The sequence below is a fragment of a genome, unplaced genomic scaffold, assembly GCF_019419815.1.
Source record: "Pyrus x bretschneideri cultivar Hongxiangsu unplaced genomic scaffold, Pyrus_bretschneideri_v1 Contig33, whole genome shotgun sequence".
In the NCBI taxonomy this organism is placed as follows: Eukaryota; Viridiplantae; Streptophyta; class Magnoliopsida; order Rosales; family Rosaceae; genus Pyrus; species Pyrus x bretschneideri.
Window position 1 is genome coordinate 2,699,924 of NW_025999646.1, and position 66,341 is coordinate 2,766,264.

At 37.9% G+C, this 66,341-nt stretch overlaps 10 protein-coding genes across 10 annotated transcripts; 7 read left to right on the forward strand and 3 right to left on the reverse strand.

Annotated features, from left to right (window-relative positions):
• Nucleotides 1-1,790: 1,790 nt before the first annotated feature.
• Nucleotides 1,791-3,012, forward strand: LOC103967993 (caffeoylshikimate esterase). Its single transcript, XM_009381354.3, has one exon. The coding sequence runs from the start codon at nucleotides 1,830-1,832 to the stop codon at nucleotides 2,856-2,858; it is 1,029 nt and encodes a 342-aa protein (XP_009379629.3). The 5' UTR covers nucleotides 1,791-1,829; the 3' UTR covers nucleotides 2,859-3,012.
• Nucleotides 3,013-3,413: 401 nt separating this feature from the next.
• On the reverse strand, nucleotides 3,414-11,800 carry LOC125480421 (helicase-like transcription factor CHR28). Its single transcript, XM_048591274.1, has 12 exons — nucleotides 11,318-11,800; nucleotides 10,629-10,701; nucleotides 10,028-10,426; nucleotides 8,641-9,869; nucleotides 8,203-8,274; nucleotides 7,618-7,695; nucleotides 6,628-7,522; nucleotides 6,136-6,266; nucleotides 5,706-5,927; nucleotides 4,661-5,278; nucleotides 4,337-4,546; nucleotides 3,414-3,928 (listed from the first exon to the last, which is right to left on the reverse strand). Exons 1-12 carry the CDS (start codon nucleotides 11,453-11,455, stop codon nucleotides 3,824-3,826), a joined length of 4,170 nt encoding a protein of 1,389 aa, XP_048447231.1. The 5' UTR covers nucleotides 11,456-11,800; the 3' UTR covers nucleotides 3,414-3,823.
• A 1,733-nt stretch (nucleotides 11,801-13,533) lies between these two features.
• LOC125480292 (protein GID8 homolog) lies at nucleotides 13,534-16,474 on the forward strand. Its single transcript, XM_048590915.1, has 7 exons — nucleotides 13,534-13,866; nucleotides 14,023-14,133; nucleotides 14,305-14,464; nucleotides 14,573-14,679; nucleotides 15,585-15,716; nucleotides 15,853-16,009; nucleotides 16,138-16,474. Exons 2-7 carry the CDS (start codon nucleotides 14,083-14,085, stop codon nucleotides 16,257-16,259), a joined length of 729 nt encoding a protein of 242 aa, XP_048446872.1. The 5' UTR covers nucleotides 13,534-13,866; nucleotides 14,023-14,082; the 3' UTR covers nucleotides 16,260-16,474.
• A 144-nt stretch (nucleotides 16,475-16,618) lies between these two features.
• LOC125480293 lies at nucleotides 16,619-17,507 on the reverse strand. Its single transcript, XM_048590916.1, has one exon. It carries the CDS (start codon nucleotides 17,071-17,073, stop codon nucleotides 16,771-16,773), a length of 303 nt encoding a protein of 100 aa, XP_048446873.1. The 5' UTR covers nucleotides 17,074-17,507; the 3' UTR covers nucleotides 16,619-16,770.
• Nucleotides 17,508-21,470: 3,963 nt separating this feature from the next.
• LOC103967448 (kelch-like protein 31) lies at nucleotides 21,471-22,964 on the forward strand. The gene has a single exon (XM_009380729.3). It carries the CDS (start codon nucleotides 21,577-21,579, stop codon nucleotides 22,693-22,695), a length of 1,119 nt encoding a protein of 372 aa, XP_009379004.2. The 5' UTR covers nucleotides 21,471-21,576; the 3' UTR covers nucleotides 22,696-22,964.
• Nucleotides 22,965-28,188: 5,224 nt separating this feature from the next.
• On the forward strand, nucleotides 28,189-31,727 carry LOC125480322. Its single transcript, XM_048590993.1, has 2 exons — nucleotides 28,189-28,768; nucleotides 31,219-31,727. The coding sequence occupies exons 1-2, from the start codon at nucleotides 28,460-28,462 to the stop codon at nucleotides 31,384-31,386; spliced, it is 477 nt and encodes a 158-aa protein (XP_048446950.1). The 5' UTR covers nucleotides 28,189-28,459; the 3' UTR covers nucleotides 31,387-31,727.
• A 4,982-nt stretch (nucleotides 31,728-36,709) lies between these two features.
• Nucleotides 36,710-38,376, reverse strand: LOC103931908 (serine/arginine repetitive matrix protein 1-like). Its single transcript, XM_009341439.3, has one exon. It carries the CDS (start codon nucleotides 37,983-37,985, stop codon nucleotides 37,017-37,019), a length of 969 nt encoding a protein of 322 aa, XP_009339714.2. The 5' UTR covers nucleotides 37,986-38,376; the 3' UTR covers nucleotides 36,710-37,016.
• A 6,495-nt stretch (nucleotides 38,377-44,871) lies between these two features.
• Nucleotides 44,872-50,596, forward strand: LOC103931907 (protein STRUBBELIG-RECEPTOR FAMILY 3-like). Its single transcript, XM_048591442.1, has 16 exons — nucleotides 44,872-45,429; nucleotides 46,183-46,312; nucleotides 46,395-46,466; nucleotides 46,604-46,669; nucleotides 46,777-46,851; nucleotides 46,951-47,022; nucleotides 47,106-47,177; nucleotides 47,337-47,402; nucleotides 47,547-47,612; nucleotides 47,831-48,195; nucleotides 48,288-48,694; nucleotides 48,907-49,178; nucleotides 49,300-49,429; nucleotides 49,592-49,728; nucleotides 49,854-50,010; nucleotides 50,280-50,596. The coding sequence occupies exons 1-16, from the start codon at nucleotides 45,330-45,332 to the stop codon at nucleotides 50,340-50,342; spliced, it is 2,250 nt and encodes a 749-aa protein (XP_048447399.1). The 5' UTR covers nucleotides 44,872-45,329; the 3' UTR covers nucleotides 50,343-50,596.
• Nucleotides 50,597-57,030: 6,434 nt separating this feature from the next.
• LOC125480428 lies at nucleotides 57,031-59,187 on the forward strand. The gene is made up of 8 exons (XM_048591307.1): nucleotides 57,031-57,185; nucleotides 57,444-57,499; nucleotides 57,835-57,893; nucleotides 57,985-58,094; nucleotides 58,198-58,282; nucleotides 58,364-58,416; nucleotides 58,617-58,747; nucleotides 58,839-59,187. The coding sequence occupies exons 2-8, from the start codon at nucleotides 57,466-57,468 to the stop codon at nucleotides 59,057-59,059; spliced, it is 693 nt and encodes a 230-aa protein (XP_048447264.1). The 5' UTR covers nucleotides 57,031-57,185; nucleotides 57,444-57,465; the 3' UTR covers nucleotides 59,060-59,187.
• Nucleotides 59,188-61,235: 2,048 nt separating this feature from the next.
• On the forward strand, nucleotides 61,236-62,220 carry LOC125480450 (autophagy-related protein 8B-like). The gene is made up of 5 exons (XM_048591337.1): nucleotides 61,236-61,336; nucleotides 61,443-61,527; nucleotides 61,619-61,668; nucleotides 61,839-61,969; nucleotides 62,075-62,220. The coding sequence occupies exons 1-5, from the start codon at nucleotides 61,236-61,238 to the stop codon at nucleotides 62,218-62,220; spliced, it is 513 nt and encodes a 170-aa protein (XP_048447294.1).
• The last annotated feature ends 4,121 nt before the right edge of the window (nucleotides 62,221-66,341 follow it).

The window sequence follows — 66,341 nt, forward strand, 5'->3', positions numbered from 1 at the left end:
GAAAACCCAACATAAATAAATAAAAAATTAGAATTCCTTACAATTTTTTTTATATCTTTTGGACTAAACATTTGTATCTTTTCGAAATTTGATTAAGGTGTTTTAACCAACAAACACCTCAGCATTTTTAGTTAATTTAAATTACATATCATTATGTATTTTTTGAAAGTAAAATAATGATTAATTTCTGAATGTATCCTCTAAGTTGTTGGATGTGTTTTTTTTTTTCCTTATTTAGTGGGATATTAGTTGTTAACTCTATTATCTCTTTTTCTAATTATATTCTTTCGATCAAAATAAATTGTTTTCTCCTACAAACGTTAAATATTCTCTCTTTTTTTCAAATGGTTTGTTTTTTATGGATTTTTTTTCCAAATCGTTAGTGATCCACAGTAATTTTTTCATATTTTTTTGTCAGACTATTTTTCTTTGCGTTTTTTTGTTACTTATAGTTGTTGACAAACTTTTATTAGGTAAAACATATTATGTATATATTATCGCTGGGTACATTTGAATTTGTAAAAAAATGTTGATTGGTACGTTTATTTGCAGTTTTAATACGTTTGATTTGGTATATATTGTTGATATTGGTACATTATTTTCAGTTTTGGTACGTTCGATTTTGTACACATTATTTATTGGTACATTTATATTGTTGTCAGTCCTATTTTTGGTACGTTTGATTTCGTTGGATTTAAAAATATTTTAAATCGTTTTGAATATATATATATATATATATATATATATATATTAAATCGTAGATAATAGGGTTTTTTTTTAAATCGTTGATAATAGGGTTCTAAACCCTAGATAATCATTGTTAAATTGTAGGAAGTATTGTGAAAGTAAATTGTATTTAACTATGTTTTTTTTACAATTATCTCCAAAGAGGGAGAGAGTAATCAAAATGCTAGATTATAAGGAATTTTGGTGTGAGGTTTTAAGAAATATGGGGCAGTGGCAGGTTATGTAATTTTGGTACCCAAAAAATATTAATTCTAATACATGTGGCACCAAAATTATGAGAAGAAAAGTTTAATCAAATGTCTAAAAGGCATGGATGTTTAGTTTTAAAAATTCAAAATTGAGGCACCTATTTCAAAATGTCCCTAAAAAATATAATTTATATCTCATTTGGTTTAGTTTGTTTTGATTCGGTTTTTGAACCACCAAAATCGAAGGCGAACCATAATTTTTTATTCAGTTTGTGTTTTTTTTTTTTTTTTTTTTTTTTGTTTCCGTTCCATTTTCAATTTCGGTTTGATATTTGTTTTATTTTTTTTATTTTCATTTTTTCGAGTCCACCCCTAGTTATGATATCATTATCCTAGCTAAAACGATTGTTAGTTGCATAAGAACCCATAGACATGCTGTCTAAAGGGAGAAATTTTTCATTGTGACGGGAATACAAGTGATACACCTCATTTTTCATTAGAAGTGGTGGGAAATTTTAGTTTTTAAGTTATTAACTTTTTAGTATACATAACTCACTATTTGTATAGTGATATGCGATGTATCACCTGTATCAGGCACACTAAAAAATCACTCTGAGGGATTATTGGGTAGAGGCTTCCGTTCCCCGTCGTTTGTACACTCAAAGACACATGAAAAATAAATCCGCTACATTTAGGTCCACACAAGCCCATTTTGGTATCGAAATGTCTTGGGTGTAGGTGTCAGGTGACCCAAAAATAAAAGCATCCCAGTCAAACACACCTCGAACAAATCAACATCGAGGCAGCCAAAGAAGGTCACATCCTTCTCTCTCATCGCTCCGTCATCTGCTTCTCTCCAAGCAGAGGAGCAAAAGCACTGTCCAGCTTCCAACAATGGAGGAGCTAGAAAGCGTCAACACCACCAGCCGGACCCAATCGGGCCAACCCGAATCCCAACCCCGAGCCCAGCTCCCCCACTACTGGGGCACCACACCAGAGCAAGAATACTACAATCTCCAGGGCATCAAATCCTCCAAATCCTTCTACGCCTCCCCCAGAGGCCTTAAGCTCTTCACCCGCCAATGGCTCCCCCTCCGCCGTCCACGTGGCATCATCTTCATGGTCCACGGGTACGGCAACGACATCAGCTGGACCTTCCAAGCCACCCCGATCTTCCTCGCCCAAAACGGTTTTGCCTGCTTCGCTCTCGACCTCGAGGGCCACGGTGGCTCCGACGGCCTCCGCGCCTTCGTCCCCGACGTTGGCCTCGTGGTCAACGACTGCCTCTCGTTTATCAATTTGGTCAAACACCAGGACCCCCAATTTCAGGGACTCCCCTGTTTCTTATACGGCGAGTCCATGGGCGGCGCGATTTGCCTCCTCATCCACTTCGCCGCCCCGGAGGCGTTCCAAGGCGCGATCTTGGCTGCCCCCATGTGTAAAATCTCGGATAAAGTAAAACCCAGATGGCCGATTCCGGAAATTCTGACATTCGTGGCGAGATACTTGCCGAGATTGGCGATCGTCCCGACCGCCGACCTGATGCGGAAGTCCGTTAAGGTGGAGGAGAAGAAGATCGTGGCGGATATGAATCCGTCGAGATACCGGGGGAAGCCGAGGCTGGGGACGGTGGTGGAACTGCTGAGAGTGACGCAGTACGTGAGCGAGAGATTGGGGGATGTGAGTCTTCCGTTTATTGTGTTGCACGGCAGCGCGGATGTGGTGACGGACCCGGAGGTGAGCATGGCGTTGTATGCGGCGGCGAAGAGCGAGGATAAGACGTTGAAGATTTATGAGGGGATGATGCATTCGCTGCTGTTTGGCGAGACTGATGAGAATGTGGAGGTTGTGAGGGGAGATATCTTGGGTTGGTTGAATCATCGGTGCGGAGGAGGCGGCGGCGGCGGCGAAAGAGAAGAATGACGTGGGATTATTGCATTAATGCCTAATTGTTACTAATTATTGATTGAAATACTGAATTTATAGGTGAACATGTTTTACTCTCATGATTCTGCGTTTTTTTGTGTATTATTTGTTCTCTATGTTAATTAAGACACGTTCAGAGTTCGATTCTCAAGGTGCTCGGGACTCTCAGGGTACGATTCCCACCCTTTCAAGTGATAATTCCTGCCCTTTCGAGTGAGGGAGAGTAGGATAGTGAGTTAGGACACACGCACTCCGCCTAGTACTCCATTCCCACTCTTTTGAACGGTAGGAAGGGTAAGAAGTACGGGTTTGATACCTTGTAAATGAGGTTTTAGATTCGGCTCACTCAAGTCTCATATTCAACTCACTCAAAGGACGGGTTTGATACCTGATTATTATGCCGTCACTTCGGGTGACCTAGCCCCAAATCAATGCACCTACAATAATCACTGTATCAAAAGACAAAAAAATCCCAAGCCTGATCTCACTTCATCTCACATCTCAAATTGTCATTCACCATCAGCATTAATTAAGATTGATCGCTAAATCAAATTTCTAAGAATATAAACCTTTGGATTAATCATCAAATTTCACCAACACGAAACAAGCAAATTTTACACCCAAACTTCTGTACTCTCTGCGAATTACAAATTAAAGAGACGAATCTTCACAGCTTTCATTGCTTTAGACTACCTACTCCACATCCTATACAACATGATAACGAACAACGAGGACGGGTAAAGAATAGAAATTGTTAAATGAATGATCATGTGATTCTATACAGACTATTAACATAATCTTCCAGTTGATAGCCCCATACGCTACTCCTTTTTAGATCTATTGTCAGATAGTCTTCGAGTATCAATCCCGCTGCTGCCAATGCCAAAAAAAAATAACCTATCGACGATACCTTTCTGTGTGTTAGCAAACCAAAATCTCCTCGAACTATAAAATCTCTCTAATCACATCATAAACAGGTACTTAAGATCCTCTACCGTCAGGCGAGTCTGTCCACCGCCCGTTTTATCCTCTCCAAATGCAGACGCAACCATCTCTCTCTTCTTTTGCTGTGGAAATCAACCGTATGTATCATAGTATCAGAATAGCAATGCACAGATGGTGTTATCAGTCTAACAGCGAGATATACAAGATAATGAAAAGCACTCAACCATTCTTGCTAGTCCCGATCCTGACATGGGAAAGGGATAATATGCCAGAAAGATCCTGACATGGGAAATGGATAATATGCAAGAAAGTTATTGTGACGATGGAAGGTTTCACTAAACAAGAGCCAGCGCATACATACCATCCAACAATGACCGGAATATATATGTAAAAACTGCCCTACAGTGTTTAAAGTGCGAACTTGAACTGAAGTGATTAATTTTTTTATATTTTCAATCCTTTATTGTAGTGATTAAGAAAATTAAACTACAAACAAAAACGAAAACTACAGACGAACTCAAGGACAGTACCTGAAGGGCTAAAATACGATCTTCGACGGTGTCTTTAACAGTCAAACGCAAAACTGTAACAGGACGGGTCTGCCCAATCCGATGAGCTCTATCAATTGCTTGATCTTCTGTGGTAGGATTCCACCAAAGGTCCAAAAGAAGAACATGACAAGCTGCAACCATGTTGAGACCAAGACTAGCTGCTTTCAAAGACATAATCATGACTGTCACCTACAAGAAACAGGGTCAAACTTCAGAACCATCGCAGACAAATGAAAATACCAACTAAAAAATTACCTCAAAGATTTATAAATGAATTCAAGATACCCTATTATTTCCACAAACCTCTGGAAGGGTGTTAAAATCCTTGACAGCTTTATCCCTAGCTGTTACTGACATTGTTCCATCGAGTCTTCTGTACTCAATGGAAGATGTTTTAAGACATGCTTCAAGCAAGTCCAGCATCCTTGTCCACTGTGAAAAGACTATTGCCTTCTCGCTAACTACCTTCTTTGAATTCTTAGAGCCCACCACCACATCCAATTTCTGACTCTTAGGAACGTCCTCAAGTGGTTCAACCACAGAAATATCAGAAGAATTTTCAGAACAGCTGGCATTTCGATCAACCCTGTCCTCTAAGCAACTATTTCCAGAAATGCAACCCTGTGGTTTACACATTGAGCACAGAACCTCAAGAGCAGCCTTAATCTTGGAAGAATTGTACAAGCGATCCTCGTAGACAGTCTCTACAGCATCAAAAACTTCAGAACCAATGCTCTCTGGATTAGTCTGGTCAGAAAGAGAACTGTTCAAAGTGGCTTTTGAAAACACTGCAGAAGCTTGGAGTCGAACTTTGCAATTCGTGTTTGGGCACTGGTTGTCATCACCGGTGAGATGTTCATTAACGCATTGGCTACAGAAGACATGACCACATTCGGAAACAACAGCATCTTCAGGCGGATCCTAAGTAAATAAAAACGGAGGTGTCAGCAGGACATTTCCCCCAAGGAACGGTCTAAATGTTCTATAAAATTTGATCAATATTAACTTTTTAGACCATCCCTAACTTTTTCTAAAAAATCAAAAGATTCCCAACTGTAATCACCACAAAAATTAAGACAAAAAATTTTGTAAAATAAACATAAGTTTTAATTTCTTTAACAGTTATACAAATTTTTCACCTCAAATTGCATTTATAAAGATACGAGAGCAGCATCAGATTTAAAATGCTCAGCATGGAAGGTCCTTCAGAAAAGAAAAGTATGCTCCACAAGAAAGTATATCACAATAACACGGTACCAACTATGTATTTTAATTTGGAAGATCAGTAAATGCCATCCAACCATTTTAAAATACAACTATGAAAGAAAAACAAATGTTGAACACTTACATTACAGATGCCGCATATCGCCAAAGAAGCTTCTAAGCAATTCAGAAGGGATTGTTGCTTATCAAGAGGAAGTTTCTTTGCCTTCTCAACTGAAGATCTCCATAAAGAATTTGAATCATACCGTCTAACAAGAAGAGGGTGATCACAAGCTTGTCGAAGACGCAAAAGCATCAACAAAATGTTAACATAATTTTGTTTGACAGTTCCTGCAGCTGCATATTCCTGACATGTGAAGCAAAGATATTTGAGAAAATGACCAAAGGGAATTAAACATGGATACTGCATGCTCTGAAAAACAAAAACAAAAAAAACCAAAAAAAAAAAAAAAAAGAAGCCAAAAGCATCCTTTCAAGAGGAAAAAAGGGACGTCAGAAAAATAAGAAAGCAAAACTGCTATGAACCCCAATATTAGCTTTGCTCTAAACCATACTTCAAACTGAGCACGTGAATCAGCCTCTAGCCTCGAGTAGAAATCTCGTTCTTCCTTCGAAAACTCCACCCTTTTCAATTCTATGGATTTAGGTGGTAAAGTAATAATAGGTTCTCCATCAAGAAGTGTGCCTACAGCAAGAAACTACCATCAGATGGAGATAATCAATGCTGATTAAATGGATGTCAACAATAAGAATTCCAGTGGAAACAAAATGATGAACACTTGGTTTTAATGTAAAAGCAAGTTCTGAAAGGAAATGCCTGGTGAATTCAATTCACATCACAGAACTTAAGCTTAATAAATAGTAATATATATACCAGCAAATAAGAGTGACTGGTAAGAGACAGTTCACTCGTGGCTAAAATCAACACATAACCAATGAATTTTACAAAGGCACCAAAAAAACAACCAAAGTAAAATTTTCAAACTAAGACTATTTTTATTCAAGGAGACACAATCAATGAGCAGAAACAATATATTTGGTCCCACCTTTTGTGCGGCGTAACATAATTGTCTTCAGGACAGCTTGAAGTTTTCTGTACCCTTTTGTTGGATTCCTATTAATTGGGACCTTAATTGTAGAGATAAATGACTTGTATACAGCATAAGGGTCATATTTGAGAAATCTGAAGTAGCTATAAAGGTCATCAATTGCATTCTGGATAGGAGTGCCTGATAAGCACCACCTACGTTTAGCGCGAAGACCCCAACATGCCCTAGCTACTTGAGTTCTATGATTCTTAATACTCTGAGCCTCATCCAGAACAACCCTAAACCATGCAACCTTAGCAAGAGGGCGAGCAACAGACTCAAGCACAGCATTTTCTAATCCCTTCTTGCCTTTTGAACCTTTATTTGCGGAACTTTGAGGGTATTTCCTTTTCTTACTGGAATGTGGACCATCATACTCGTCTCGGTTTCCTTTCTCCTCATCGTCGTCATCAACAAGAGGTTGCTTAGGAACCTCCATGCTGACAATCGAATATGTTGTGAGGACAACATCATGCTTAGCCAGCTCCAAAGGATCCCTTGTCCGGTTGCTTCCATGGTAAACTAGCACCGAGAGATTAGCTTTTTCAGTTACCTTATTCTGCAACTCCTCGGCCCATTGCCGGAGGACACTAGTGGGACAAACAACAAGTGTTCCAGCAGCGGGCCTTCCCTTTGCTTGTATCAGAGGTTTTATGCTCTCGTTTGGGGTTCCATTTGAAATAACTTCATGGGCATCAGTATGTTGCTTCCTTCCACCAATCTCAAAATGCATATCATTATCATTGTCCAAATCCAGAGTTTCCAGCTTTTGGTTTTTTACATCTTGACAAGCTCCATATGAAGGCCTTTCCTTAAGTATAAGTGCAATTGTCGATATTGTCTTTCCCAATCCCTGAAAAATGAAGATCACATATACATAATTATATTAGGCACAAGTACTTGAAAGATGGAAGTGGTGATAGCTAATCAATACTGAATAGTATAAACCTGATCATCGGCAAGAATTCCTCCAGAACAGTGCAAACTAGCTGTCTCTTTCTGAACCATCCATGACAATGCAATTCTCTGCCCACGACATGAATTAAATTAGATGGACCCTTTTCCGTGCATTCACCACAGACACACATATATGCAAAGCAGGTGTCCAAAACAATTAGTCACTGGTTCAAATAAAACTAGACTAGGCACAATGCAGTGGACTCCTTGGAAGGAAAGAAAAACAAAACAAAACAAAACTGACAACTATTCCAAATAACGAGTTGCTTATGACTTTTTAGCAAAAATAAAAACAAATCATAACATTTAACTGGTATGCCAAAACACTTAACTAGCAGCTGAAATAATCCAACTTCTAATTTAAGCTAGAAGATTTTGATTCCGTAACAAGAACCATATGGTGAACCTCCACAAATTATTCAATAGAACATGTGAAACTGGAAACTTTCTTTCCTGTCTATTGAAATACAGTAGAATAACCCTTTAATTCACCTAGCAGCAAAATTGCCTTTTTATAGGTTGTTCATATTATATTTATCTAGAATAAAAGTCAAGAGAGAGGGTATAATTTAAAACCTGATGTCGTAACAGAGGAACTGCCAAAAGTCCATCTGGTGGAATAGCTTCTGACTTGGGCTGTGAAAGGTCCTGCACACAAAATTTATCTCACAAGGTTTCAGATCTCAACTTCAGTGATGGGCATAAATTCTCACACTTTTTCTTACTAAAACAAAGAACCAAAACCATAAATAGGACATAATTCGGGCACACGATAGCATTTTGAAAAATATTTCCAAAAACTTGCCATCAAATTATGAATTCTAATGACCCATTTTGTAACATAAAGTTACTTGATCAGTTAACAATTTGACACAGAAAAAGTGATCCATCTTATGATATGAAGGCTGCTTCACAAATCAACAGTTTGACACAAAAAAAAGATCCATAATATAGCTACTTGATAAATTAACTATTCAATGCAATAACAAAAACAATATTAAGGTTAGAGCTAACCTGCAATGCTACTCTCAAAACCAATTGTTCATCTCCTGTCTTGAATCTCATGCCTCCCACTCCTCCGTAATGATCACTCGGCATCAATTGTTGTGAATTAACAACAGTATTTCCAAGTGCTGGAGACCGTTTCATGGGCGCAGCGTAATTAGTATTGCTAACCACTGAAGAGCGACTTGAGGGTGCAGGATGACTGATATGTTCAATAATACATACATCAACGTCATCGTCTGCAGCAGATTTGTCAGAGAAGTTACTATGAATTGATTCAGGGCTGACTTTCGAAGGATGCATGCTCTTAGAATGAGTGACTATATCCTTCATGTAACCCTGACTCTTGCATGAAGTGAATGACTGAGCACCTCGAGAATAGGCATTTGAATTCACAGATTGTCCATCAACAGGGGATGTGGAACTTCCATGCTTAATGTCTTGAGAATGACAAGCTCTCTTACATGCACCAATCGTGACTTCTTCATTATCCAATGAGTTACCAAGATTCTGTGTTGATATACCAAAACCAGACTGCTTGAAGTTTTTCTCAAAAAAGTGATCATCAGCACTAAAAGAAGACTGTGTACTGACAGCTTCATCCATGCCTCGGAAAGAATGACACATAACACTACTTGGAGCAACAATCTCATCATTCTTTTCATCCTTCACACCAATACTTATCTTTTTGCTTGACATGTATGTCTGAGTAGAACTCAAAGGCTCAACTGATGCCTTATTGTCAACGGGAAAAGAGTCAGCATCGAATGAAGAATTTCCACTGATTGCTGACATACAATTACCATATCTCATATTCCACTCCTTTCCATCAAAAACATCAATCATTGACGGCTCAAAACCAGATCTACCAGTTATCACCTCCTGACCATTTAAATTCATCTTGCTAGTTGAGCATGAACTATCAGCTGGAAACTCCCCTGATTCATCCTTCACATTAGCCATCATTTCTTCATTACTCAGAAAATAATAACTCGTAGGACTATGATGCATTAAGACATCAGTGAAATATGTATTATCTAAGCTCATGCCACACATAGCAGTATAAGGGTCACAGTCACTGAAAACATCAGAATTTTGACAGAGAGTAGAGGATATTTCCATAGAAGTGCAGGAATTATTTTCAGATGGCCCTAAGGTTTCCATGGTATTTTGTCCCAAAGTGAAATACGTTCTGGAACGTAAGCCCATGTTCTCGATATCAAGGCACTGCGAAGCATCTGCAATCAATCATCAGAAGACATAAATTTGTGCTTCCACCTCAAAATTTAAAAACAATACAAAACACATATGCAATGATCTACATCAATAACTTCAAAAGCCCAGAAAAAAAAAATGCAATTCTCTAGTCGATAGCCAATATGAAATATTAACATACATTCAGATTCAGCTTTCCCTGGCACATCACCTTCCCTCTGCAGGACATTCAGATCTCCGTGGTCCAAAACATGGTTGGCATGCCCTTCAGAAAAACTAGATGACATACCACATGGCTGTGAAACTGCAACCCTCTCTGTAAAGCAAGTCTCATCGCTTGGAACCAAGGAAAACCTGTCTTTAAGACTCGTAGAGTATGTATGCCCAAGAGAACCAGTGTTTGCTGATGGTTGCATTTCTTTGTAATCAAAATTCATTTCATGGTTCCCTTCATAATCAAAAGAGCCATCAGGACCCCCTGCCCCAGAGTGCAAAGCTTCAGAGCTGTATGGATGATTCCACGCGCCTGGACCCATTAAATCAGTTTCTATTGGTGGTTCTTCTTTTACTGCTTGGGATCCTAAACAATCAACAGAGAAATAAGCAATCAGATGCGGTCAAACACATATGTTGCCAATATAGAATCATAGATGTTCCACAATACCACAACAATATAGAAGGTAACGATGCCCTACTACAAAACAAAGTTGAGAAAACTATGTCATATATGGGAGAAACAATAAAACATTAAAAAAGCTATAAAGTCAAAACAAAATACTAACCACTTAGGAGCTGAGCATAGGAAACTTCTTCAGCGTCCAATTGATTTTCCAATGACAATTCCTCTGGACAACTCTGCAGTTAATACTCAAAAGTTCAGCATTAAAGAAAAACGGTGGGGTTAATAAATAATAGAGCAAAACAAGAACACGAAAAAGGAAGACATCTATAAGTCTTGTCTAAATTCCGCGTCAACAAAAAAGTGCTCAACGAAATGCTCGAAGGTCTAGGTAATTAAATGTAGCAATAAAAAAGAACAAGAAGGGCATGTGTGAATTTATCTACAACAACAAAACGACGTGTGAATATGCTCATAAACCCCTTTGGTGCTTCCCCTTAGTAAACCCATTTCTACTAGTAATTTAAGCAGACAAAATCTTTGAAATTCGATCATTCTTATCCACAACACAATGATTTTTTTTTCACTAGTAACCAGCTGAGATTAAGTGTTTCCACTAGAATTGCATGCAAATCCTTCAGCATGCACAAACACATACACGTACAGACTACAAGCTCAATCTCAAGTCGCACCCAATGGAATCGAAAACCCACTCCCGCAGGAATCCCAAAACCCCCACAAGATTGCCATATCTTTCACACCGCAGCCAAACATTGCAAAAAATCAAAGCTCCCAACACAAACTGCAAACAAGTTCAATCCTTTCCTATACAGTTGTAGTACCAAAAATTACCGTGGGTTCTTCATCGAGAAGGCGATAGAGCGTGTCGACATCTATGCACATCTCGTCGTCCTCGTCAAATTCCTCTCCTGCAAATCCATCGACGGCCGGTAACTCTCCCCAATTCGAGCAGTCCTTCGCCTTCAACATACTGTGAAACCCTAACCCCTTACCCTAGCTTGCTCGCACCTTAACGAAAAATCCCTAACGAGAACCAGAAGCAGTCAAATTACACTCGGAATTCCGAAACGAAAACCTGGATCCGAGCAATTGCAATCGCATTCTCAACGAAGCCGCCGAGAAAATCCAAAGAAATCGAGCGCGCAGAGAGAGAGAGAGAGAGAGAGAGAGAGAGAGAGAGAGAGGGGCGGCGTTTGGATCGTTGTCGATGTGAAGGCGTCTGAGAAAGTTCGCAAGGCGACTTTTGGTTTTATTACTTTTTTTATTTTTTTATTTATTTTGCTTTTCGTCGACAAAGTCTCGCGCGGATCGTGAAGAATGCGGTGGCGCAGGTTTAGATTGGGTTTTGGGGATTTGGATAGGAGGGGTGCGCAGGTTAACGACTCGTTCCCTCTCCTTGTCTTTTTTTTTATTTTTTGCTTTTTTTTGGATTTCGTCGGAGACTTGTTGGTTCGTATACATATTTCGCCGTCGTTTGGTTTTCCTGCTTGAACTAGGAATTTGGGGGGATTTTAATTTATTTTTGGTAAATGATTTTGATTTGATTATTCGCAGAGGTGACGATGTTTTTTTTTTTTTTTTTTTACAATGGGCATAAGCATGAAAGAAAAAGAAAGATTATATGAAAATTCAAAATATCACGTGATCATAAAACTTTAGTTATATCTACAACTAGTAACCGACAATAAAAAAGAGAAGCATGTTCAAAAAATACTGATAAAAAACAAACCCACAATGGTGCTCACTTGTCCTACTTGCTAAGGTACTATACAAGATTGCCAAAACCTAATTTGTTTTCTTTACAAATAAATTTCATACTGGAAATAGAGGTTTGAACTAAATCACACAATGAATTTATTATAAATTGAACTTGAGGTAAGTGGAGTTAAATATGAAACCCCGAAAATGTTACAATAATTTAAAGAAATAAGGGGTTTCAAATTCGGTACGCATGGATAAAAACTCAATATCCTATCTACTAAGATATTGAACCACATCCTATTAATGGGGTGATGAGTTTCTATACATGTATCGTGCGTTTGAAACTCCTTCATCTAAATTATTGTAGTTGTTCCGAACTTTTTATTTCTCTAATAATAATAAAATTAAAATTAAAAAAATTAAGTGGGACTGGTAATTCGCACCTTGTGGTGTACACTGGCAACCGGCCAAATCCATCCAATGCGTACAAGTCGAGAAGTTTAATAGGCGGAAAGTACCGATTATACCAACATGTCCGCTTTCGCGCCACTAATGTTGTACCTGCTTCTCTTACACTTTCGGAATTTTCTCGTTCTTTTATTACTTGGGGATTTTTTTATTTTTTTAAAACAAACGATATTATCTATGGTAAAAGAGATGAGGTGGGTTTAACCTTTTAATGGACTAGTAATAATGCGAATTAAATTCGTCTTTGGCAATAATTGAACCTAAAATATCACACTTACAAATGAAAATGAATACTACCAGACCGTAATACTAAGTGGTATTGAGGGTCATTTTAAATTGGAACTCGTTTTTAATTATTTGATTGGGGTCTTATTTGGCTGGTGACTGCTAATATGTTTAGTAATTCAACAAACATGTGAAAATTGTAGTTGGGAAAAAAAGGTTGATGATCCAACAAAGAAAAGTAAAAAATGGAAGTGTAGATATCGCTTCATCAAATTGGTTAAGGTCGTGTGCTTCTTTTTTTGGATTGAGTTCAAATCAGCTTATTCGCAAGAGTTTCAAGACCACTTCGTTGATGAAATTTTCTTTCGAGAGCAGCAATCGAGAATCTGCATAAGCAGAACTCAGGCAACTAAAACTTCATAGTACGGTCTATTTGAAGGTAGTTTAAAATGGCTACGAGTTTTTATGATAACGTTTAATAGAAAAACTTGAAAATACGAATACAAAAAGAATTTCATTACTCTAGCCTCCAATACTTTTAAACTATTAGTACAAATTTATAACACTTCAAACAATCGTTTATGAGGAAAAGTGTTTTACGTAGAAATAGACGAGCCGTCCTCTTCGTGAACATTCTTTGTTCTCAAGCCCTTCGTTATGAGCTCGTCTGTAGATCAAGATGTAGCCGAAAACTAAAGCCCAAACTCGATTCGGGTTAAAACCCAACGGTTCCGTGAAAGATTTGAGTGCATGTTCACGTGACACGTCAAAATTCAACCCAAAACCCGACCCGCTCAAGGTCAGGGCCCAATTAAGGGAACCCGAGAACACTAGCCAGAGTGAAGGGTCAGAGAGCAGCGAGAAGAAAGGGATCGCCGGAATCCCAATCCCTCACGCACACTCACACCCAAATTCCGAACCAATATACATATACAGACGCAATCGTCGCAAACCCAGCTACCCAGCAAACCCAGCACGCTTCGAAGGTACCCTTTTACTTCACTATAATTTTCTCGGCAGACAAACACTTGTCTTGGATTAGAATTTTCTCGGGAAAATTATCACTCGGCTACAGTTATAGGGTTTTTGGCGAGTCTAGGGGTTCTTGTTGCGATTTGAATCGGTGTTCAACAATTTTTCAGGACAATTTGAAGGAAAGTAGTTGCTGGAGTTGAATAAATGGGCTTCGAGGCCGTGCACTGATGTCCCTGTTCTGGATTGTTGTTCATCAGCTTGCAGAGATCGAAGCAATGGTAAAGTTGAAATCTTGCTATCGATTCTAATTGATCTGTTTTAGCTGCTTAATTTCGAGTTTATAGAACGCGATTACGATGTTGATTTGAGGTTGAATGTGCAGTAATTAGGTCAATAAGCATTACCATCGGCATGTTAAATCTGTATATAATTTGTATTTTTGTGCATAGGCCGCGTCGAAGAAAGTCATAACGAGGGAAGAGTGGGAGAAGAAGCTCAAGGATGTAAAAATTAGGAAAGAAGACATGAATAAATTGGTGATGAACTTTCTTGTCACTGAGGGTTATGTGGATGCTGCTGAGAAATTCCGTATGGAATCTGGAACCGAACGTATCCTTTTGTTTCCGTAGTGTAATGGCCTACTCTTATAATTGGGACATTGCTGGTGTGATTCATTTTGTACTATATGTTGTTGTGTTTCTCCTTATGGGTAAATAGCAGATATTGATCTTGCAACAATAACGGAACGCATGGCTGTCAAGAAGGCAGTACAATGCGGTAATGTGGAGGATGCGATCGAGAAAGTGAATGACTTAAACCCTGAGGTGGGATGTCAATTCTCAAATTTCAATGTTTTGTTCATGGAGTCTATACTTTTGATACCATTGATGAAAAAATTTTGTCTTTTCTTTCCTTTGATAGAATCTTATTGCTTTATGCCAGTATCAAAGTTTGGCCTTGCATATCAAGTAGGGCAATTAGCTGGAATGATCAGTTTTTAACCTTTGTTTTCAGAAGTGATCGGTTTTTAGTAACAATGACATGTTGATCATATATCGATGACATAATGACCACACATCAATGATATAATGACAACATGGTAAAAACAGATCATTTCTGCAACCAAACGTAAAAAACTGATCATTCTAGCTAATTGCCCTATTAAGTTTGGAAGTATAGTTTGAATAATTGTGACTCATGTGTGTCGTACAAACTATACATAAGGTTAACTGCCTCATTGGAATTCCCTTTGGAATTGAGATTGTATGAATCATTGCTACATATTTTCATAGATTTGTGAATCAGGACATCAGGTTGAATATGCAGCATCATTGGGTATATTATGTAGCGATAAACTCTAACCACAAAGTTGCTGCATTCAACCTTGTAGAGTAAAAATATGCACACAACAAATGCAGACCTGGTATTACATGGGTGGTTTACACTTTACAGTTACTTGTTTTGGTTTGTTTTTCTTGACATGCATGTACTTTAATGTGACATTCATTCATAGGGAGGGTTCGTTTCCTCCTTTATATGATGCTTTATTTTCTTCCTTTATTTTGATCTCTCGTTTATATTAATGATGGGTCACAAGTAGTTTGTCATCTATTCATAGTTCGTATCCTTTGATTTTTTTTTTATTTATCTTTAATGAGCATCCTGTTATTATTTCGATCGTAATCTTTATTAAAATTATTTAAAATATCTGTGCAAATTCCGTCTGCAGATTCTGGATACAAATCCTCAATTATTTTTCCATCTCCAACAGCAAAGGTTGATAGAACTAATTCGGAATGGAAAAGTCGAAGAGGCTCTTGAATTTGCTCAGGAAGAGCTAGCACCAAGGGGAGAAGAAAATGTAAGATTCGGCCCATTGCAACTTTCCTTGATTGACTATCATGTGTGTAATTTGATTATTTATGATTTAAGTTCCTTCTGGCTTCCTCTATAACTCCATCCAACTGAATTGTGTTCACTGTGTTGTTTATGTGCAGCAAAGCTTTTTAGAAGAGTTGGAGAGGACTGTTGCACTGCTAGCTTTTGAAGATGTGAACAACTGTCCCGTTGGAGAGCTTCTCGACATATCACAGCGCCTAAAGACAGCAAGTGAGGTGAATGCAGCCATCCTTACCAGCCAGAGTCATGAAAAAGGTTAGTATGTTTGCTATAGTTTTATTTGTTCTTCCATGAGCATCTTTGAGACGAGAAGATCAGATCTTTGAAAGAACATTTGATTGAGTCTATGCTAAACTATCGTATATTTCGCTGTCCTGTCACAGATCCGAAGCTTCCAAGCTTATTGAAGATGCTGTTATGGGCTCAGAACCAGCTTGATGAAAAAGCCGCTTATCCTCGGATAAACGATCTTTCCACTGCCAAGCTAGAAGACCCTACTGTCTAGATGATCTCCAACCTCCTTGCATGGAGAGATGGAGGATTAGGTTTCGTCTAGGCTTTCTCATGGGATGACAAATGATGTATGTACCTTTATTGCGATAAATGACTCTCCTCTCAGATGCTGTTTCATTGCGATCTTTGATAATTTGTTCTCGATTTTCGTTTGTAGCTTTCTCAACATTTGTACAAATGGTTGTCTATAACATCTCTTTGTTTCTATTGTGGATTAATTCTTTGGCTGTTTAAGGTGTAGCATAAACAAATGATATAATTTAAGGCGACGGAGATTTAAACTTGGGTTGAGTTTTTTCGTCAAGTGATATAATTTAGCACGAGAGAGATTCAAGTTTGGGCACACTGCTCTGACCAATTGGCTTAACCTGGATTCATTCATCGTTTGGACAATGACCATACTTTTTAACAAGCATGGGATTTTTTAACACAACACAAAACTAATTAAAAATAAAAATAGAACATAACAATTTACTTTCCTCCGCCATATTCTTCCAAAAACATCACTCGGAAATCACCCAAAGAATATAAACCCACCCAGAACTGCCGATATCCGAATCCGAACCCGATCCATGCTGAGGTCTAGCAAGTTTGAAAGCAGCATTTGCTCCTCCCTCCCCCGATTTCCAGCTTCCATCGTCGAAATTCAGGGCGTAGCTCGAAGGATCATACTGGAACGTCCTCAGCCGCTGCTTCCCAGAATTCTTGATAGCCTTCCTCAATGCAGCTCTAACTCTCCAGAACAAGCTCCTGCACTGCTTCCTGCTGTATGCATTCACCCAAACCAACTTTCCCACCAACCCCATATTCACAGGTCAAAACCGAGGATTAAGCTCTCTTTTTTCGACTTTTTTTCTGAAGAATTTGAGAGATGGGTTGCAATTTTTCCTTGTGGAAACTGGAAAGGCATAAAAAGGAGGAGAAGGAAGCTTTTGGAGAAAGGTTTAGACGGTGAATGCAACCTTTTTGGTCTTTCAAAGTAGCTATGCAGCTTGAGCTGCAAGCTGCAGTCCTACTACAAACTGATATGCTTTTTCTCTTAAAAGTTACGTTGGGATGCTCAAATTCCGCTCTAGAGAGAGAGAGAGAGAGAGAGAGAGAGAGGAGGTACGGTGGACAGAGGGCAGTGGCAGTGGGCAGTGGGCAGTGGGCAGTGGGCCGAAGGTCGTATCACTATCACGGCAGAATGTGGTTGTTACACATAACGAATCAATTATTTCACGGTTTTTCCTCGGTTTTTACTTTTTTTCCCTATTTGAAGCCATATTACCATCTCCTTTATTAGGAATTTGAGCCCTCTACAGCCCCTAGCAATTAGTGAAGCCTCAACCTTGAGAATTGCTTGCTTATATTTTTCAGTACGACACCACGACATTCTAAACAAATAACACAATTTTATGTGTTTTTAAATAATATTGCAGGAAAACTAATAAAAATTTTTGAAAACATTGAGTTTTAACGATAAGAAAAAAATAAAAGGTAAAGTGAATAGTATCAGGATTGACTTTTTAGTGTAAAAATGTGGATTTTCGTTAAAGTGAACAGTACTAGGAGCTTTTCGTTAAAGTTCTTGAATAATATTACGCTATTAGTCCGACATGTCACAGTAATATATTAAGAGTGTAAGAAACTCTCTTGTCAATCTCAGCATAAAGTCTCAATTTCTTATTAGCAACAAAGAAGAATTATAAGTTTGAAACGACTATTCGAAGTGACAATAACATTTTTTAAAAACCTCGACCGCACGCTTTTTAGACTTACTCTTACATTTCTCTAGATAACAAAAGGATTTAAACTTCTACTCTTTTCATTTGAAAAGGAAAGCCTGATAATTTCAAATCACACGTCCAATGCAAAAGTGCAGAGAGGCTCTGAATTTAGGGTTATTGATTCACAAAATCATCAAGAAAATAATGGACAATGAAAATTTGGCGAAATTCAAACTCCAAAGTGAAAAGAAGAAAAGAAAAAAAAAAAGTACACTGAAGCTCTGCATTGAAGAGTCAAAATTAGAGTTTTTCTTTTTCTCAAAACTGGTTTGTCTCCTTTTCCTTCTTTTTTGTCTTCGTCTTCAAAGCCTTATTGCCTTCTTCCATATGCTCATTAAATTCCGTTTTGTCTCTCTCCACGGTTAATCGCGGCACTTTCCTCAGTCTCTCACTGTGCCTATTGCCACGCTACTCCCAACCAGGTCCATTTCGGATGACCTGTCATTCTATCCCACAGAGCAAACCTTGTCCTAGAGCTTGGCAGCTGTTGGCACCTCTCTGCCTTCTTCTTTATGTAGCTTTCTCTGTTTAGGGTTTTGGTTTTTCTTAGTAAATTTGGATGATTTGGGAGAATAACTTGCATAGAACAGAGTGTTATTGCCGGCAGTGTTACAAGTCAATCACAAAATATTGCATGAGAACATATGTAAGACACTGGAAAGAAATTCTGTATATTGGAGAATGAGAGGAGAAGTCTCGTTTTACATAACATAACGGATGAGAATGAAGAACAGACGAACACCCATGCATCCCGAGCGGAGAGCTAACATGAAGTGGGATGTATTTGAATAAAAGAAGAAACTCAACTGATCAAAGTTAAAACGCATGTAGTTATATATGTTTCTCTAGATGAATGAGATACTGTCGCAGTAGCACTTAAGATGTATTTAAGTCTCTCTCACTAAGTGGAATATTTTGAGTGAAAGTTTTGCCAAATGGCATTTTCTTCAAGTGGGGGCCTCTTTGATGCCATGCCTCAATGATCCTTGGTTAGAGATAAGGTTTCATGGTAGACCTCAAGACAATGGAGATTTTGTCTTGATCAAAGGTTGCATCTTGTAAATTAGGGCTAGGTATATGGGGTTGAAAACAATGTTTGCCAGCCCGAATTATCCATGACAGCGCATATTCAAATCTGTCAGCTCAAAAATTATTTTCATCTTTCTCAGGTATACCTTAACCTGCACTTGCTTCTCGTTTAAGATTTTGCTTTGTGCATTTCTTGATGGTGATCTGATCATGTGCTTTTACAACTTTCCTCCAATCCTGGCCTTCTATTTCCTTTGCTCTATATACCATATTGACAATTCACTCTTTAATAAAAACTGAACCAAACGTCCTTAATAAAAAAACGAACGTCTTGTCCAAAAAATTGATAATTCTCTTGAACAAAATTGCACCCTCGACCATGGATGATTTAGTTGGTCACATGCCTTGGTTACTGTTTGTTTCCCCAATATGTTAAGACTACTTTCTACTGTCTCAAAATCTGCATGATAAAAAAGCAGAGATAAAGTATGAGATCCGGGAGCAAAAATAAATATAGTATTAAGCACTTTTACTTATAAAATTAGAAATTAGTTTCTTGATAAGCAAACCCAAATCTAGAGGGATGATTCTGTGTTTACTTGTTGTGAAAGCAAGGGATGACATATTCCAGAATATGTTCATGGATCATATATTAGGATCTCATGTGGACTTGCCCTACTGAGGCCTTTTTTAAGTGCTCTTTCAGAGTGCTGCTTCATGCATGTTTTTCCTAGAAGCGCTTCTCCCAACCCTTCTGTATAAAAAGTGCTTGTGCTTCTTTTTTTCTATTAAGTATGAATTTATTAGAGATTATATGATATTGTTAGTGATTAAAGGTCAGCAGCCCATGTGTTTAGATCACGGGGGACAAAAATGCTTTGGAGCAACCTACAGCATGGCAAACATTTCAGCAATCAGCATAGATCTGTTGATTGACCAACCACTCAGTGCCATACCAGCAATTCTAAACTAAGTTTGCAAATCTGAACTTTGTCCAATTATGGTAGTTTAGTTCAGATGTAAGGTAGGTTAATTAGATTGTGAATTTGAATTTGATTCTCTTTTTTTTTACATTAGAAACTTCTTACGTTGAACAGTAGGATCAGGTGGACTGTCCAACTTACTTACAAATAAATAGCTATCTGTAGTTAATTAAGAACTGCTTGGCCTGGCGTAGATAAAAACCTCACAGCAAGGGTTACATCCTGTTGTGAGTGAGTTGAAGTGTCTAGTTCCACCATCAGAAACCTTAAATTCTCATAAATTAGAGCAATGTTTTGACTAACGTTGAAATCATTGACCATGATTAAGTCCAGCATCAACTAAGTTAGTGAGTGAGGATAAGCTAAATTCAGATCACCTTCCATCTCTAAAACCCCAAAAAATAAATAATTAAAATCCTCTTGTATTTGAAGAACTCGGTTCCGCTAAGATATTCTCCATGGTATGAAAACATACCTTCAATCGGTACGAATCAAAGTTGTGATTTTTTCTTTGGGAATTTAATATATTAAATCAAATCTATCAGAGGTGTTGGTTAGCTTAAAGACGTTTATACTTTCTACAATTATATGATCTTTTTGCTTTTGTTGTTTTGTAAAAGCTAATTTTTCATTCTTTTTTGTAGAGATCTGAGCTCCCACCATGATTACATAGTTGAACTTGAACTAGTCAGGTGCAAATCCTAAAAATTCCAAAACAGTAGAGACTATAGAAAAAGAAGAAGAAAAACTTGGTTAAAAAAAAGAGTGATCACCACACCACTTCACCATCTACTCTCCCCTCAACATTTTCCATACCACACAAATGGATACAAGCAAACCACATAACCAAAGAAAGTACATAAAATTGGCTAATTTTTTTTCTCTAAAAAAGGGGACAAATTGGTGGTTTCGCAACTACGTACTGTCCACTCTTTTGGAGACTGAGAAGACTCATAGAGGCATTTCAACTTTCCCTAACCATCTTTGTGTAACTCACCAGTGCTAGGACTTGCAGGCCATGTCGTATGGAATACGAACTTGAATTCGTTCCCAACCACTTGAGCCACCCCACGATGGTTCTTAATAATTGGTTAATTAGATATTGTAATTATTGTCCCTGTCACAATTCAATTGACCTCAATCAAAACTATAGCCCAAACAAAACCTAACCATCAGATTAAAGAGTGACTCAACTCCACACTTATTTCTTTAATCTTTGCAATCCGATTCCCCCTTATTTTCTCTTCGAAATCTCCGGAAAACTTGATTATTTTACAAAATCGACAATGGAAGAGACAATAAGCCGCCAAACCACTCTTATCACCTATTCCATCAATCAATACAAGAAACCATAGGTTTTCACATCAACCCTAGTTTCTAGTCGATGTCCTCAAACCACACATTTGTGGTATTCTCCGCTATCTCCATCTTATTTTGCCTTCATCCCTTATATTACATTTCCCATTTGCCAAAACTCAAAACGAACACATACTTACAAACCCTAATAATCTCCTCCCAAGCAAGTCCAATGGGTTCTCTCCCATTTCCACCAAGACCCTCAACTCCACCACCCTCTTCGCCAAACCCTAATTCTCTATCCAAATTTAGGGTTTGTGCCACGTTTTGCTATAGAGAGCCGGCTCCAAACCTAAACATTTCTAATTGGATAGAATGCTACGATCCGTCGACCAACATGTGGACGCATGCCAGCTCCATCCCAGGCCTCACTGAGAATCATGTCCTCAAGGGTTTTGCCATGGTGTCTTTACGTGATTCGGTTTACATAATTGGCGGTAGGGTTTGTAATAAGGAGAGAGCTCACACGTCGGACGAGTGCAGCGAGCTTGTCGACATGGACATTAAAGTCTCCTCCTCGGTCTTGCGCTACAATGTCGGGTCAAACCAGTGGTCTACCTGCGCGCCACTTGGCATCCCCCGGTGCGACTTCGCATGCACGGTCTCAGATAACAAGATCTACGTGGCGGGGGGAAAGGCCACGCTAGATTGCGCGAGGGGCATCCCATTCGCTGAGGTGTACGATCCGGACCACGACGAGTGGACACCGCTGCCGAACATGAGCACGTTGAGGTACAAGTGCGTTGGGGTGACGTGGATGGGCAAGATCTACGTGGTGGGGGGTTTCGCGGAGAAGGCTGACTCGGACGTGCCGGCCATCATGGTGCGCAGCTCCGCTGAGGTGTACGACCCGCTAGTAGGGAAGTGGGGCCTTATCGTGGGGATGTGGCAGCTGGACGTGCCACCTAATCAAATTTTGGCCGTCGATGGACGGCTTTTCAGCTCGGGCGATTGCTACAAGCAATGGAAAGGCCACATAGAATCCTACGACGGCAAGCTCAACATATGGAATGAAGTTGAAGGGTCCCGCCTACAAAGCCTCACTGCATTGGGGCCACACGATCAAAACTGGGCACTGAGCCAAAGGCGTTACCTAACAATGGCAACCATTGGGGTGGATTTATACTTCTTGGCAGGGTATGGGATGGAGAGCGAATCATCAAGAACAATGTCGATCGTTCATAAATTTGATATATCTGCAACCAACGATGCATGGACGAGCATGGAGCCGATGGAGGAAGATGGAGAGAAAGAGCTTTGTGGGCATTGCTGTGTTGTTCAACTCTCATGAATCTTGCCTTTTGCTTGCAGCAAAAGATTGAAAAAAATTTGGTACCTGCTTAATTAATTAGTTAATTATATTTATTACTGATAACTATTATTATGATCATATTATATTATTATTGTGTAAGGTTTTGCTGATTGATCTATAAGTTTTCACGGTAGCTGTCTTAACTAGTCGGATTATATGCTCAAGTTGTGAACTTTATGGAGCAGTCCTGATGATTTTGGATACCTTGTGACAAAATAAGAAGAAGAAAAAATCTTTGTAAAATCTGTTTCCCATACTAGTTACTGGTTTATGAATTATACATATAGATCCTTTCTTGAATTCGAATATTTTACAGTTGAGAAAACATGTTGCTTATGAATTTGTGTTCATGTAATCTGATCAAATGAAGAGTGCTATACGATTAACATAACATCCATCTGGGACAATGTTTTACGATAACGTTTAGATGCATAAACGACAATAAACAAAACAAAATGTACTATATGAACTTTGTATTGCATTGTTAGAAACATAGATTACTAACGGTTTGTTTGAAAATGGTTTTAAAATAATTGAAAGTATTTTTAGTGAAAATATTTTTAAATTTCAAAGGTACTTGAAATATTTCCTACAATAAGCATTATAGAAGCACTTCAAGTAATTTTTTTCTTTCATAATTCATTTGTATTTTTACTTAAAATTTGTTTTCAAAAACATTTTCACTAACAATACATTCAACAATTTTAAAAATATTTTCAAACCAACCCTAAATTAGAAAATGGAATTTAACCTAGGCCTATTGGAATTTCGTTTGTTTTCCAGCCACTTTATGATGCTCGCTCAGTTTGTCTTCTAGGAAGACACATTGTGTTTGCTGCCAAAAAAGATAAATATAATTTATAGGTGTAGGTATAGGGCATTAGGGTATGGGGCATTCTTGTTTCTGATAAAATGCATTCCACTGGTACTTTGTCCAAAATCAGAAAGAAACGAATGTGACCTGAATCATTACATATACTGTTTTCGAAGAAAGTTAGTGTTATATCATAAAACTAATTAGTAGTATAAAAAATAGTTCAATCTCTTAGAAGCCCATGCAAGGTTACTTCTCTTATCAATGTGGTATTTATTCATTTTCAATAAGCCCTTCACATGTGGCGAATTTTTAAGTCTAACACGTGGACAACACAACGGGGTGACGTGAAGCACGTGTGACCATTTGACTTTACATGTGGAACAACCTGCTCTTATATCATGAAGAAAGTTGGGGTTCCACCATAAAACTAATTGGCAATATAAGAAGTAACTCAATCTCTTATAAGCTCTTGTAAGGTCTATCCTCTCATCAATGTGGTATTAATTCATTCTCAATAGTTTGATAACTTTTAATTAAACTGTCAAGAGAAATGCTAAGAATACTCTCTCAAAAGTGGGACTTGTTATGGTCTCTCTACCACTTCATAGTTTAACGTTAATTTTCGTGCCAACATTGTAAAATATTGTGCCAAAAACATGAGGTAGCAAAAAGTTCATGAAGAACCCCTTTTTTGAGAGGAAAACTAATGAAAAGGGTTTAAAAACTTTGAGTTTTAACGATAACAACAAAATAAAGGGTACAGTAAATAGTATCATGATTGACTTTTTAGTGTAAAAATATAGTTTTTCGTTAAAGTGAATAGTACTAGAAACTTTTCATTAAAGTTCCTTTTTTTGAGAGAATCGCCTAGCATTTCTCAATTGTAAATCATTTGCTATGCCTCTTCATCAACTAACTTTATTTGTTTCACTTTTTTCATAAAATAAAATTATTATACTTAAAACTTCAATTTCCAACAATACAATTTTTGAACCATTTGATATTCCAAACTACTTTAATTTAAAAAGATCATTGAGCTTTAAACAACATGAGAAATACATTTAACGTGCAAACTGATTTAACTTACATCTGCTTCAAATACCACGTAAACTCATTTTTCCCATCAGTCTATATCAAAGAAAATTATGTTGCTCTCCTAATTGGGCCCTATCAAATGTCCCACATGCCCCAAACCCGTTGATAGAAATATAATTTTATTAGGCAATGCTTGGCATCAAAAGCCCACATGGACCAACCCAATTTAGTTCTATCTTTCTGGTGGGGCACACCCGATTCTCAAAAAGGACCCACCCATCCATCCGGTTCTCAAAAGGGTGAATATGGTCTGGGTCAGACTCATTGTTTTTCAAGGGTTAAGGGTTTTAGGGCTTTTCAGCCCAAAATTCTGAGCTTTCAAGTGGTCATGGGGGTGTCCAGCTTTAAGCACCCTCAAAAGAAGAGAAAGGTGGAAACCAAAAACTCAGCCGGAGAAAGCGAAAGCAGAAGATTCATCATTCACGTGAAGCCATGAAACTCAAATCTCTGCACGAGCCACCCACACACCTTTGGTCCGTAGTTGCTTCTACTAATGGTCCCCAACCCTGGTGGTCTGTCTTAGAGATATGACTTCTACCCGATACATTATTGTGACGATATTTTAAATCAGTAACACCACTCTGAACTCATCTTACTTTGTGTATCATGAGAAACGTACCTAAAAATTTGAAATATATCTGTGTTTGCACCACTAACCCATCCCCTTGAATACATATATAATTTACGATTAATTTGAGATATCGTTACAATTGTAGCTTGAATGCAAGTAAAAGTCTGTTAGGTCTGAGGACACCCTTGTGAAGAGAGGATCCTTGTCGGAACCTTTTTGTGAAGATCCCGAGAATCTTCCAATAACATCAGTTCATCATATATCATGTGGTCATTTTTTATTAGATATTGTTTATATTTAATTTTAAATAAAAATTTTTACAATAATTTCTGATCGTACGATGTACGATAAACAAATGTGATTGGAAGATTCTTAGAAAAGAGAATCGAATGAGGATCCCCCTATACCCTTGTGGACCTCACCTTCTGACCCTGCAGACCCATCATCTGACACTCTTATGCACTCCGATTATCTTTCCCAGTCCCCGTCAAAGTTTCAAAAGAGCTTTTAAAAATTTCTACTTGGACACGCCACCGCTCGTGTAAACGGGCACACACACAAAACCCGCTGGTTTTGCACGCGTGAGAGAATGTGCTGCGCTTTCTTACCTCACTCCCTCTCCGTCTACACCTCGTAGGCTGTACCGTGTAGCAACATCTGAAATCTCCGAAGCTAATGAGTTTTCAACTCGTGTGACTTTGACTGTCTCAAACACATCGACGGCCCAGATTTTGCACCCTCGGAAACTGAATCTGAGCCGTTGACGTCGGGAGACAATCCTCGAGGACTTTTAGATGTTTCACATGTTGATTAGCGACCTGAAAGCCCCGACATGGGGAGCTGATATGTCGGTCTCTCGTCATGGGAAAACGAGAGCTGAAATTGAAGAGAGAAGAGTAGTCCAGTACATGCCACGTGTCGATGAGTGAGATGGATGCTTCGTATGCCCCGTGGTAAAAGAGTTACTGTGGGGACCATTTGGGGTTGTAGGGTTTTCGGGGAGGCGTGATAGGAACGTAGGCAGACAAAGTGCATGTGAAGGAGGTTAATGAAGGTTTAAGATGGGCTTTTATGCCCAAGCTGGGGTCTCCTGTCGCACTGTTTAGGGATCTGTCCCTCCCCCTAGCGTGATCAAGTTGCCATCAAGAACAACGACCATCTGCATGGCATTTTGGATTTCGGTTTCGATGAGATGTGAGTTTGAAATATATAATCAAAGGATAGAAACAGTCGTATGGGAGCCCTAGCTCGTCGATGACTAACCGTAATTTATTTGATGAACGATTATAAAATAAATTGTAAATTTAGACGATTCATGTTATTGGTATTTGCATTCTCTCTCTGCGATGTACACCAACTTCAGAGTTGTTTCAACGTAAAGAAAATTTATCCTAACGATCCTTATGTCACGAGGGACTAGGGTTGACACGAAATCAAGGGCACGCGGGGGAATTGCAAGGACCAAATCAAGCATTCATGTTGCCGTCTCCATCGGTTCCATATAGCTGCAAGTCTGCAACTAGCTAGCACTCTGGATTATACCACATCAATTGCCATATATGCCCCCTATAGAGCCGCTTATTTCAGAAAGACTTTTTAGCCAAAATAGTTTCTGAGATTCACATAACACATCATTTTGGTCCTTGAGATTTGAAACCGGTTCCTAAGATTGTCTACCATCAATCATTTTGGTCATTCTGTGCAAAATTATGTTAGATAAGGATCAAAATGACAAATATACACTCGATTTAATAAACAATGGGCCAAAATGATTTAACAAAAATTAAGGGTATTTTGGTCATTTTATTCTTATTTAATGGAGATTTTTCACGAAATAACCAAAATGATTGATGGTAGACAAACTCAAAGACCAATTTTATTGATTTCAAATCTCAATGACCAAAGTGAGAAGTTATGCAAAACTCAAGACCATTTTGACTAAACAACCTTTCAGAAACTACCCCTTTGAGCCCTTAAAGAAGAGTGGCATTTCTGGTTAAATTCCACAAAACCAGTGGTATTTAGAGAGGAAAACCATAAAAAGAGAAAATGTGTGCTGGTGCTGGCATGGCCCAGGCCATCGAACAGTGATTTTCTTGAATATAAATTATTTGATGTTTGTCTTCGGAAAGAAATAAAACACAGAAAAGATATTCCTTGGGCCAAAAACTGTCTCTGCATCTTGTGGCTAGGAACTCAGATTTTTGCATTAATGCATGTTTGCATATCTTCAATCTTTCCAAAAGAAACCAGGTCTCTAAAATGTACAACAAAAGGTGATAATTTGTGGCCATGATTGTGAAATTGGACCCTGTAAAAGTTTGGTTTCACAAAAAAAAATTTGAAATAAAGCAAACATTTTTCGGATCATCTCATATTCCGATTAAGAAATAAATGTTGGACTATTGTTCGTAAGTTATGAATAATTTGTTGATATTATCATCGCTAACAAAACATATTGATACAATATCATATATATCTGGAGGTCATACATAGAGAATTTTGAGATTAAAAAGAAAAGAAAAGAGCAAGAAACAAGCTGTTTCAAACCGTCTTATTGTCCGACTATGAAACAGAAGTTAGAACTATTTCTATGATATCAATAAAGTGTTATCTTATTTGAAACATATCAACGTACATGTTATTAGTACTTTTGCGACAATATCGACTACATCGGGACGTCATTCACAAAAAAACTTCTAACCATCTGATGCAAAATGTATAATAAAACTGTGGGGAAAGAGGTTGACCAGTAAAAACCACCTCAACCTTTTTGGTAAAAGAGAGTAATTTGTGAAATGTAGAAAACTTTAAAACCATGGTACAAAAGTTAATCTAAAAGGCCTATCTGTTTATCCCCAATCTTGGATAGAGAAAACTGAAAAGTCTTATTCAGTGGCTAACTATTGACAATTTGTCCTTTTATTTTTCAATTTTTATTCCTGATCTTTAATTTATTTATTTTATAAATCGAGTACAAGGAAGCAAAAGCCATCCGAAATTTCATAGCTTTCTGAATATTTCTGTTTTGTTTTTTCACTTGTCTGTGAAGACATCCCTCTCTCTCTCTCTCTCTCTCTCTCTCTCTCTCTCTGTTTGTTTACCAATTTAAGTACTCCCCCACAGCTTTGATAATGGTGTAAAACCCTTTACTGCTGCCACAAACTCCTCTCTCTCTCTCCTCTGTTTCTCTCTCTAACTTAAAATGCTGTGAAATCTGAGAGCTCAAATAGATTTATAGAGAGAGAGAGCGGTGAAATATGAGAATGCTTGTTGTGAAAGAAGTTAGCTTTCAATGGCCGCCAATAGGAGCTCCACTAAACATGCTGAGAGAGGACCATCCAAGCAGCCTTCCTCCTCCTTCCCCTTCTTTCAACAGCTCTGTCAATGCGGTCTCGTTTGGGTTCGTAGCCACTGCCATCCTCATCTCTATGTTCTTAGTCATGGCCATCTTCGAGAGGTTCCTCAGACCCACCTCTCCGGATTTGTCGCCATCCGGCCGCCGTGGGGGTGGAGATCTTGAGGCCCAGATGGGTTTCAATGGAAAGCTCAGCCACCCTTCACCAAAAGTAAGCAACCCACCAACCAAATTCTTCAAAGAAAACTTGTTTTGAATTGCATTTTGGTGTGATTTGTGGGAAAAACTTATGGTTTTTACTAATTTTTAGAAAGAAGTAGCAAACTTGGAAATGGTGGTGGCTTTTAGGGAAAGTGCTTTTGTTTGCTTTCTCTAATTGTTTTTTGGGACAGTTATTTTGTTTGTTGAGCTTAGGTGATCATTATCTCTCTGACATAATCAAGATTTTTTATAATTCTACATTGTCATTAATGGAATTCTAAGTTTGGGGGGTTTTAGCTTTCTAGAAATCCATAATTTCTCTCTTTTTTCTGCAAAATTTCCTTGAACTTCTCAGATCAAGGTTTTGCCTTTCCAAATTTTTCTTCGACAATGCGATATTCTAAACGTACTCTAATTTACGGAGTTTGGTCAGGTGAAGGGCAATGGTACACTGCTCTGATCCACTGTCATAGTTCACGAACTTTTATGTTTCCCTTTACTCACCAAATTGCTATTCATTAACAGTGAAATGAATTACATGTATGCATTTCTTGTACATGTCATACCTTAAACCATCATGATGTTCTCTCTATTATTACCTACTTAATTACGGTTTTCACACATCGATTGGAGAATAACTTCCTTGCAACGGGGATACCGCTGCAGTAACATTCCCGGTGCAGATAAGTTTCTCTCCCGTCAACAGGGGTTTCTGATAGTGTGTTTGATTTGATCTTTTTCCTACATATTGTAGCTTTGCTGCAATTAATAGAGTGGTCTGTGGTTTAGGGTCCAGCTCAGTAGTTGGCTGTTGTGTGGTTGGTTGGTGTTTGGTTCCAAGCAAAGCGACTTTGGACTGTTCTATACGGACTTGGTCTTTTAGTCCCACCACCGTTAATGGTGGTTGTCTTCAGGACCATCGTTGTTAATGGCGGTCGTCTTCAGGACCATCGTTCCCAGTCTTTTATGATGTAGCACGGATTGAGCACTGAGTCGGAGTCAAGCTAGTAATTTTCGCACTCGCATTTTTTCCATATGACACTATGTTTTTCTAGTCTTTGGATTGAAAAAACCAAACGAGAATTAAGAGACTAGAGGCGTAGTGCAGAATGAGAAAAACGGGAGTGTGTGTATTGTGTAGGGTATTATTATTAACGAAAACTTTACATCCGAATCCAACTTAGTTTGTTTCGAAGTGTCCTTTCAATGTTCAAACATAGGATTCCCTAAAAATAAGGTTCTCTTAACTTTGCCAGATGATTGCAAGGATATAGATTTCGACAAAAACCGAAATAGATAGGATTTCAAGAACAATATAGGTCGATTGTGTTCTGAACTTGTCTTCAGTTTGTTGGCATTGTTGTTTAGTTCTTGTACCGGAAACTTTGCCGACCAGGAAAGGCAACGTTGTAGTCGGTCTGATTCGCAGAAACTTGTAGTCCCCCAACAGTGATGTTGAAATGAAACAGGCTCAAATTAAGTACCGCAGACAGTCCTTTTAACTATTGCTATCAGCATTCACTAAACCCTATTTTTAAAAGCATAAGTCAAATGCATATGGTAGTGGTTAGGGTGACATTGCAAACATTATCTTATAAGTTGGAAAAACACATCATCAAACTTAGTCATGTGATTAGGTTTCAAAAACGTTGTTTAATGTTTGGGTATTTACTGTTTGTTTATTTATGTAAATTATTTGCTGCCAGAGTAATATAGTACTGCCCAGGTTATCCATATCTTCAGGCATCTTGGTTCACAGTATTCCCATGATGTAATTTATAATTAAGTTAAATATGTGGATTGGTCCCCTTAAGCATGTGCAAAAAGTGATGATTCAATGGAAGCAGACGAGAGATTTTTCAGCTCGGAACACGAGCACACACACCATATGTCATTATACAAGTGGAGGGACACTTGAAAAAAAAACTACCCTCCACTTGTACAATAACATATGGCGTACTGCCCTATGTTCCAAGCACATTGAAATATCTCTCGGAAGCAAACATAACAGCATTAATTAGCAGTAGAAAACTAACCCTCATTTGTTAATCTTTTGTTGCATTGGATTAGGACACGTAAATCGTTCTTGCTCACTAGGTATTATAAGATAGAATGACACATTTTTCCACCTGAGATTCTTAGACAAGCTCAGAAGTTTGGACTTTGATGTAGGAACTGATTTGTTTTGCTGGAAAATGGCGTAATATGCATAATTGAGTATGCGATCTTCATGGAAATTTGGATCCGGGGTTGAGAAATGAGTCGTTGTATCCAAAAAATTTGGCCCATGTTATTGCCTAACTTGTCTAATGACCTGATTGTATCTGTCATTGTATCTATGTATTTTGTTTATGTATCGATGCATTGTCGAATTCTGACTCTCTCTGCAAGCCAGCTTCATTTCTTTATACTTTCGAAGCTGTAAGCTCATGAGTTTGTAATTTTGTCGATTTTATGCAGATGACTGTGTATGCCAGTGGAGTTTCAGTGTTGATGCCTGGAGACGATATCCCCACCTTCATTGCACACCCAGCCCCCGTGCCTTGCCCTCCAGAACGCGTTGTTTTACCTCAGCAGCAACACATATCATTGCCGAACTCCCCACCTCCACCTCCGCCTCAAACATAAGCGCAAAGTCAAGTTGACAAGTACAAAACCAAACACGAAATGCCCGCTTTTTTCGTATCAAATTCTATTCATGATGAGATCGCGAAATGAAGCAGAAGAATTTGAAGACGACAACTCCAAACTGCCCAATTTTTCTTCAGGCAATAGTACCTGATTCTGTATATGCCATTTTCGAAATGTGACCTTGGATCCTTGGAGATGGATTATAATTCCCATCAAATGGATTTAGAAAGTCATAAGTTTCTCTGTAAAGTGTAAGCAGTTTATGATTGGTGTTGACTATCGAGTAATAGCAGATTATGCAGCCCGTTATATACTGATAACAACTAATTCTTTTTACAGTTCGCCGGAGTCATATTCCAGCACTTAGGTCATCTACAACCGACTTGGCCAAGGGACCATAGGGCTACAAATAGCTCAGAATGACACGAAAACCGTCTCCAACTGAGGGTTAGGCCAAAGGGCTTGTGGGCTCCATTGGGCCCAAACCCTCAAATTAGCCCAACGTACTAGTCATTTCCAGCCCTCCAGCGCTAGAATGTCAAGCTTGACATTTTGCCAGCCCTCCAGCTCCAGAAAGTCAAGCTTGACATCTTGCCAACCTTCCAGCTCAGCCCATTTGAATGCCAACGATTACCTGGCATCAGCATGACGCCAGCTAGCAACGGCAAAAAAAAAAAATTAGAAATTTTTTTTTAAAATTCGTTCAAAAAAATAATTTCAAAATTTGACGGTAGCATGACGTTAGCTAACCCGCTGGAGGGTTGGCAAAATGTCAAGCTTGACATTCTGGCACTGGAGGGCTGGAAATGGCCAACCCGCTGGTCTGATTGGGGGGTTTTGGCCCGATGGAGCCCACAAGCCCATTGCCCAAACCCTCGGTTGGAGACAGTTTTCATGTCATTCCGAGCTATTTTTAACCCTATGGCCCTTTGGTTGGGTCAATTGGGGATGGCCTTAGAGTCGTTATATCAAATCACCCTTCTTAGATTCACTTAAAAAGTACAAATTCGTGTATTACCAGAAACAATTATCATCCATGAGATTTTAACTTCAAATTTGGAGAGTTGTCTTGCGTAAAAGAGTTAGCCTTTCATAGGTTTATAAGCTGTGAGAAGTCATTGCCATTGCCAATTGATTTTGTTATGAAACCTTAACTTTATTCATGATATCAAAAACAAGTTAATCGACTTTCAAAAGCCAAATACCACAAATGCTTAGAGCAACTCCACCCCTATCCACTTTGCGCCAGCATCCAGCCCATTTATCCACTTAATTGAACAGTAATAGACCCAATGAACAGTAATAGGCCAAAGCATCTCCACCCCAAAAAAAATGTGTTGGCACCCAGTCTAAAAATGCGCTGGCACAAACGATCTCCACCGCTACAAAATGCGCTGGCACCCAGTCCATTTAAAATATTAAATAATTTTTTTATAAAATAATAAAAAAAAATAGTTTTAATTTCGGATAGTGTAGAAAATATTGAAATGTGGTGTAAGGTGGAAGATGAGGGTTAGGTATTTATAGAAAAAAAAATTAATTTTTTAAAATTTTTTTGTATTTTTTAAAAAAAATTTGACAATTTTTAATAAATTTTAATGTTGTAATTAATCTGGACCGTTGGATTTGAAAAATAATCAAATCCAACGCCAACACGCTGCCACGTGGCCAACGGTCAAATTTCTGACTGTTGGGCCTTTTTTTTTTTTGGTGAAAAAAAGGTGGACCGTTGATCTGTGATCGGACGGTCCAATTTAAAATTTAAATTTAAATTTTTTTTACCGTTGGAAATCCAACGGCCTACAAAAACTAGCCGTTGGAAATCCAACAGCTCTGAGGAGGGCCACGTAGCCCTTAGCCGGATGAATGCAAGTTGCCCTGCACGCGGGCCCCACCGCCTGCAAAGCTTGTCGGCTACTCGCCTGGACTCCCGCGTGTTGTGCACGCGCCAGCAAATGGACCGGCTTCTGGGTCCGTCCGAAATAGGCTGGGCTGCTGCCTGGCTTGGGCTGGGTGCCTACTTACTTATATCAAAACAAGTTAGTCGACTTTCAAAGGCCAAATACCACAAATGGTTAGGTCACCCAATAAATGTTGGCCGTGCGGGTGGATTAAGGTTCTCCACATGTGAGAGGTGTGGCAGAATGTGCAGAGTTCTCACATTGAAAAGTTAACGGTCGTTGAATGCTTATAAAAAATTTATGCTATTTTTCCCATTGTTAATTGATTTCGAGACAAAACCTCGACCTTCTTTACAGACTTCTTGTAACAAAGTGGAGTCTGGAGTTTGAATGGTTAGAAAAGATGCAACTTCTTTTTCTGCATGTGAATCATGTGATACCAGTTGGGCCGAAAACTATGGTAAAGTCCATTAATGGTTAGGAAGGTGCAACTTTCGTTCACATTTTAAGCCTAATTTGGACCCAAACAGCCTTCATTTTCTTCCCTTGAAGGACTATCTAAGATGAGAAAATCGGTTAAGATAGTTTGTATATTGAAACGAAGATCTACAAATGTCTTGGTTAAAAATTGCAATTATGAGATAGAGGCTCAGGAAAAAAAGGGTAGAGGAAGACTTAGGACTACTTGGAATTAACTTTAAGAAAATATACGGAGTACTTGAAGCTAACAGACGACTTGGCTTAAAACCAAGTGCAGTAACGTTTAAGGATCTATACAATCGATTACACTTAGTGGAATAAGACTTTGTTGGTAGTGTTGTGCCATGAATCTTACCACTAAATACTACAATTCAATCAAATATAATAAAATCTGAAGGTGCTGTTTTGGCTATTCATAATCCTTCACAGGTTATTGGTACTTTGTGCTCAAAATTTAAACTTTGAAAACCTGAGAAATCCCACCTCTGACTATCCAATTGCACATGTATGATTGGATAAAAAGTAAGTTGCATGAAAAGGACACCGGGAAAAAAGTTATGAAAAAGTTCAAAAAATAGGGGATATTGGCAGAGAACTAAGCACTAAATCCATGAAACCAAAACCACCAACGGCACAATGTTACGAAAGAATAAACAAAATTAGGAATAGGACCACTTTCTATTACCAAATTGTCTCCCACTCCAACGGCTACAAAAATATTGAGCTAGTTTTCCCTCCCTCCTAGTCCAAGTTTCAATTCACAAATTGCTAACTTCTATTCAATCTTCTATATATAATATTTTTCAATTTGTGAGCTGTTATCGGCACTTCAAATTAAACACAATACATTTCTCTCTAATGTAAAAAATACAAAACGGCAATCTTAAAATACTGATGTCAATTTTCTTTACTGGACTACCAAATTAGTTGAAGAAAACTTGTTGAATAAAGTTGTGAAATATGAAGAAATTGCAGCAATGGTCCCTCAACTTTAACTCAATTGGAATAATAATCTCTCAACTAAAAATTCGTGACCATTGGTCCCTTAACTCATCAAAACGTGTAGCTATAGTCTTTTTCGTCAATTCCGTTAGAACTTTCATTGAAATGAGTCAAGTGCCATGCACATGAAGCTGGATCAATAGGCAAATATGAAAAACCAAATGAGAAAAATTGTAGCAATGATTCCTCAACATTAACCCAATTGGAGTAATGGTCTCTCAACTTTAACTCAATTGTATCAAGTCATTCCAACATGACTCATTTTGACAGAATTATAATGGAGTTGACGAAAAAGACCATAGTTACACGTCTTGATGAGTTAAGGGACCAATAATCAGAAATTTTTAGTTGAGAGACCATTGTTACAATTTTTTCACAATAATAAGGTGCAAATTATTGTTTATATATTATTGGGTTTGGTTCCCCAAAAGAATGAGGATGACAGGCAAATTTTCATGCTTTGTGTGGTTGGTTCATGGTTGTAAACGTCATAAGTAGAAGTAGCAATTTAGCAAAAAGCAAAGAAAAGTTAAAGTAGCAAGGAAACCACAAATTATAAGGCCCCTCGAAATTATTGAAACCGACTTCTCTAAGTTTTAGCATTTCTTTGCATTATTTTCTAAAATTCTAATACACTTCAACACCACTTGACACTCAACTTGAGAAAACTTATAAGCGAGGTTTTCCTTGCTTTTTTCCGTTGCCTAAATGACAATTTGACGCATGTTCGAGACTAGCTTATAAAAATATATACAGTTTAGCTCTTTACGTATAAGGAGTTATTCTTACTTACTTGTAAATTAATATCTGACGCATATACAAAAGTAACTCTTTAAAGTCACAAAAAGAGAGTTGATGCATGCTTATTAAACAATGATTTGTTTATAAGAAGAAATGACCTCCGCACGTGTAAGGAATCAAGTATACTCACTAGACACAATCAAGTGCGGAATTATCAGAGAGATAGGCCAAAAGCCCACTTCCAACAACACCGATCATGTATCCAACTTGGTAATTACCACTGCACAATTCGCAAGATGTGAGGTTATTTTCTCAGAGATATAGTTAATGTAGAATATTTCAACCCAAGCATGTTTTTACACACGGACAAACTATGACTGTCAACGTAGAAACCAAAACAACATCGGGATATTATCTATTTTAACATTTTTACGTGACATTATTGGTGTAGAATACAAACGGTGGCATCCCGATGTGTAGGAAAGCATCTCTTGTGATCAAGAGCCAGAGAGACATAGCAGTATTTTTGGTGCAAGAAATCAATCAGTAGTCTCAGGGACTATACGTGTATTGGTGCAGAACTGAGACTATACATAAACTAGCACAAGAAAATGGAATGAGATTCTACTGAAGGGACTATACGTGTATTGGTGCAGAACTGAGACTACACATAAACTAGTACAAGAAAATGGAATGAGATTCTTTTCGGATCTCATACTCCAAAACAAATGGATTTAGTAATTCACACCGTTCAAGAAAGAGATTAAGACGTTAAAAAAGATGAGAACATAATTTTGTGTGGGAAATGAACAGCATAATTTAAATTGAATTATTAGATTTGTAGGCGCCAGAGTGTGACACAAAGGAAGTATCTCAATCCCAAGAAAATATATAATGGACTGCCCAATATGCAGCTGTTGCAGCTGAAACCCCAAAAACAGACATCAATTACATGGGAACTAGATCCTCTTCCGAGTTCAGGATGGAGATTCTTCTGAGCAGTCTATCTGAACAGTTACAATTTGATCCAACGGCTCCAAATAAAAAATTTCTTTAAAAGTTATAATAATTTTAATCATTGGATTGAATTTGAACGGCCTGATAGGCTGCTCATGAGAATCCCTATCCTCAGCAGGAGGGGATCCAGTTCCCAATTACATGTCCAAATATCCTTACAAATCTGTGACACCAGCGGTAGGTAAATCAAATCTCCTTCTGCCCACTTCAGTCAGGAACTTCATTTCTTACATCACTATATCGTACCCCAAATTCCCATATTGCCCATTCACATCACAGTTATTTACATATACTGAAAATCCATGAAAGCAAAGACGTACACTAGGGTTTCTAGCTTCTATGTTCTAAACCCAAAAAAGAGATGGAGGTCCAAATTTAGGAGAGTAACTTAAGAACTTCAGTGCCGAGGCGTTGTAACGTTATCAGTTAATTTAAATACATAATTGACTTGAAATATTATTTCTGTAACATCGACGGCGTTGCACCTTATAGGAAAATAAAGCACTCCAAGGAAACATGCGGATTGTCGAGAGACTCATTGGTAGTGGGCCACGTACCCTCCTTGTTGGGCTCCTCCGCCACTCTCCGGGTCGGACCAGAGCTCGAACTCTCAATTGGACCAATTGCAGTTCGAGTCGGATACTTTCCGGATCTTCTGGGCGAGGGGCTCCGACCTGCATTGGTCCTATTAACCCCACCGCCGTCCGTAATCCTCATGGCGGGTGACCTAGACCTCCGACCGGAACTCTCGCCCGGATCACACCGGTTGGACTCGGTTCTCGGCCCACGCCTGGACATTGGCTGCTGACCCGGGCCCGGTTCTCTGCTCTGAACCAACCTCACTGACCCAGCACCATTTGGCCCATATCTCCGACCCGGAGAGGATTCCGTTCTCCGAGTCGGTGACTTACCCACAACCCGGTCTCTCCTTTGACCCATTGAAGAGTCCCGGTTTTGTCGTAATTTCATCGGCGACCTGTTGACTAACCTCTGATGAACCTCTTCGTCGTCGTCTCTGGTGACGGTGGTGGCCGACATGCTCTCGCTCAGGCTGCAAATCTCCGACACCTCCGAGATCTCTCCTCCGCCGCCGCCATTGTTGTTGCTAATGGGTATTTTCTGCTCAATCTTTTCTGGGTCGAGTTTAGTTTTCAACGAAACGAACACTGGTAGCTCTTCTTCGTCGGAAGCTGCTCTTTTTTCCTGATCTCGATCTAGTACTGGCTCGTGTTCGAACAGCGGCGGCGGCGAAGACTGCGGTGGAGGTTTGGTTTTGGGTTTCGGTGTCTCCGACAGCACTTCTTTCACTGTCTCTTCATCTACTGGCGGCGGTGCTCTACTCTCGCGGACGGCGCCAGATCTTAACTCTTCACTGCCCACCAATGAATGCCGGTGCTTCTGAGGACCTAAAGCGGAGGACTTTCCGGCGGCGGCGGTGCTTAAACAGCAACCCATTTGAAAAGATTCAAGCTTTCAATCGAGTTTGCAATCAGAAGCGCGCTAAACTGGAGAAGGCATTGTGGATTTTTGTCACCGAAGCTGCGATCACGGGGCATGCAACAATGGTGGGTGGAGGTCTTAATCTATATAAAGCAGGAGAAAGAGAGAGGGGGTAGAGAGAGTGAAGGGACAGCTCAGGGCCGGGGGAGGGGGGGATTGTTTCTTGAGGAAAACGCTGAAAGCTTGGGAACACTGGAGAGTCAAAGAAATGTATTTATTGCAATGCAGACGCAGGACATTTTTGAAGGGTCTCTCTCTCTCTCTTTCTGCAACTGTAGACGCAGATGAGGGGTGGACAAAAAGTTAAAAAAAAGGAAATTTTTACTGGCCAAAAGAAAACAAGTGGAAGGGAAATCTAGCATACTAGCTACTGCCACTGCTCTGCTGCATTTGTTTATAAATATGGTTCTTGTGATAATTGTCTCGTGATCTGTGGCTCATTATTTTAAATTTAGGGTGCAGAAAGTACTTTTATCAGAAGTGCTTTATTAGAAATTGGAAATATTTATTAAAATTAATTGCTTTATTAAAAAATATTTCAAATGCTTTTACACCTGATAATGTTTTTTCAGACAAATACAGTTCAGAAATGTTTTTATTATCAAATGAGATTTATTACGTCTTAAAATATTTTCACTTAAATTACATTAGTTGCTTAATGTACCGGTAAAATGACATCTCGTGTATAAAATACTCTAATATGACTAGATTTTGACACTAAATCGCAACTAGTGTATCCTTGATCGAGAATTTAACAGCTAAATTTCAATGTGTAAGATACTCTTAAACAAATATCATATACATAAGCTGCATCATTAAAAAAGGAAAGAGATTCTCTCTAGATCTATACACCTGGACCTCAGGGATCAAATAATTCGGATCTTTAAATTTGATCCTATGGTAAAAATATATTGTAAATTTTAAATTTTTTTACTAACTTCTCTACTTTTAACCGTTTAATTAAAATTTAAAAGTCTTAAATTATTTAATCTCTAAGTTCTGAATGTATAGATTCGAAAAATATCTCTTCACATTAAAAAATGGAAAGCGTTTTTAGTAGATAGCGCCGCATGAGAAATGGTTATACAATTCCCAAGCGTCCATCCTGTACATGGGAATGTGCAAGAAAGACAAATGCCATGTCCAATCAGTATGGGACTGTACCCTGCCGTCCCATGGCAAGACTACCACAAGCAATTGAATTTGGACTGGACTAAAACAAAGGTGGTGGGTGGGCGTCCTTGTAACTTGTAGATGCTCATACGGCTTTGAATCATCAAATAGGAGCCCCCGTAGACCATGAACCAGAAGAGGGTAGAACAACACTTTTAACTTCCCACGTACATTTCTTTATTTTTACTGTTATATTTATTAAGTTACATGAAAACAAACAACGAACATGATCATATGAATTTGTGAGAGAAAATTCAGTATAGTATGTTCTAGAGTAGTTTATACACATTAGTACTAATATATTGACTGATGCTCTTAGTTATCCGACGAGGGATGCACACTCACTGACATTGTGTATAACTTTTGGCTATACCTATGACTAAGATATCAGAGATAAATATCACCATGAAGGCAAAACACGAGTATAATTTTAGGGATAAAATTTGTAGTTAATCCTATTAGTGCAATCAAGATGTTAATGTGGTATGCGTGATGAATTATGAACCAGATGACTTGTGACATACTAATATGTGGACATGGTGATTGCCATGACAAATGAGACTATGAGATTAAGCAGACGAGGACATGCAGGAGAAAATGGAAAGGTCATCTCCTCCTCCATTTGGCAAAACAGTTTATGTGAGATCTGCAGTAAAACAGTGTGGGATGGATGTCAACTTGGCATATTAAAAAGTAAATCGATAGACAGAGTCGCGCAAAGAGCCACAGACATAAACGTGTGATAAAAGAAGAAGCAAAGGATTTTGAAGAAATGTGGCTTCATGTGCATCAATTATTGTTCTATGCACTCTGCAGAATTCACCTGCCTGCAGAAACGAAGACCTAAGCCTTAAGAGCAGCTCCACCGTCGTGGATAACCCGGTGGACAGGGGAGGTTTTCAATCCAATTGCCTCCCCTTCTTGCTCCAGCCCATGCGGGTGACTGGGCTGAGGGGGGGCCCAAGTGAGAGGGCGGGCTTGAATCGCAGGCCCGAGTGCCGTAGGGCAAGCTAGTCCTGACGTTAGCCGCATTATACAATTAATAAGATAGCCCGGTGGACAGAGGAGGTTTTCAATCCAATTGCCTCCCCTTCTTGCTCCAGTTTATGCGGGCGATTAGGTTGAGGGGGGGGGGGCTTGAGTGAGGGCGGGCTCAAATCGCAAGCCTAAGTGCCTTAGGGCAAGTTGATCTTGATGTTAGCCACATTATAAAATTAATAGAAAAATAATAATTAAAAAATGTAAACAATTAATAAAAATTCCAAAAAAAAAAAAAGATTTAATTTTTCTATAAATATCTTATCATTATCTTTCACCTTACACCACAATTTTATATTTTCTCAAATACTTTGGGTTGTAATTTCTTATTTAATGAAACGTGATACAACGAGACCGATTAAAAATCATATCCAAAATTTGAAATAAAATTATTTATTATTATTTTATAAAATAAAAAATACTAATATTTTATTGCATATTGCCATAGCTATTTAGTTTAGGGGTGAAGATGCAAAATGCAATTATTTATCATTAAAGGCAGTTACTGTTCATTGGAGGGGATTCAATAGGCATTTGCCTTGGGGGGCCTTTCCTACACTGGAGTTGCTCTAAACACAAAACCAAAAGTTGCAACTTGCATGCATACTAGAAAAAGCTGTTGAATTGTCAGAGAGATGGCCAAGGGTCCAACTCCAATAACATCGATATTGTCCCTAACTTGGTAATTACCACCTGCACAATCCATCAACTATGAGGTTTTATCACAAAAGGCCTCGGTATTAGTTGGAGTGAGGTTAGGATATTTAAACTCTTATTTTCTCATTGATACGGTGTGGGACATTTCAACACGCCCCCTTGATCCACACATTGACAACCACGTGGAGCCAAATGAACTCACCCTACAAGCGGGGCAAAAAGACCCACCCATCACGTGACAGTACGTATGAGCCCGCTTCCTGGCTCTGATACCATGTAGAATTATCAGAGAGACGGGCCATAGGCCCAACTCCAATAACATCGATACTGTACCCAACTTGGTAATTACCACCTGCACAATCTGTCAGGTGTGAGATTTTATCACAAAATGTCTCAATGTTAGTTGAAGTGGGGTTAAAATATTTAAACTCTTCTTTTTATATTGATACGGTCAATGTGAGACATTTCAACAAAAACATGGTCCTCCCACACCCAAACAAAATAATGCGCATAAATGTTGGTATGTAAACAATTGTGGTTTTGTTCATTTATTTATGGCTGATTTTGCCATGCATGCCAAGGAGATGGTTCGATTAAGAGAGCTTTTATGTTTGGTATATTTGGGCTTGTCAATGTTGTCATGCGAAATGGCAAACAACTGTTTTGGTGAATTTAACATTGGGCTGGTTCGGCCTTGGAGTGAGTTTGGATCAACAAGAAATCGAAGAACATCACCAACCCACATCTAGTCAGAATGATTAATGAGATATGATTTTAGGGTTTGTTTATGGCAAATTCTGGGGTTTGTCGGTCGGGTCACGTAATTGTGCACCCATACAGAAACGTAAAGAAGGGCCCAATGTTGCATTTTCTCCTGTCTCTACTTAACCGTGGTTTTATTATTTTGAAGATTTGTTTAGGATAAATTCTAAGATTTGTTTGTCGGACCACGTGATTATGCAGCTACACATACACGTTAAAGATTTAATATTATCTTTTTCTTCTTGTCCCAACATAAGTTTTTATCCTTGTATTATACTTCAAGCGATCGAACTCTAAGCTAATTACTCCACCCTCCCTCGCCACTTAGATTAACGCCAATGACTTGTTAACCTTCAATCGTTGGTGTGAACCTTCTTTTAAGAAACATATATAAATATACTATACTAATAAAACAATGCTCTAAGTTACGACTTCTGTCATTGTTTTTCTACTTGAATCAGCTAGACTACAAGCTGCTTCGAGACAAGTATGTCTGTGAAGTGTCTATTTCTTTGCTCGTCTCAGGGATAATAATCAAACTCTTGAGGAGAGAGAAAACTGGCCTGTGAAAGGTTTAGCTACTTAAGTGCCATACAGGCTGTTGCTAGTTAAGTTTTGCATTAGGTATTTGCATAATTAGGTGCATTTTTGTTCACCACTCTTAGACGGTGGTGATGCTCTCATTCTATTTATCACTGTTAAATGAGTTAACATTCCGATATTTGCATCTATCCACTATACGTGTTTTTGAAATTTAAACTCATCTAATGATGATAAATAGGATGGTGAACGTCACCATCTCTTAAGGGTGGTGAGCAAAAATATCCTTGGATAATCACATTTCAAGATGTGGAAGAATTCAACGATTGGCTCATTTCTGTGCAAAGCGTGATCTTGAAGCTTAATTATGTGGACCAAAGTTTGCTAAGTTACAATTACAAATGTACCATGCATATATTATTAGATAAAGTCACCAATTATTCAAAGAGTACAATGATTGATTGCTGCGTGCTGTTTGTATCATTGATTAAAATGGATAAAGCATTGGTCAACATATATGGAAGCATAAAGGGATTCCCTGCCCACAAGTCTAACTTTATCTAAAAATTACATTAACCAACGTCAGAAAGATTTTTTAGAATACCGGAATACAGTACGGTATACCAAGTGTAATAATACAATTGGTTGAAAATTTAAAAAAAAATACCAATTAATTGTATCATGACACTTGGCACTTGGTGTATTGAGGCGGTGTTCCCTTCGCACCAAAAAAGTTCTCCAAACATTGGTTGGTCAAAACAATGTTTTTACCTTCTTGTACTCTAGTTCGAATTTTCTTCTCCGTACATTTAATGTAGTATAGAATAAGAATTGCTTGTCAAGAAAACAATTAATATTATAGATTTTTAAGATGACAAGATTGGGCTTTACTAATACTAATAATAGCTGAGTCTTAAGTAAGATACTAAAGCAATTACCTGCATGAAGAATTAGTTAAAGAGGTTGAGATACTCGTTATCAACTCATTTGAGATCATATTAAGCACATTTGAAGCTCTCGGATTAATAAAGCATACATTCACCCTCCATTGATAAGTAGCAAATCGCAAGTTCTCATTTCTCAAATTGCATGTGATCCAATATCCTAGGATTTATACTCAAACGTCTCAGGTTAAAAACTTTCTCTCCTAAATTAGTAATAATTTTAAACTCTTCCCCTTCCTTATCAATAGTAAGTCCTCGCTTCTCAAGTTCTATTGACCAAAACTAAACAAAATAGCGAGAATAAGTGTGATCGCTAATTGTGGCACTCATCATGCATTGGTGCGTGCAGAGAAAATTATGGGTCTCGTCGTGATTGATATCACATGTGGAAGCTGACGTGAGAATCACATGGGTCCTTTGCATGAATTGCATATAAATGGTTGGGATTTGGTGCAATATTATTAACCATCTAACAATAAATTATAAAACAATACGTTCTCTCACCAAGTTAGCATCACAGATTATATTCATACGGAAAATGCTCTTGAGATCATATCTTAGGACCATATTTTGTAAATTAAATGATGCGGTGATTGATTATTGTATTTATTTTTAATGAATTAAATAAATAATCAAATTATCAACCGTCACATCATATAGTCTAAAAATATAACTCTTTAACATCACCCAATTTATAATTATGCACGGTTGAGTCAAAGTTTACCAAAATGAAATTTGAACTCCAAAGCTATTTAAATTATAAAATAACAATGTTGGTAAGGAGAATTATTGACCTACATTGTTATTAAATTCAGATTTCTTACAAAATTAATCCACTACGTAGATAGCAAAGTGTTGTGGGTTTTTACCAAAATTGCTGAGAAAAAGAATTGGGAAGAACTAGAGTCCAAATATTGTCAAAAACCATTTGGTAAATAGGATCGAGCATGTCGGTTTTTTTCCTTCCATCTTTCTTTTCGTGCTTCTTTAGGAACTTAGTTTCCTATATTCAACCCATAGTGTACATGTAATAGGTCTTATGTGATATAAATGTACTTTAAATAGTAGGAAAATCATAAGAGAGATTGTGAAGGAGAGCAACAAGAGATTGTTAGATTTATTCACCATCAGAATTGTATCTTTTTGCTAGTGAAATTTCTTAAACATCGTCAGACCTCGTTAATTTTTGGCGTTGCTTGTATTTTGCTATTTTAAGGTACTTTCGTGTAGATTTTAATTGTTTAAATTCATCATGGTCTATAATATAATTGTTCTAATTGGAGCCGAATTTAGGTTTAAAAAAAGAATTAGACTAAATTTACCTTGAGAACTATGCTTTCTTTGTTTTTTTCAAAACTTCCAAACCTACAAACTTGTTAAGAGGAAAAATTTTCTAGTGTGCCGAGAATATGACCTGATACACTAGGTAGCATAACACAATTGGTTAAATTTGTTTTTTAAATTTTAAACTAATTATATTGTAGCACTTGATGTATCGAAAATACGACCAGCATACTGACGTTAAGAAGATAGAAAAAATTCATTGATTTAGCACAAAATTAGGTTATCTTGAGTATACAAGTGGAGATAAACTTTTAAGAAAAAAAGAACAAGCGCGGGTTCCTAACGGCAATATAATAAGACCTGAAACTGAAAGAATGTCCAAGAAACAAAAACCCAAAGACCAAAAAGAAACGGTTCGATTTTCTTTTTAAATTTTTGAAAAATACGAAACGCATATCTTTGAAAAAGATACATATGAATAGATGTATACAGAGCACTCCCCTATAGCTTTTCTCGAAAAGGCAGAGCTAACTGTTCAACTCACTTTCTCTTTGTTTCTTCTTCCTCAGCTGCTCCTGCTACTTTCTTTTATCTCTCAAACCCCATCAAAAACTTGATTTTTGTTTGCTAATCTCAAGTTATTAGCCAAATTTGAGTTCAGCTCTTCAGTTTTCAGCCCATGGAGTTTCTGAAAATTTGAACTTTTTAGCTGGGTTTTGAAATTTGTAAGCTTTTGTATGAGTTGGGTTTTTGTATTAAAGGGGTTTTCTGTTTGTTTCCTGAGAAAATAAAAGAAAATAAAGGCAGAAAAAAGCTGGGTTTCGTAGTCGAGGGGTTTTCTGTTTGTTTCCTGAGAAAATAAGGAGATTAAAAGGTTGGGTTTTTCTTGGAGCAGCCTAAGATGGTTCGTGTGCAGTGGGAGATACGCATGCAGTTGTTGATTGGGTTGATGCTGATTCTCACTGTGCCAGCTTCTGTTGCACTGACTGATCCTCAAGATGGTAAGTATGAAATTCTCAATTTCTGAGCTGAATTTATATGCTTTGGTAGTCATCTGTTTGTTTCTCGGGCAAATTTGAGCTAAGTAAACTGAAAGAAAAATACTTGAAAATATGATTTGGTAGTCCTCTGTTTATTGGCAAAATTTGAGCTGAATTGAAAGAAAAATACTTGGAATATGCTTTGATAGTCATCTGTTTGTTTCTTGGGAAAATTTGAACTATACTGAGTGCAAAATGCTTGAACATATGCTGTGATAGTGATATGGTTGTTCCTCACGCATGGTGAATTTTTAAGCTTAATACGTGGACAGCACAAACGTAGTGACATGGACATGTGGGACAACATACTGTTAAAACATGAAGAAAGTTAAGGTCCCATCATAAATCAATTGGCGATTTGAGGAGTAGCCCAAATACTTAGAAGCACAAGTAAAGCCCTTTTTTTTTTCGCAATGTGGGATCAACACTCTCAACAATTAGTCCTCTGTTTGTTTATCGGGAAACCTTTAGCTCAACTGCGAGCAAAATGATTAGAATAGATTTTCCCTTTCTTTTTTTTCTTTTTTTTTTTTTTTTTTTTTGTCTCATAATTTGCTGTTTCTGTGTTTATATTTCTTGAAGTCTTGGGGTTTTTCGTATTTCAATGAATGAAGATTCAAACTATTTAAAAACTGTGAACTTTACTCCTGATTTTTAATTGAGTTTGCGAACGTCATGCCCTGAATGATTATGTTGTGCGTTTTTGTCTTTCAGTTATCGCAATGAATAGTTTATTCGTTGCTCTAGGCTACCCTCCTCTTCCAGGGTGGCTTCTTGTTGGAGGAGACCCATGTGGGGATAACTGGCAAGGTGTTGGCTGCGTCTTCTCAAACATAACATCACTGTAGGTTGATTTCCTTCTTTTGTAAATAGTGCAAACTAATCTTTTAAGCCATATGCTCTGAACTATTTATTTGCATTAACAGAAATCTTAATGGAGCCAACTTGGGAGGACAGTTGGGTGATAGTTTGGCACTTTTCGGGTCCATCATAGAAATGTGAGTCTCATTTTCAATTTTCATCGTCATAAAGGGTGGACAAACTGTCTGGCGTTGGCTGCTTGCATTCGCTTGTTTAAATTTATGTACATCTCTATGTGTAATCTTATGAAACTTTGTTCTATTTTATGGACCAGAGATTTCAGCAATAACCATATTGGAGGGAGTATTCCAACATCTTTTCCCCTGACCGTCAGGAACGTGTATGTCTGCACCACAACTCCTTTTTGTTTTGATTGTTTAGCTGTTTGTATATCCTTTTGTGCATGTTTCCTTAACAAAGTTCTATCTTGTATTTCCCCTACTTTAGTTCACTATCAAATAATCAGTTCAATGGAAGCATCCCAGGCGGCGGTTTGTCATCATCAGCGCAGTTGTTGGAATTGTAAGATTCATTCAACAACTGCTTTTCTTGGTGTTGTATTGTTATTTAATATGCTGTCTTGTTCTCATTGCAATATGATATATTCTTATATGCCTTCAGGTCGTTAGACAATAACCATCTTAGTGGAGAAATACCAGATGCCTTTCAACCGCTCACCGTTTTGAATAGATTGTACGACTTTTTCATTGATTCAATCTGTTTTTCCTTTGTTTTACAATTCGTACTTTTGGTCATAACGATATATCATGGTGCAGGGATCTGTCTGGCAATAATTTAAGTGGTCAATTGTGCCCCTCATTGGCAAATTTGTCATCTCTTTCCACATTGTGAGTTATGATGGTGCTTGATATAAATTTTTGGTCTGTTCAAGACTACTTAAGATTTTTGGATAGTGGTGTCCGACATTTTTTAATTTTCAGATTTCTCATCATCTATTTACTATCCGTGCATAATCTCTGCTAACTGTAAGTATTTCTTGAATGCAGGAACTTACAGAACAATAACCTGGTTGGAACCCTTGATGTGTTACAGGATCTTCCCCTACAGGATTTGTAAATTCTTACATCCGTTATAACTTAAATTACTTTGTCTCATGGCCTTTTTTTTGCATGTTTATCTTAATTGGATTTCGTTTTAGTTCACCAACCAATTCGCAGCTCTCTTCAGCAACTCAAAATTGTTATTTTCTGATGTAGGAACATTGAAAACAATTTATTCTCTGGGCCAATACCTCCAAAGTTGCTTGGCATTCCTAATTTCAGGTAAACCTGAGGGACTATAAAATTTCTGGTGGAACCTTCCGCAGAAAAACCATGCATGCTTATATTGTCACCGCTTTCCGTCTCAGTGTATTCATGTTGAATGTTCCTGTTGTTTCTTTTTTTCTTCATTCCTTTGCCAAACTTCCCCAGAAATTACTGAATGCAGTATAGTTTACATCTCTTTCTACTTTTACTAATGCTGACACCTGTGGGTGCAGAAAAGATGGAAATCCTTTCAATACTACTATTATTCCATCGCCTCTATCACCAGCACCTTCGTTCGTAGCCGGGGAACCTACTTCTTCTCAACTACCTCGGCAACAGGCTAATGGTCCTTCTTCGTCAGCAATGCTAACTACTGCTAGAACTAGGAAATTTTTTACAACTAAGACGGTGATGTGGATTGCTATTGGGGGGATTCTAGTAGTTATTGTACTAATTTTATGTGTTCTAGTAAGATGTTTCAAAGGAAGGAGACGGAGCAAGGAAGAAAAGAAGCATGAGATTAGTGCATATAAGATCCCTAAAGTGAATAAGAATTACAGTGAATCGTCACTTCAGGAAGGTGGTCAAATGGAGAAAGGTAACTTAATTTCTATTAGTTTTACTAAAACATAAGTTTCTCTGTTTACATTATATATAAAAGAAAGGTAACTTTCTGAACTTCTTTTACAGTCCCAAAAGAGGCAGTTATGAAACCATTGGATGACTATGGAGTGGACAGCAACAGAGTGGTTGCAGTTCCAAAGCCACAAAAAGAAAAAAATATAGAGGTGGAAAGTTCTGCAGAAAGTTCGATGTATAAGAGGGATCATTCAATTGACATGACAGACGTGAGTGCAGAATTTTTGCCACGACCACCCCCTCCCCCATTTTTCCTTGCCAACAAGGACACTGCAAATTTGGTTGGCCCTGCTAGAGTAACTACAAGCAGGATTCCCATGAAATCGCTGGACCTAAGCTCTGTACAAGTGTTTACTGTTGGATCACTTCAGCAGTATACTAATAGCTTCTCTGAAGAAAATTATATTGGAGCAGGCATGCTTGGCAGTGTTTATAGGATTACGCTTCCTGACCAAAAGGTACGATTCCCTTGATTTTTCGTTAACTTATCTTCTGGAACTACGAACTGGTCATTTGGTCGTGTGGCTTATTTTCCTTTTTACATTAGACTCTGTTTGTTCGTTGGCAGTTGGGGTGATGATGCTGGTTTCTTGATTACTTTGTTTGGCTTCCTCATTTCTTATGTCTCTGCCCTGGCATCTAACCCTTCACATTTTTATTTTTTTTGTAGATTTTGGCTGTCAAGAAACTGGACAGTACAGCATGCACACAGCAGAGCGATGAGGAATTTCTTGATTTAGTGTCTAATATCTCTAAAGCAAAACATGCTAATATCGTGAAACTAATGGGTTACTGTGCTGAGCATGGCCAACGGCTACTTGTGTATGAGTATTGCAGAAACGGGACTCTCCATGATGCACTGCATACTGATGATGAAATCCATCATAAGCTTACATGGAGTGTGCGCATCCGCATTGCACTTGGAGCTGCAAGAGCTCTTGAGTAAGCATAGCAATGACTCAAAACCAAAATCTCCGTACTTTATTATTTTTGACATGTGCACTTGTGCATTGAGCTGGCCTTCCACCTAGGTTATTAATCTTATCTTTTACTTTTGGTATAGGTATTTGCATGAGGCCTGTCAGCCACCCATTGTGCACCATAATTTCAGGTCTGCCAATCTTCTCCTTGATGAGGAGCTTGAAGTACGTGTCTCGGACTGTGGTTTAGCTCCTCTGATATTGTCTCCCTCGGTAAGTCTAGTAACGTTCTGGTTTGAAACCTTGATATTATACTTGCAAGTAATAAGCTGACTTGTTGGGTGGAGCCAGCTCACTGTTGGAGATAAGAGTGCAATTTAAGCTATAAATAGACTTGGCTTAATCTATAGCTGATTTGTGTTCGTTGAATCTCAGATGTCTGGGCACCTCCTCACTACTTATGGTTCTGCTGCCCCGGAATTTGACTCAGGAAGTTATACTCACCAAAGTGATGTCTACAGCTTTGGGGTTGTAATGTTGGAGCTCCTTACAGGGAGGAAGGCCTATGACAGGTTGGCAATTACATCAAGAACTAATATGCGTGTTTCTCGCACCTTTCACGGTTAAGTATGTTTGCCTCAGCTGAACTTTAGCTATCATTCACAATTTTGTCTTCTCTTGTTATTAAAAAATCTAGGTCACGGCCTCGTGGGGAGCAATATTTGGTTAGATGGGCAGTTCCGAAGCTTCATGACATTGATGCATTATCAAGGATGGTTGATCCCTCTCTAAATGGAGGATATACAATGAAGTCTTTATCCCGTTTTGCCGATATCATTTCCTCCTGCGTACAAGTGAGTTTTCTTCGTTCCTTTTACCTCCCACCAACTTTTTGTGTTCTTGCTAGACGATGCTTCAGGAATATAAAACTTAAGAAAACGTACCACTGAAATGTTTACACGGAAGTTTTGTGTGTGTTTTGAGTTAGAGTTCGTATCCAGTTCACATCGGAAGCAACGTATTATTTTCCTTAAGGCAACAATTCAATGTTAAATATTTTCAAGGGCTGCTTGGTGTTCCGTTAAGCGATAAATTCACTTTATATCCAATCTTTCTTGCACAGAGGGAGCCAGAATTCCGGCCACGAATATCTGAAATTGTCCAGGAACTCCTACAAATGGTTTAATCAGAGCCTCCAACCTCCAGCAATCAATCAAATGAGGATAAATTCTTAATCGGAAAACGTTTCAAGTCAGGTGGTGAGCTTGCCCGAGTTGCAAGTTAGGTCTGAAAGGGACTTTGGAGTTGTGTGACGGGTGAAGCAGCAGCAGCATACTTTAGACCTCTTTTGACATAAGTTAGTGTACTCATTTGTTTTCTCTTATCAATGGGAATGTACTGCTAATGTAATTTATTTATTTATTTATTTATTTTTAACAATTTCTGTGTGAATCATGGATTAAAAAATCGCTACGACCAAAATTTAAGAAAATCAGGCATTTGACAATTGAAATGTGGGTACAGCTCTCTGTACTGAGTTTCCATGGAACGTCGCCGAAATTTCGGATAAATATCAAAGCTTCGGTTGAATCTCTCTAAAATGTTAAGAGATTCTGATGAAATATCGGTTGAATTTCTGTTTAAAAGGCTGTTGGGTCTTAGTTGTGACTAGGTTTTAATTTTGAGAGCAATTAGATATATTTAAAGTGGAATTTCGGATACATTTGAAATTCTTTATAAAAACTGATATTTTGAATTTAAGCGTTAAATTATGACTATTAATGATAAAAACTTGTACTCATTTCATAGTAGATTGAATTCCCACCAGCTATTCATTTATACGAGCATGGATATACCCCATCAAGATAGATGAATTTGATGGTTCGATCATTTCGTGTCACCGGACGTGGCCGAACCATGTACGATAAGCGTATGTGTCCCTTTTTATCGTAGTTAATGGGCATGGGTTGATCCAAACCCACTTGTTTTGACCAATACCCATCCTTATTGTTTAGGCTTGGATATGTCTTCGTTCAATATGATTGTGGATCGATTAAGGAACGCATCTCGGTCAAAAGTTTCCCGTCATGAGTGCAATACTTAAGAGGACGGGGCTGGATGCACGACTTAGTTGATTTAGGCCGGATGCACCACTTAGTAAATCTGACAAAGATGCTTCAAACCCTCCACGGATAAAATAACTTACAATTACTGAAACACTAACAGATTAGGACATCTCTCACATGGAATGAGCAAGACCTTTGTGTGGTCTAAAATATATATGGACTTGCACTGGAAAGCTAGGAATTAGAAATAAGCCCAAAACAGAAAGAGTAATGCTAGAGAGACCAAATTTTTAAACCAAATTCGCAAATTAAATGATGTGGTTTTAGGTAATTGGATTATTAATTAAGTGTCGATTAACTTGCTTGTTTCTCATTCGTGACACATCATTTGGTTTGTAATTTTGTTTAAAACATTTGGTCTCCCTAGGATTACTCAAACAAAAATAGGTCTGTAACGTTCGTTGCACTATTCCAAACCCTAGCTAGAATTTATGCATTGTATGGGTGCATATCATTCTTTGCCTTTACATAAGGCAGTCAGGTAGGCCTCATTGTCCCATCTCGCGTCGCCTTTGTAGAATTCATGCTTCCAAGAGCCCAAGGCCGAGGCAAAACGTAAACTACTTAGACCATCTTATCAAAAAGAAGAAAAATTAATTACACATCACTGACTTGAGATTTTATTGACATTCCTGCTTTCTGGCACGTAAAAATCAGTGCCATTGATCATTAGAAAACCAAAAAGGTTAATAATATCACAAGTACTCCAAGTTAAAGCAATAAGTTAATTACCTGATTTGCACACCATCGACTGCCAGTTTTCGAGCCAAGTGTTTGACAGGCAATTCGTCACTTGTTTCCCGTTTTTGCATGCATGGACTCGTAGATGATCGACTCTGGGGCGTCAGATTTTGACGTGGGTTCCCGCATGATTTCTAGAATCGGGGATACATAATATAGCTACTTGACAAAAAAGGGACAAGATCCCACCCTAAGGAATAAATCTTCACCTTTCCTAAACTAGGATTGTACTAGAGTGAAAAACAAGTATTGCCCTAATTCAAACTCTTCAAGTTCAGTGTGTACTGTTATAAAAGAGACTCTGCCCTAATGCACAAAAGTTTTTATTGAGGTCGATTGTTCTGACATCCATTGCGTGAATAGACATCAACGCGCGAGCAGCTCCAAATTTTTTGAGCTGTTGTCACGCCCAATTACCTTGCATAATATGGATGTGCATCCTGGGCCGGTACCACAGGATCAGCTGCAGGGGCCACCAGAGGACCAGCCAGAGGGGCCGAATGCCGCAGCTAATGTCCCTGGAGATAATGAAGGGGACACACTTCTTTCAGTTCATCGCGACTCAAACTTGCGACAGTTTATGTTTGCGTTGGACTTGGGGCTGTTTGACAGTGTGCAACAGTTGGAGATTCTCATTAGAGATATCTTTACCACCCTATATAACTTGCGTGGATGGCGGATTCCAGACGACTTGACATGTGTGTACTCTTCCCAGTTATTTGGAGGAGACACATACACTACGGGTCAGGCTATGGTATTGGAATGGCAAGTCTTTCGTCAGCTCATCCGATACATGGTTACTGATGATTATATCTTCGGTAGAACTGTTCCGTTCTATAGAATTTTGCTGACCGGGATGCCAGAGAACGAGGAAGTGTCAATATCAGGCCTTTTGACATCTTTAGCGCAGAACAATATATGCTCACACAAATGTATTCGCCGGAGGACGGGCCGCCTCCATTGCAGCATGCCTTTTCCTACAAACTGTCTCTCCCTGGAATCCTAGGCATCTACGAATATCCTAGGGATCACGTGGTCAACATTCCTCAGGAGGATGTTGAGCGTGGTCTGCAGTGTGTCTTCTGTTCGGATATTGGTCCCAATATTAACAATAATATTGATCCGAACATTGACAACGTTGGTTTCGCTTTTGCTGGTGAAGGTGGGGACGGGCAGCAGGGCCAGCAACAAGAGGAGAATGATGCAGCGAATGTCCCTGGAGTTAACGAAGGGGACAGGCTTATTTCAGTTGATCTCAACTCGAACGTGTGGCAGTTTTTGTTTATGTTGGACCTGACGCTGTTTGGCAGTGTGCAAGAGTTGGAGATTCTCATTGCAACTACCTGTAGGTGCCTATATAACCTCCGTGGATGGCGGATTCCTGACGACTGGACAATTGTGTACTCTCCTGGGTTATTAGGAGGAGACCGATACACCAGGGAGCAGGCTATGGAACTGACATGGCCAGCCTTTTGTGAGCTCATCCGGTACGTGGTTATGGATGACTTTTTCCATGCTAGACTTGTTCCGTTCCGTAGAGTTTTTCCAAGCGGAGAGACGAGATTTCGAGGAGATGTCAATGTCAGGCCTTTTGACATCGATCGCGCTGAACAATATATGCTCGCACGCATGTACGTGCAATTAGACGGGGAGCAGCCTCTGCCCGGGCCTCCATTGCTGCATGCATTTTCCTACATATTCTTTTCCCCTGGAAATCAAGGCCACACAGAATTGCCGAGGGATGACGTGGTCAACAATATGCCTCTGGAGCATGTTGAGCAAAATCTGCAGGCTGTCTTGTGCCGGGATATGGATCTTCTATACATTCAAAATATTAACGTTAACAATATTGATTGGCCGGAGGCGGTTGAGTTTGCCGGTGCAGCAGGAGATGAGGCGGCGGAGTTTGCTGGTGCGGAAGTGGAGGCGGAAAGCGTGGGTTCGAGTTAATAGTCCACCAATATAGAGTAAGCGCGGGTTGTAGAACTGGCTATTATTAGGTTAATTTTAGGATATATATTTTTTTTAATTTCGATTTTTGGATTGAGCTCAAATTTTTATAATAAATATTCAACCCACTGCCATTATTTCAATTTAATTGACGCAACAGAACATAAGATAGATTGATCAAGAAACATTCATCAGTCCGGAATTCAAGAGAAAATAGAGCTAATTGTAACGTTTTATTAAATTAATTGGACAGGAAAGATTAAGATATAGATATGGGGAGTGGAGATTAATAGTATAGGGACATCTCGTTGGAAAGTCAGAGTCGGAATAACCCAAAACAGGTCTGATGCCTGATATCAAACCCCAAAATTTATGCATCGTAGTATGCTTGTATGAGTACATGAGTTTGCCTTTATTCATATGATTTCTCAATCAATTAATTCTTCAATTACTAAAAACCTAAGGGAAGTTTTATTTGAACTCATCTAACATATTTCTACACCTAACTTAAATTTTAAATATGACTTTGTCTTTTTATCCTATTGCATAATTACCATTAAGTACAAAATGAAACTAACAATAAAACTAAAATTTATTAACAAACCCATACCCAATAATCAAAACTATTATCACCGAATCTTTATCCTCCATTCATTCTAGCTAAAACTCTAAGACGTTCTCTTGAGAAAGACAAGCTCTTTTTGAACGATGGAGATGATCATTTTGAAGTTTTAAATCCTCCAACTAAGGTATGAATCGATTTATGCAAATTTTTTTTTGTTTGATTTCACAATCAACCCCTTTTTCAAAGCATAATTACTAGCAGAAACATATATAGGATTTAAAATTTTAAAGTCTAGCTACTTGTGTGAATATCACGCTTTCTTTTCGTTTCATTCATGAAGGGTGGAGGCTATACTTTGCTTGTAGTTCTGATGGCAGTGCATAGCAGCAATATAGCGATTGTCCTTGAATTTGAAGGTGTTGAGTGCCTTCTATCTGGTGAAACAAATGTATGTATGTAGTCTCCAAAAGCTTCCCCGTCTTCCGCTTGTTTCAATTAGTCATAATTTAATTCAGTTGTTGGATGTCGAAAATGTTTCAATTTCATGAAAATATAGGGACGTGAAGTATGTTTGTAGCATAGAAAAACATGCCTTCAATTTCAAAGGTGAATTTTTTATCTTGATTATGATAATTAAAACATAATCTTGTTTTAATTACAAGATTATTGGGTTTTGTTATCGTCATGTAATGGGAAGATGGCGTGCCTCTACTTCTCTTCAAATTCATGTAGGCCTTGCAAGGCTCTTACCTCTCAGATGTGAGACTTTATGAAATGTTTTGAGTGGAAGGCAAAGAGTTTCAAATAATTTTTGTCTTATCCGACTATAATTAGGAAAAATTCAATGAACACTTCCAAGTGCTTGTCATGGCTGATAGTGCTCATCTTCATAAAAGATTGAGTGACATGTATCGCATAAAATGAGCTCCGATACATTGATTTTGGGTTTTTATTTTCTAAATGGGTGTAAAGATAAACTTATATTTTGGATTGAGTTTGTGAGGGTAGTTTAAGTAGTAAATTGGGTTTAAAGAAAAATTAAGAATTCAGTTAAAAGTAATATGGGTGTGAAGAGTAAGTTCGGTATAGAGAGAGATTATATGGGTTCAAATAAAATTTCTCAAAATCTAATCTTTGGTGTGTTTTATTTTTCGTGAAATTCTTCATTCTACAATGTTTTTGATAGCTTATGGTGCATTTATATACACATGTGGAATTTTCCGTACAAGAAATAATAACTTACGATTACAAATAATACAATTATGAACAAGGCTCCTAAACTTAAGGAAAGCTGGTTCCCTTATTTAACACGCCATCTTTATTATGCTCGCGCAAACTTGACGATCGAGAGAAGACAAGTTTGAACCGGACAAAGAGGAACAGTTGCTTGGAGAGTTCTTTGGTGAGACTATTTGCGGGTTGATTCAGAGAAGGCATGAAGAACACTTTCTGCATTCCAAGTTTGACACATGAACAAAATGATAATCTAATTCAATATGCTTAGTGGAAGCATGGAACAACTGATAAATTTTGTAGGCCGAAACATGATCTACCATCAATATTGTTTTGTCATATGACCTATGTGGGATCATATTCTCCAACATGCGCCCCTCACGAGTGGTTCCACATGGGGTCACAAGAGAAACCAATTCTTACATAAGGAACTGATCAAGTAATTACTGGAACTAACTTCAATCTTCGAAAGCCCAACTTTAGGAAGCATTTGAGCCCATGCCGTGTCAATAGAATAACCTGCTCTGGTACCATGATAAACTTGGTAGACTCAAGCATAGTTCACCACCAATATCACCGATATTAATCCAACTTAACCATCTGTTACTAGGTATTTGAGTTTTATCACAGAAGACTTCAGTGATATTAGGAGTGAAAACTCTCATATATTTATTGTATATTATTTTGTTATAAGATTGATATGGGATCCTATCCTCCAACAATAACGAATTTATCACCATATAAGTGCACTTCCCGAAGTACACAGGTCAGCAAGGTTGCGGAGAAGTACAATTCCCAAAGTGACTACGAAACCCAAATGGATTCTCTACACATGCATAAGCTAAATCACGATACGTTGATTCGGCACTGGAGCGAACACCATAGGTGCTTAGTACATCTCCATACAATATGAGATTAGGTCCGTGATTCTTTATTACCTTGCCGTACATATATATTGATGTTGTAATGTGTCGTAGTTTGAAAATTTGCATGGAACGACAATCATCTCTAATATGAATTAAAAATTGGGATATGAATTAGCAGCGTGAAAATAAAAAAGACGTTAGCCTTTTTGCATTACCATGTGTCTTATTTCTGTTGTTTCGTACTTATAATTTCTCCAGGATAAGAAGGTTTAGGGTTTCTTTTAAAAATGCATCACAGCCGCTGATTTTTATCTATAAAAATAAGTGGTTGAGATTTGATTAAATCGGATCATGAGCACAATATCCCATAGCCTAGCCAGCTTCGTGGTCGGTTGCAACACCCGGAATAAAAGAAGAGGAACGTATTAGGATATAAATAGTGATAAGATGTAGTAGAGACCTCGCGTTGTCAGAGAAGGGAAAGAAAAAAGACACAGAGAAGAGACCTTGAGTTTGAAACTCGGAATTGGACATAACCTGCAGAACAGGTCTGTTGCCCAATATCAAACCCTAAATTTATGTATCGTATGTGTACGAGTATATGATTGCCTTCATATATATGATTCCCTCGATCCCTCTTCGGTTGATTTGGACCCTCTGTTAATTTTTCCAGTTTGAATTCTTTCATTGCCAAAACCCTAGTCGATCCCTTTTTTGTCTTTGATATATTTTATTTTCTTTCTGAAATTATTCGTCCCACTACTTATTTCTTGCCGTAACTTATTTCGCTGTTTGAAAATTTGCAGGCAACGACAATCCTAACCCGATATGGCACAGAGCTCTTTTGCCGAATATGCTCGGGGTTGGTTGGTTTGTTTTGTTTTTTTGACTAGTTACCAATATAATATATGTAATACTCATGTGCCGATTTTGGTTTTTTCTCTTTCTTTTTTTAAATAAATATTTGGTGGTAATTTTGAATGTTTAGTTTGAGTTTTGTTCCTCTTTGAATTGTAAATTTATAAGTTGCTTATTGATTAAAGTTCGTTTATTAAAACACAAAAAACAAAACAAAACAAAACAAGAAAATGGAAATTAAGATTGGTGCTTCTGTTTGGTGTGAATTTTGGAAATTCGTGATTAGTTTTCTTTCTCAAATATATCTGTATTCTTCCAAATTTTTTTTTGGGATTATAGGAAACTTTGCGGTTTCAAGGACCATTATTGAGTTAGAGCCTTGGAAAGCCAGAGGATGGGTAATAATTTCACTCAATCTATTTCCTACGATGAATTCTGTGGATGAACTATGTTTTGATTTAACCTGCATGCATGTGGTTTGCGGAGAAGGGTGGGATATTTGAGAAGTTGCAGGAGACTGCCGTGAAGGACAATGTGAAGGCTTGGATTGAGGCGAGGCCTGACATTCTTGACAAGGAGATAGCCATGAGAAAGATGGAGTTAGTTGCCAATTCCCCTTGTTCTTTTTTGTTATCATGACTTGTATATTGCTTCAATGGATTGGGATTGTTGTTTTAATATTCATGCTTTTGATATGTTCAGACCATATTTTAAGAGATGCAAACGTGAACTTCGTGCTTGTCCAGAAGCTAGGGAATTGAGGCAAAAACGTCCAAACTTTGTCCCAGTAGGAATTTATATTTTAGCTACTTCCCATGCGTTCATTCATTTGATAATATACTATATTCTAATTTGTGATCTCATGCAGGTGATTGTGGAGAAGCATGGAAGGAGTGACATTCCTGACATTGAGTTGGTGAAGTTAGTTTCCAATTCCCTTTTGCTTTAGTGATCTTTATTTTGATTGTTACCATGGAGTCGTCGTTTATGCTTTTGGTATATGTTCGGAAATTTATCGGAAAAAGAAAGAAGACCAGTTGCCTTCATAGTTCCTTGTCCTAAATTAATGAAGGGGTTCTCTTCTCACAATTTTATTGCATATTCTGTATTTTTGTCTGCAGATTCAATGTCCATGGTGAGCTGCCACTTGGGGAATTTGTTTATTATATTCGGGGACGGATCGGGTGGCTCAACGTAGACAACATAGACAAGCCTATATTTGTCTCTTTTAAGAACACAGAACCTCCAGCTGGTGAGTTTCCACTCGTTTTTATTTAATATATCACCTTGTTCCCAAAGTTAAAACTGTGATTGTGGTTATAACTCTTCGAATATTGTTATAGGTGCCTTGATGTCTGAAGTCGATGTGGAAAACAAGGGTGAAGATGGATTTCTTCACGTGACCTACAGTGGAGAAGGGAATGCCCCTGAATCCATCAATCATGAGCAAGAATGGAGAGAGAAGACAATGCCTGGACCTGACTTATTGTTGCGGAGAGGGAGAGGGCTTGGTGTGAAGACAATGCGGGAGCTCTCTCAGTCATTGATTCGACTACATGCTTAGTCATTTTAGTTTTAAATCCTGCTTAGTAATTATGTTTATGTCTAATTCTGGTTATGTGCCAAGACGAGGAAGAGGTGTTTTGAGTCTGTACTTTTGCTAAATCTACAAAACTTTCCCCATACATAATCCTCCAAGCGTACCACTGGATGACTGGAAGAATTTGAGTCTCGTTTTAAATGAACATCATGGAGCATCATTGAGCTTCAACGATGAAGGTGCTGGTAGTTTCCGAAGTGAATATAGAATATACCGGACGAGTAATGGACAAGAATCGGCATGTTCTTGACATCTATGGGAGGTCTCATCATAAGTAGTTATTTGAAAATTTCGTACATACGGGGTTGATAATAGTGATTATGGTTTAGTTTGAGAGTATATATCTTCCATACTTTTTTTTATACGTTGTTATTTATTTTCTGGGTAATACAATTTCGTAGGGAGCTCTGCCTATGCCTTAAGCTCTTTCAAGCTTCAAAATCCTCTCTGGTCTTTTTCCTGTCTGTTAATTATAATTGGGATAGGATAGTGAGCCCTAGCTCCCCACATAATTAGGGTTTATGATAAACCCTAAACCCGCAATTTATCCAAAGTATCCTAATTTGGATTATGGCTGCCGAACAGTGGAGAGATGTTCAGTCGGTGAACAAGCACAACAATTTGCGAACCTTGGTTGAGAAAATCATATGTATGATGACAAACAATCATATACTTGTAGACGCATATTAAGATACATAAATTTTAGGTTTGATAGCGGGCAACAAACCTGTTTTGTATCATGTCAAATTCTGACATTCGAACACGATGTCTCTATACTAACATCTTAGGGGTGTGTATTAAGATTTATATGGACTTTTGTTGAGGTTTTTAAGTGATAGACTTTCACTAAATATTATAAAATATAAGAATCCATACACTTTTAATGATATATATGTTATCATTGAGATCTGCCTTCGCGCGAGTAGACGTCAGAAGCTCGAACCTTGTTTTCTTTGCCCGTAAAAAACCCTAGAAGATCTTAAATACAGTGGTGAGTCTTCGAAAGTTTCAAAACAAAAGTATTTTCATTTCTTTTTCTTTCAATAGAACATAGATGCTTATATTTTATGCGTACTTGTGATTCTGTGCCTTTAAATATATCTCTCCTCGTTTGATTGATTTTGACCCTCTGTTATTTTCCCAGTTCTCAACCATCAACAATCAAATCCCTAATCCATTTATGTCAAGTCCTTAGTTTTTGTTTTTCTTATAATTCTAATTGTCTAAGTGATTGAAATTGGAATTGTTAGTTATATTTATAAATTGTTTTTTCTTTTGTATTCTTTTCTCAGTGAGGCTTAACAGACAAAGAAAACGGTGGATACTTCCACTAGTTGGGTAGAAGGTGACGACCCTAATGAATCGACTATGAAGGTGGCTGTTAGCTACATCAGCGCTCAAATTCTTTCATCATCCCTGGCATCGATGATCAACCCCAGGCACATTTAGGTTTTGATCTTCGGCCATCCTGGTCCTCAGGACCCAACACAATATTATTCATTCTTATATATTTCCTTTAAAAGATGCAAAAGGTGTTGATACGTCCTATCCACATAGAAAGCTTACCCTCTTCCACTGTTATTTCTTCGTGATTACTTCATCCTAACATTTTTTTTTGCCATACATACTTACATATACACTGTGATGTTTCGTTGTTTGAAAATTTGAACGGAACAACAATCATACTCGATATGGCAAAAAGCTCTGTCGATGCTAAATATGCTCGGGGTCTATTCGTCTGTTTTTAACTAGTTAATTTTATAGTTTTTGCAATACTCATGTGCCTATTTTGTTTGTTTTAAACATTTTGATATTAATTTTTGGATGTTTAATATTTCCACCAGAGTTACGATATTTGTTCATATTTAAATTGGAAGTCGCTTTATTGAAAGAAAAAGAAGAAGAGAGACATAAATTAGGATTTTCTGCTTCTGTTTGGTGTGAATTTTGAATATTGATGATTGTTTTCTTTCCATTTTTTTTGGGAATAAAGGAAACTTTGCGATTTCAAGGCCCATTGTTGTGTTAAGGTGAAAGGATGGGTAAGAATTTTACTCGGTCAATATCCTACGCACGTATGCATTTTTAAATGCAGTACTAATTTGAGCTTCCATACATGTGATTTGCGGAGAAGTGTGGTATGTATGATGAGTTGCAGGAGACTATCATGAAGGAGAATGCCGCTTGGATTGCCGCGAGGCCTGACATTCCTGGCAAGGAGGATGCCATGAGGAATATTGAGTTAGTTGCCAATTCCCTTGCTGTCTTGAGTTGTCTTGATTAATTTGTACTGCTTCAATAGATTGGGATTGTTGTTTTTCCATTTACGCTTTTGATATGTGTTCAGGTTATATATTAAGAGATTCAAACACAAACTCCATACTTGTGCAAAAGCTTGGGAGTTAAGGGAGAAGCGTCGAGGCTTTGTACCAGTAAGAATTTCACCCTGTCAAATTTATGTTTTACTTCCTCTCCATGCGTTCATTCAATTGGATATATATTATAATTTGAGCTCCCATACAGGTGATTGTGAAGGATGGAAGGAGTGACATTCCCGACGTTGAGTATGACAAGTTAGTTTCCAATTTCCTTTTGCTTTAGTCATCTTATTTTTGTTGTTACCATGGATTAGTCGTTTATGTATTCATCTGCAAAGAAAGAAGACATTTGTGTTCATAGTTCCTTGTCTTATACGAAGGCGGGTTCTTATTGCCTGTTCTGTTAATTTAATTTCAGCCTACAGAATGCTTGTCCACGGTGAGCTGCCTCTTGGTGAATATATTTATTTCATTCGGGCATGGATCGGGTGGCTCAACATAGAGACCATAGACAAGCCTATTTTTGTTTCCTTCAAGAACATTGAGCCTCCCATTGGTGAGTTGCAACTCAACTTTGTTTTAGTTTTAGGTTTAAATATGTCATTTTGTTCCCAAAGTTAAAGTTGTGGCTGTTAAAATAATTCTTCCAATGATTTGATAGGTGCCTTGATGTCTGAAGTCGATGAGCAAAACAAGGATGAAGATGGATTCCTCCATGTCACCTACGGCGGAGAAGGGAAGGCCCATGGAACCATCAATCACGAGCAATATGGAGAGAGAGAGAGAGAAGACAAAGCCTGGACCTAACTTATTGTTGCGGAGAGGAGTTATGCCAATTTCAGGACGTAATGGAAAATTACACCAAGAAACCAAAATAGTATATATTTTTCTTCAACCACTTGCTTAGTTATTAAATTTTTCTTCTATCGATTTTAAATTTCATTGTCTAAGATGAAGAGTTATGCTAATTTCAGGGATGAATCACTCTTCAACCACCTACATTGTTGTCTGACTCTTTTATAATTCCCTCAAAACGAAAAAGTATTCACACCTATCTTCAAATGTATTGGGCCACCCCACCCCACCCCAACCCCGCGCCCCCCCCCCCCCCCCCCCACAAATAAACAAAAACCAACTCCACCCCACCCAATAGGCTGATCCAAAGTGAAGGCCAGCTTTGAGCCCAGCACATATTAAATTGTGCAAGAGACCGGCCTACATGACTCAAGGATGACGTCAGCCCCCACCACCCCCCCCCCCCCCCCAAAACAAAAACCAACTCCACCCCACCCAATAGGCTGACCCAAAGTGGAGGCCAGCTTTGAGCCCAGCACATATTAAATTGTGCAAGAGACCGGCCCACATGACTCAAGGATGACGTCAGCCATTTGAATTTCATTTTTTTTTTTTGCTGCTGGCACGTGGGATATACGCACATGTGGGCGCACATTCCAACATTAAAAAAAAGGCAGAATCTTAAGGGTCATGTGTCCACTTTTGGGCGGTTGGATTTCCTTTTTTGAAATCCAACGATCCAGATTAATAAACTTAATAAAAAATTATTTAAAAATACAAATTTATATATATATATATATATATAAATACCTAACCATCTTTCACAAAAAAATGTAATTTCGGAAAATGACACATGACGAGACAAGATTAGTAAAAAATTTATCTGAAATTAAAAATAAAATTCTTTTTTATTATTTTATAAAAATATTAATAATATTTTAATACGAATTGACTATACTTTTGCCGAGCTCATTTTTTAGGGGTAGAGATGCACTTGATCAATTACTGTTCATTGGAGTCAATTACTATTTATTTGGTGGATTAAATGGACTTTAGGCCAGCTCATTTTTTAGAGATGGAGTTGCTCTAATGGTAACCATATGAACATAATTAAAAAAAACCAAGAGAAAATTTGAAATAGGTCTAATTTTATAGGCCACCTTTTGAAATAGGTCCAATTTTTAGTGACTTTTAACTTTTGAAATAGGTTTAATTTTTAGTTACTTTAAACCCATATCAAAAAACCCCTTAAACCAAATAATCCTCTACGCACCACACCATACAACATACCTAATATCTGTAGGTTTGCAACTTTCTGAGCAAATTCCCGCACACAAATGATGCCACCAAACTGATTCCAATTACATGATGTATTAGGAACAACAATTACACACATAAACGTGCACGCAAAGGTGGCCTTTTCCTGCAGATGATCACCATTTGATATCATCCAGATCCAAGTTTTAAACCATGCAGCTCGCGGGGGCACGTGCGGGACAAAAACCAACGTCAAACGCAGGCAGGAGGACTCAGGATTCCCATAACCTAAATATTTCGACTCGTGCGTTTTCTTGGAGTCATCAACTAGCCATGCCTTCAAGTTATTATTTGCAGCAGATTAAACTAATACGTAATTAAGCAGCAGCACCAACAAACTTTCAGCTTCGAAACCACTCCAAGTCCAACCTTCCCAATTCATAATATTTTGTGAGGTGTGATATCCACACATCTTTTTTTACTTCTTTCACATCTTTTAGTTTTTAGCGCTCAGATCGGATGAATTGAAGAAAATCAACGAACAAAAATTAACAAGAGGTGTGTGAGAAGTAAAAAGAGATGTATAAATAGCACATCCCTATTTTTTTTTTAATTATATCAAATAATTAATGGTTAAGCACCACCAAACACAAAACTACACCAAGAAACCAAATCCATGTGACCTTTTTTTTTATCAATGATGACAAAAACTCCTAACTTTAGCACCTCCGCCATATGTTTAACTTTCTTCATTTTTTTTCTGGCCTAAGAAAAATTCTTCATTATTTTATAATTTTCGGGCACAGTTTATAGTTTATACGTTATGCATTGCGGAGTCCCATAACTAAGAGAGGTTTTTCAGTGTGCTAGAAACAGAACACAACCTATTATACAAAGTGTAATATTACAATTGGTACCAATTATATTATTACACTTGATATAAATTGTGTTATTCCCGGCACATTGAAAAATTTCTTCATAACGAGGCATATATATTATTTTAATAATTTTTCGATATGATAGCCACACATTCACGTAATGTTACCAATCACCTTATATTATAGTATTTATATGTATTTTAAGTATCATATAATATGTCCAGGACATCGGGTGCATAAACTAAGACAAGGCTTGAGTGGCCTCTAGCGAAGGGGAAGGTTTATAATTCTTAGACCGCCCACCCCATCCCACATATACTATGTTATCCCAACGGTTCCAACCTACTAAGCATAAATTAACCCACCCCCACTCTATCCGCTCCAAAAATGCAAAACCAGTCTTCTGCTAATTAAGAATAAATTTTACGTACTTCTTGATATGGTAGAAGAACTATTATCCTACTCCTATATAAATTTCTGGTTCTACTCTTGCATTATATTACATATCAAATACAACATCGTCTATTTATATTATATCACAATAAAAAGCTTCTCGTGTCATCCTTCCAATAACGCCCAACCATATTATGAATATTATACTAGCTGCTAATTAACCTACGTATCGGACTCCAACCAATCATCTTGAAAGTGCTAATTTTCCGTCTAATTTCTACTTTAATGCGTTTTATGATTCCCATACTCCACTAAAGTGTAGTGGAACTTAAACAATGTCATTAATTAAGTATCCTTTGATTTATATACTAATCAATCTCATTTCTTATCACTTTATTATGCTAAGTCTACATATTAACACATTTTAAGGGCTTTTTAGGGCCATGACATAGCACAAATCTGTTTGAGGACTTACCAAGAGAGTCTTAGTCTTTTTTTTTTGTTTTTATAGATCACTCACTAAGAAAGGTTGTCGGCAACAAAACTCAAATTTAAGTCTTAGTCTAAAGAAGATAACGATCTTTAGCAAGAAGATGCCTTTTTTGGAAATAGATCTCTGTGAACCCATGTCCATCATCACATGGTAAAGGTGACGATCATAAACTTAAAAACGATAGATTGAATGCTACACTTGGTAAGCTTTAGGGTTCTTCAAAACTTACTTTTAAGTCAATTGATTGAGATTTTTGTCACGCATCCGTAACAGAAAATAGAAAGGCAAACCGCCAACAACGACCCATAAAAAAAAGGTTTGGTGAGTATTAGGTAAATGTGATTTCTCACCAAAAATTCTTATAAATATAAATAAATTAATAGATTACTTAACTACTTTCCTTAATCTAACTTTTTATATTTTCTTCATTCATTCATTGGATAAGAAAATTTAGAGTTAAAGCATTGGTGCTTATGCATTTTGGTACGATTTCGATTCCTACCAATCTCCTTTCTTCTTCATAACTAACAATTTAACTCACTAACACTATTGTTTATAAAAGAGAAAACTATTATTTATTTATTTTAAGTTTTTAGTGATTTGACTCCCTAACGTTATTATTTATGAAAAAATAATGATTACGCCACCATGACTGTCACATCTGGCCCAGGGTCCACCACATCCCTGACCCGCTCCACCATTGTAGCACGATATTGTCAGTTTTGGGCCTCGACTACACCCTCACGGTTTTGTTTCTGGGAACTCAGACAAGAACTTCCCAGTGGATCACCCATCATGAGAGCGCGCTCAGTCATCCATCATAGGAGTACTCTCGCGCGCTACTCGCTTAACTTCAGAGTTTCCATGGAACCCGAAGCCAATGAACTCCCAAAAGATCTCGTGCTAGGTAGAAATAGGAATATATATATAAGACTTATATGATCCACTTCTCTAGACGATGTGGGATGTTACAATCACATTGGTAATTATTGAGGAAAAAGAACACTAGCATAGCAGGTAGCCTGCAACTTAATTTGTTAAAGAGTTTTCATTTTTATAATTTAACATAAATTTTTTATCAGTTTGTTAAGAAAAAAAAAATCGTAAACCGT

Bases quoted from the DNA above. Each gene is read 5' to 3' on its own strand.
- LOC103967993 (XM_009381354.3), top strand. From the start codon at position 1,830: ATGGAGGAGCTAGAAAGCGTCAACACCACCAGCCGGACCCAATCGGGC.
- LOC125480421 (XM_048591274.1), bottom strand. From the start codon at position 11,455: ATGTTGAAGGCGAAGGACTGCTCGAATTGGGGAGAGTTACCGGCCGTC. The intron at 5,279-5,705 runs GTAAGTGTTCAA...TTATTTACTTAG, and splicing joins CGATATGCGGCATCTGTAAT to GATCCGCCTGAAGATGCTGT. The intron at 4,547-4,660 runs GTTTGTGGAAAT...TGTTTCTTGTAG, and splicing joins ATTTTAACACCCTTCCAGAG to GTGACAGTCATGATTATGTC.
- LOC125480292 (XM_048590915.1), top strand. From the start codon at position 14,083: ATGTCCCTGTTCTGGATTGTTGTTCATCAGCTTGCAGAGATCGAAGCA. The intron at 14,465-14,572 runs GTATCCTTTTGT...ATGGGTAAATAG, and splicing joins TATGGAATCTGGAACCGAAC to CAGATATTGATCTTGCAACA. The intron at 14,680-15,584 runs GTGGGATGTCAA...TTCCGTCTGCAG, and splicing joins TGAATGACTTAAACCCTGAG to ATTCTGGATACAAATCCTCA.
- LOC125480293 (XM_048590916.1), bottom strand. From the start codon at position 17,073: ATGGGGTTGGTGGGAAAGTTGGTTTGGGTGAATGCATACAGCAGGAAG.
- LOC103967448 (XM_009380729.3), top strand. From the start codon at position 21,577: ATGGGTTCTCTCCCATTTCCACCAAGACCCTCAACTCCACCACCCTCT.
- LOC125480322 (XM_048590993.1), top strand. From the start codon at position 28,460: ATGAGAATGCTTGTTGTGAAAGAAGTTAGCTTTCAATGGCCGCCAATA. The intron at 28,769-31,218 runs GTAAGCAACCCA...GATTTTATGCAG, and splicing joins TCAGCCACCCTTCACCAAAA to ATGACTGTGTATGCCAGTGG.
- LOC103931908 (XM_009341439.3), bottom strand. From the start codon at position 37,985: ATGGGTTGCTGTTTAAGCACCGCCGCCGCCGGAAAGTCCTCCGCTTTA.
- LOC103931907 (XM_048591442.1), top strand. From the start codon at position 45,330: ATGGTTCGTGTGCAGTGGGAGATACGCATGCAGTTGTTGATTGGGTTG. The intron at 46,852-46,950 runs GTAAGATTCATT...ATATGCCTTCAG, and splicing joins TCAGCGCAGTTGTTGGAATT to GTCGTTAGACAATAACCATC. The intron at 49,179-49,299 runs GTAAGCATAGCA...CTTTTGGTATAG, and splicing joins GGAGCTGCAAGAGCTCTTGA to GTATTTGCATGAGGCCTGTC.
- LOC125480428 (XM_048591307.1), top strand. From the start codon at position 57,466: ATGGCACAGAGCTCTTTTGCCGAATATGCTCGGG. The intron at 57,894-57,984 runs GTAATAATTTCA...TTTGCGGAGAAG, and splicing joins CTTGGAAAGCCAGAGGATGG to GGTGGGATATTTGAGAAGTT. The intron at 58,283-58,363 runs GTAGGAATTTAT...GATCTCATGCAG, and splicing joins AACGTCCAAACTTTGTCCCA to GTGATTGTGGAGAAGCATGG.
- LOC125480450 (XM_048591337.1), top strand. From the start codon at position 61,236: ATGTATGATGAGTTGCAGGAGACTATCATGAAGGAGAATGCCGCTTGG. The intron at 61,337-61,442 runs GTTAGTTGCCAA...ATATGTGTTCAG, and splicing joins GATGCCATGAGGAATATTGA to GTTATATATTAAGAGATTCA. The intron at 61,970-62,074 runs GTGAGTTGCAAC...ATGATTTGATAG, and splicing joins GAACATTGAGCCTCCCATTG to GTGCCTTGATGTCTGAAGTC.